Genomic DNA, 72,089 nt, shown 5'->3' with positions numbered 1-72,089 from the left:
TTTACCAAGATTCAACGGCTGAATTGCATGAAAACAGCAAAATTCTGCACGAAATCATCAAAATTCTTAGAGAAAACTGCATATTTCGATGCGAAACAACGATTTCTCGCCGATTTTCGTTGTTTTCTATCTTGAATTCGCCAAGAAGAGCACGAAGTCTACAAAATCATGACTTTTTACCAAGATTCAACGGCTGAATTGCAAGAAAACAGCAGAATTCTGCACGAAATCGTCAAAATTCTTAGAGAAAACCGCATATTTCGATGCAAAACGACGATTTCTCGCCGATTTTCGTTGTTTTCTGGCTTGAATTCGCAAAGAGGAGCACGAAATCAACAAAATCATTACTTTTTACCAAGATTCAACGGCTGAATTGCAAGAAAACAGCAGAATTCTGCACGAAATCATCAAAATTCTTAGAGAAAACCGCATATTTCGATGCAAAACGACGATTTCTCGCCGATTCTCGTGGTTTTCTGTCTTGAATTCGCAAAGAAGAGCACGAAATCTACAAAATCATGGCATTTTACCAAGATTCAACGGTTGAATTGCAAGAAAACAGCAGAATTCTGCACGAAATCATCACAATTCTTACAGAAAACCGCATATTTCGATGCAAAACGATTATTTCTCGCCGATTTTCGTTGTTTTCTGGCTTGAATTCGCAAAGAAGAGCACGAAATCTACAAAATCATGACTTTTTACCAAGATTCAACGGCTGAATTGCAAGAAAACACCAGAATTCTGCACGAAATCAGCAAAATTCTTAGAGAAAACTGCATATTTCGATGCAAAACAACGATTTCTCGCCGATTTTCGTTGTTTTCTATTTTGAATTTGCCAAGAAGGGCACGAAATCTACAAAATTATGACTTTTTACCAAGTTTCAACGGCTGAATTGCAAGAAAACAGCAGAATTCTGCACGAAATCGTCAAAATTCTTAGAGAAAACCGCATATTTCGACGCAAAACGACGATTTCTCGCCGATTTTCGTTGTTTTCTGGCTTGAATTCGCAAAGAGGAGCACGAAATCAACAAAATCATTACTTTTTACCAAGATTCAACGGCTGAATTGCAAGAAAACAGCAGAATTCTGCACGAAATCATCAAAATTCTTAGAGAAAACCGCATATTTCGATGCAAAACGACGATTTCTCGCCGATTTTCGTGGTTTTCTGGCTTGAATTCGCAAAGAAGAGCACGAAATCTACAAAATCATGGCATTTTACCAAGATTCAACGGCTGAATTGCAAGAAAACAGCAGAATTCTGCACGAAATCATCAAAATTCTTACAGAAAACCGCATATTTCGATGCAAAACGATTATTTCTCGCCGATTTTCGTTGTTTTCTGGCTTGAATTCGCAAAGAAGAGCACGAAATCTACAAAATCATGACTTTTTACCAAGATTCAACGGCTGAATTGCAAGAAAACACCAGAATTCTGCACGAAATCAGCAAAATTCTTAGAGAAAACTGCATATTTCGATGCAAAACAACGATTTCTCGCCGATTTTCGTTGTTTTCTATTTTGAATTCGCCAAGAAGGGCACGAAATCTACAAAATTATGACTTTTTACCAAGATTCAACGGCTGAATTGCAAGAAAACAGCAGAATTCTGCACGAAATTGTCAAAATTCTTAGAGAAAACCGCATATTTCGATGCAAAACGACGATTTCTCGCCGATTTTCGTTGTTTTCTGGCTTGAATTCGCAAAGAAGAGCACGAAATCTACAAAATCATGACTTTTTGCCAAGATTCAACGGCTGAATTGCAAGAAAACAGCAGAATTCTGCACAAAATCATCAAAATTCTTACAGAAAACCGCATATTTCGATGCAAAACGATTATTTCTCGAAGATTTTCGTTGTCTTCTGGCTTGAATTCGCAAAGAAGAGCACGAAATCTACAAAATCATGACTTTTTACCAAGATTCAACGGCTGAATTGCAAGAAAACAGCAGAATTCTGCACGAAATCATCAAAATTCTTACAGAAAACCGCATATTCCGATGCAAAACGATTATTTCTCGCCGATTTTCGTTGTTTTCTGGCTTGAATTCGCAAAGAAGAGCACGAAATCTACAAAATCATGACTTTTTACCAAGATTCAACGGCTGAATTGCAAGAAAACAGCAGAATTCTGCACGAATTCAGCAAAATTCTTAGAGAAAACTGCATATTTCGATGCAAAACAACGATTTCTCGCCGATTTTCGTTGTTTTCTATCTTGAATTCGCCAAGAAGAGCACGAAATCTACAAAATCATGACTTTTTACCAATATTCAACGGCTGAATTGCAAGAAAACAGCAGAATTCTGCACAAAATTGTCAAAATTCTTAGAGAAAACCGCATATTTCAATGCAAAACGACGATTTCTCGCCGATTTTCGTTGTTTTCTGGCTTGAATTCGCAAAGAAGAGCACGAAATCTACAAAATCATGACTTTTTACCAAGATTCAACGGCTGAATTGCAAGAAAACAGCAGAATTCTGCACGAAATCATCAAAATTCTCACAGAAAACCGCATATTTCGATGCAAAACAACGATTTCTCGCCGATTTTCGTTGTTTTCTATCTTGAATTCGCCAAGAAGAGCACGAAATCTACAAAATCATGACTTTTTACCAAGATTCAACGGCTGAATTGCAAGAAAACAGCAGAATTCTGCACAAAATCATCAAAATTCTTACAGAAAACCGCATATTTCGATGCAAAACGATTATTTCTCGAAGATTTTCGTTGTCTTCTGGCTTGAATTCGCAAAGAAGAGCACGAAATCTACAAAATCATGACTTTTTACCAAGATTCAACGGCTGAATTGCAAGAAAACAGCAGAATTCTGCACGAAATCATCAAAATTCTAACAGAAAACCGCATATTTCGATGCAAAACGACGATTTCTCGCCTATTTTCGTTGTTTTCTGGCTTGAATTCGCAAAGAAGAGCACGAAATCTACAAAATCATGACTTTTTACTAAGATTCAACGGCTGAATTGCAAGAAAACCGCAGAATTCTGCACGAAATCATCAAAATTCTTACAGAAAACCGCATTTTTCGATGCAAATCGACGATTTCTCGCCGATTTTCGTTGTTTTCTGGCTTGAATTCGCAAAGAAGAGCACGAAATCTACAAAATCATGACTTTTTACCAAGATTCAACGGCTGAATTGCAAGAAAACAGCAGAATTCTGCACGAAATCATCAAAATTTTCACAGAAAACAACATATTTCGATGCAAAACAACGATTTCTCGCCGATTTTCGTTGTTTTCTGGCTTGAATTCGCCAAGAAAAGCACGAAATCTACAAAATCATCACATTTTACCAAGATTCTACGGCTGAATTGCAAGAAAACAGCAGAATTCTGCACGAAATCATCAAAATTCTTACAGAAAACCGCATATTTCGATGCAAAACGACGATTTCTCGCCGATTTTCGTTGTTTTCTGGCTTGAATTCGCAAAGAAGAGCACGAAATCTACAAAATCATGACTTTTTACCAAGATTCAACGGCTGAATTGCAAGAAAACAGCAGAATTCTGCACGAAACCATCAAAATTTTTAGAGAAAACTGCATATTTCGATGCAAAACAACGATTTCTCGCCGATTTTCGTTGTTTTCTATCTTGAATTCGCCAAGAAGAGCACGAAATCTACAAAACCATGACTTTTTACCTAGATTCAACGGCTGAATTGCAAGAAAACAGCAGAATTCTGCACGAAATCATCAAAATTCTTACAGAAAACCGCATATTTCGATGCAAAACAACGATTTCTCGCCGATTTTCGTTGTTTTCTATCTTGAATTCGCCAAGAAGAGCACGAAATCTATAAAATCATGACTTTTTACCTAGATTCAACGGCTGAATTGCAAGAAAACAGCAGAATTCTGCACGAAATCATCAGAATTCTTACAGAAAACCGCATATTTCGATGCAAAACGACGATTTCTCGTCGATTTTCGTTGTTTTCTTGCTTGAATTCGCAAAGAAGAGCACGAGATCTACAAAATCATGACTTTTTACCAAGATTCAACGGCTGAACTGCAAGAAAACAGCAGAATTGTGCACGAAGTCATCAAAATTCTTACAGAAAACCGCATATTTCGATGCAAAACGACGATTTCTCGCCGATTTTCGTTGTTTTCTGGCTTGAATTCGCAAAGAAGAGCACGAAATCTACAAAATCATGACTTTTTACTAAGATTCAACGGCTGAATTGCAAGAAAACCGCAGAATTCTGCACGAAATCATCAAAATTCTTACAGAAAACCGCATTTTTCGATGCAAATCGACGCTTTCTCGCCGATTTTCGTTGTTTTCTGGCTTGAATTCGCAAAGAAGAGCACGAAATCTACAAAATCATGACTTTTTACCAAGATTCAACGGCTGAATTGCAAGAAAACAGCAGAATTCTGCACGAAATCATCAAAATTCTTACAGAAAACCGCATATTTCGATGCAAAACAACGATTTCTCGCCGATTTTCGTTGTTTTCTGGCTTGAATTCGCAAAGAAAAGCACGAAATCTACAAAATCATTACTTTTTACCAAGATTCTACGGCTGAATTGCAAGAAAACAGCAGAATTCTGCACGAAATCATCAAAATTCTTACAGAAAACCGCATATTTCGATGCAAAACGACGATTTCTCGCCGATTTTCGTTGTTTTCTGGCTTGAATTCGAAAAGAAGAGCACGAAATCTACAAAATCATGACTTTTTACCAAGATTCAACGGCTGAATTGCAAGAAAACAGCAGAATTCTGCACGAAATCATCAAAATTCTTAGAGAAAACTGCATATTTCGATGCAAAACAACGATTTCTCGCCGATTTTCGTTGTTTTCTATCTTGAATTCGCCAAGAAGAGCACGAAATCTACAAAACCATGACTTTTTACCTAGATTCAACGGCTGAATTGCAAGAAAACAGCAGAATTCTGCACGAAATCATCAAAATTCTTACAGAAAACCGCATATTTCGATGCAAAACAACGATTTCTCGCCGATTTTCGTTGTTTTCTATCTTGAATTCGCCAAGAAGAGCACGAAATCTATAAAATCATGACTTTTTACCTAGATTCAACGGCTGAATTGCAAGAAAACACCAGAATTCTGCACGAAATCATCAGAATTCTTACAGAAAACCGCATATTTCGATGCAAAACGACGATTTCTCGCCGATTTTCGTTGTTTTCTTGCTTGAATTCGCAAAGAAGAGCACGAGATCTACAAAATCATGACTTTTTACCAAGATTCAACGGCTGAATTGCAAGAAAACAGCAGAATTGTGCACGAAATCATCAAAATTCTTACAGAAAACCGCATATTTCGATGCAAAACGACGATTTCTCGCCGATTTTCGTTGTTTTCTGGCATGAATTTGCAAAGAAGAGCACAAAATCTACAAAATCATGACTTTTTACCAAGATTCAACGGCTGATTTGCAAGAAAACAGCAGAATTCTGCACGAAATCATCAAAATTCTTACAGAAAACCGCATATTTCGATGCAAAACGACGATTTCTCGCCGATTTTCGTTGTTTTCTGGCTTGAATTCGCAAAGAAGAGCACGAAATCTACAAAATCATCACATTTTACCAAGATTCAACGGCTGAATTGCAAGAAAACAGCAGAATTCTGCACGAAATCATCAAAATTCTTAGAGAAAACCGCATATTTCGATGCAAAACGACGATTTCTCGCCGATTTTCGTTGTTTTCTGGCTTGAATTCGCAAAGAAGAGCACGAAATCTAAAAAATCATGACTTTTTGCCAAGATTCAACGGCTGAATTGCAAGAAAACAGCAGAATTCTGCACGAAATCATCAAAATTCTTACAGAAAACCGCATTTTTCGATGCAAATCGACGATTTCTCGCCGATTTTCGTTGTTTTCTGGCTTGAATTCGCAAAGAAGAGCACGAAATCTACAAAATCATGACTTTTTACCAAGATTCAACGGCTGAATTGCAAGAAAACAGCAGAATTCTGCACGAAATCATCAAAATTCTTACAGAAAACCGCATATTTCGATGCAAAACAACGATTTCTCGCCGATTTTCGTTGTTTTCTGGCTTGAATTCGCAAAGAAGAGCACAAAATCTACAAAATCATCACTTTTTACCAAGATTCAACAGCTGAATTGCAAGTAAACAGCAGAATTCTGCACGAAATCGTCAAAATTCTTAGAGAAAACCGCATATTTCGATGCAAAACGACGATTTCTCGCCGATTTTCGTTGTTTTCTGGCTTGAATTCGCAAAGAGCACGAAATCTACAAAATCATGACTTTTTACCAAGATTCAACGGCTGAATTGCAAGAAAACAGCAGAATTCTGCACGAAATCGTCAAAATTCTTAGAGAAAACCGCATATTTCGATGCAAAACGATTATTTCTCGCCGATTTTCGTTGTTTTCTGGCTTGAATTCGCAAAGAAGAGCACGAAATCTACAAAATCATGACTTTTTACCAAGATTCAACGGCTGAATTGCAAGAAAACAGCAGAATTCTGCACGAAATCGTCAAAATTCTTACAGAAAACCGCATATTTCGATGCAAAACGACTATTTCTCGCCGATTTTCGTTGTTTTCTGGCTTGAATTCGCAAAGAAGAGCACGAAATCTACAAAATCATGACTTTTTACCAAGATTCAACGGCTGAATTGCAAGAAAACAGCAGAATTCTGCACGAAATCATCAAAATTCTTACAGAAAACCGCATATTTCGATGCAAAACGACGATTTCTCGCCGATTTTCGTTGTTTTCTGGCTTGAATTCGCAAAGAAGAGCACGAAATCTACAAAATCATCACTTTTTTCCAAGATTCAACGGCTGAATTGCAAGAAAACAGCAGAATTCTGCACGAAATCATCAAAATTCTTAGAGAAAACCGCATATTTCGATGCAAAACGACGATTTCTCGCCGATTTTCGTGGTTTTCTGGCTTGAATTCGCAAAGAAGAGCACGAAATCAACAAAATCATGACTTTTTACCAAGATTCAACGGCTGAATTGCAAGAAAACAGCAGAATTCTGCACGAAATCATCAAAATTCTTAGAGAAAACCGCATATTTCGATGCAAAACGACGATTTCTCGCCGATTTTCGTGGTTTTCTGGCTTGAATTCGCAAAGAAGAGCACGAAATTTACAAAATCATGACTTTTTACCAAGATTCAACGGCTGAATTGCAAGAAAACAGCAGAATTCTGCACAAAATCATCAAAATTCTTACAGAAAACCGCATATTTCGATGCAAAACGACGATTTCTCGCCGATTTTCGTTGTTTTCTGGCTTGAATTCGCAAAGAAGAGCACGAAATCTACAAAATCATGACTTTTTACCAAGATTCAACGGCTGAATTGCAAGAAAACCGCAGAATTCTGCACGAAATCATCAAAATTCTTACAGAAAACCGCATATTTCGATGCAAAACAACGATTTCTCGCCGATTTTCGTTGTTTTCTGGCTTGAATTCGCAAAGAAGAGCACGAAATCTACAAAATCATGACTTTTTACCAAGATTCAACGGCTGAATTGCAAGAAAACAGCAGAATTCTGCACGAAATCATCAAAATTCTCACAGAAAACCGCATATTTCGATGCAAAACAACGATTTCTCGCCGATTTTCGTTGTTTTCTATCTTGAATTCGCCAAGAAGAGCACGAAATCTACAAAATCATGACTTTTTACCAAGATTCAACGGCTGAATTGCAAGAAAACAGCAGAATTCTGCACAAAATCATCAAAATTCTTACAGAAAACCGCATATTTCGATGCAAAACGATTATTTCTCGAAGATTTTCGTTGTCTTCTGGCTTGAATTCGCAAAGAAGAGCACGAAATCTACAAAATCATGACTTTTTACCAAGATTCAACGGCTGAATTGCAAGAAAACAGCAGAATTCTGCACGAAATCATCAAAATTCTAACAGAAAACCGCATATTTCGATGCAAAACGACGATTTCTCGCCTATTTTCGTTGTTTTCTGGCTTGAATTCGCAAAGAAGAGCACGAAATCTACAAAATCATGACTTTTTACTAAGATTCAACGGCTGAATTGCAAGAAAACCGCAGAATTCTGCACGAAATCATCAAAATTCTTACAGAAAACCGCATTTTTCGATGCAAATCGACGATTTCTCGCCGATTTTCGTTGTTTTCTGGCTTGAATTCGCAAAGAAGAGCACGAAATCTACAAAATCATGACTTTTTACCAAGATTCAACGGCTGAATTGCAAGAAAACAGCAGAATTCTGCACGAAATTATCAAAATTTTCACAGAAAACAACATATTTCGATGCAAAACAACGATTTCTCGCCGATTTTCGTTGTTTTCTGGCTTGAATTCGCCAAGAAAAGCACGAAATCTACAAAATCATCACATTTTACCAAGATTCTACGGCTGAATTGCAAGAAAACAGCAGAATTCTGCACGAAATCATCAAAATTCTTACAGAAAACCGCATATTTCGATGCAAAACGACGATTTCTCGCCGATTTTCGTTGTTTTCTGGCTTGAATTCGCAAAGAAGAGCACGAAATCTACAAAATCATGACTTTTTACCAAGATTCAACGGCTGAATTGCAAGAAAACAGCAGAATTCTGCACGAAACCATCAAAATTTTTAGAGAAAACTGCATATTTCGATGCAAAACAACGATTTCTCGCCGATTTTCGTTGTTTTCTATCTTGAATTCGCCAAGAAGAGCACGAAATCTACAAAACCATGACTTTTTACCTAGATTCAACGGCTGAATTGCAAGAAAACAGCAGAATTCTGCACGAAATCATCAAAATTCTTACAGAAAACCGCATATTTCGATGCAAAACAACGATTTCTCGCCGATTTTCGTTGTTTTCTGGCTTGAATTCGCAAAGAAAAGCACGAAATCTACAAAATCATTACTTTTTACCAAGATTCTACGGCTGAATTGCAAGAAAACAGCAGAATTCTGCACGAAATCATCAAAATTCTTACAGAAAACCGCATATTTCGATGCAAAACGACGATTTCTCGCCGATTTTCGTTGTTTTCTGGCTTGAATTCGAAAAGAAGAGCACGAAATCTACAAAATCATGACTTTTTACCAAGATTCAACGGCTGAATTGCAAGAAAACAGCAGAATTCTGCACGAAATCATCAAAATTCTTAGAGAAAACTGCATATTTCGATGCAAAACAACGATTTCTCGCCGATTTTCGTTGTTTTCTATCTTGAATTCGCCAAGAAGAGCACGAAATCTACAAAACCATGACTTTTTACCTAGATTCAACGGCTGAATTGCAAGAAAACAGCAGAATTCTGCACGAAATCATCAAAATTCTTACAGAAAACCGCATATTTCGATGCAAAACAACGATTTCTCGCCGATTTTCGTTGTTTTCTATCTTGAATTCGCCAAGAAGAGCACGAAATCTATAAAATCATGACTTTTTACCTAGATTCAACGGCTGAATTGCAAGAAAACACCAGAATTCTGCACGAAATCATCAGAATTCTTACAGAAAACCGCATATTTCGATGCAAAACGACGATTTCTCGCCGATTTTCGTTGTTTTCTTGCTTGAATTCGCAAAGAAGAGCACGAGATCTACAAAATCATGACTTTTTACCAAGATTCAACGGCTGAATTGCAAGAAAACAGCAGAATTGTGCACGAAATCATCAAAATTCTTACAGAAAACCGCATATTTCGATGCAAAACGACGATTTCTCGCCGATTTTCGTTGTTTTCTGGCATGAATTTGCAAAGAAGAGCACAAAATCTACAAAATCATGACTTTTTACCAAGATTCAACGGCTGATTTGCAAGAAAACAGCAGAATTCTGCACGAAATCATCAAAATTCTTACAGAAAACCGCATATTTCGATGCAAAACGACGATTTCTCGCCGATTTTCGTTGTTTTCTGGCTTGAATTCGCAAAGAAGAGCACGAAATCTACAAAATCATCACATTTTACCAAGATTCAACGGCTGAATTGCAAGAAAACAGCAGAATTCTGCACGAAATCATCAAAATTCTTAGAGAAAACCGCATATTTCGATGCAAAACGACGATTTCTCGCCGATTTTCGTTGTTTTCTGGCTTGAATTCGCAAAGAAGAGCACGAAATCTAAAAAATCATGACTTTTTGCCAAGATTCAACGGCTGAATTGCAAGAAAACAGCAGAATTCTGCACGAAATCATCAAAATTCTTACAGAAAACCGCATTTTTCGATGCAAATCGACGATTTCTCGCCGATTTTCGTTGTTTTCTGGCTTGAATTCGCAAAGAAGAGCACGAAATCTACAAAATCATGACTTTTTACCAAGATTCAACGGCTGAATTGCAAGAAAACAGCAGAATTCTGCACGAAATCATCAAAATTCTTACAGAAAACCGCATATTTCGATGCAAAACAACGATTTCTCGCCGATTTTCGTTGTTTTCTGGCTTGAATTCGCAAAGAAGAGCACAAAATCTACAAAATCATCACTTTTTACCAAGATTCAACAGCTGAATTGCAAGTAAACAGCAGAATTCTGCACGAAATCGTCAAAATTCTTAGAGAAAACCGCATATTTCGATGCAAAACGACGATTTCTCGCCGATTTTCGTTGTTTTCTGGCTTGAATTCGCAAAGAGCACGAAATCTACAAAATCATGACTTTTTACCAAGATTCAACGGCTGAATTGCAAGAAAACAGCAGAATTCTACACGAAATCGTCAAAATTCTTAGAGAAAACCGCATATTTCGATGCAAAACGATTATTTCTCGCCGATTTTCGTTGTTTTCTGGCTTGAATTCGCAAAGAAGAGCACGAAATCTACAAAATCATGACTTTTTACCAAGATTCAACGGCTGAATTGCAAGAAAACAGCAGAATTCTGCACGAAATCGTCAAAATTCTTACAGAAAACCGCATATTTCGATGCAAAACGACTATTTCTCGCCGATTTTCGTTGTTTTCTGGCTTGAATTCGCAAAGAAGAGCACGAAATCTACAAAATCATGACTTTTTACCAAGATTCAACGGCTGAATTGCAAGAAAACAGCAGAATTCTGCACGAAATCATCAAAATTCTTACAGAAAACCGCATATTTCGATGCAAAACGACGATTTCTCGCCGATTTTCGTTGTTTTCTGGCTTGAATTCGCAAAGAAGAGCACGAAATCTACAAAATCATCACTTTTTTTCCAAGATTCAACGGCTGAATTGCAAGAAAACAGCAGAATTCTGCACGAAATCATCAAAATTCTTAGAGAAAACCGCATATTTCGATGCAAAACGACGATTTCTCGCCGATTTTCGTGGTTTTCTGGCTTGAATTCGCAAAGAAGAGCACGAAATCAACAAAATCATGACTTTTTACCTAGATTCAACGGCTGAATTGCAAGAAAACAGCAGAATTCTGCACGAAATCATCAAAATTCTTACAGAAAACCGCATATTTCGATGCAAAACAACGATTTCTCGCCGATTTTCGTTGTTTTCTATCTTGAATTCGCCAAGAAGAGCACGAAATCTATAAAATCATGACTTTTTACCTAGATTCAACGGCTGAATTGCAAGAAAACACCAGAATTCTGCACGAAATCATCAGAATTCTTACAGAAAACCGCATATTTCGATGCAAAACGACGATTTCTCGCCGATTTTCGTTGTTTTCTTGCTTGAATTCGCAAAGAAGAGCACGAGATCTACAAAATCATGACTTTTTACCAAGATTCAACGGCTGAATTGCAAGAAAACAGCAGAATTGTGCACGAAATCATCAAAATTCTTACAGAAAACCGCATATTTCGATGCAAAACGACGATTTCTCGCCGATTTTCGTTGTTTTCTGGCATGAATTTGCAAAGAAGAGCACAAAATCTACAAAATCATGACTTTTTACCAAGATTCAACGGCTGATTTGCAAGAAAACAGCAGAATTCTGCACGAAATCATCAAAATTCTTACAGAAAACCGCATATTTCGATGCAAAACGACGATTTCTCGCCGATTTTCGTTGTTTTCTGGCTTGAATTCGCAAAGAAGAGCACGAAATCTACAAAATCATCACATTTTACCAAGATTCAACGGCTGAATTGCAAGAAAACAGCAGAATTCTGCACGAAATCATCAAAATTCTTAGAGAAAACCGCATATTTCGATGCAAAACGACGATTTCTCGCCGATTTTCGTTGTTTTCTGGCTTGAATTCGCAAAGAAGAGCACGAAATCTAAAAAATCATGACTTTTTGCCAAGATTCAACGGCTGAATTGCAAGAAAACAGCAGAATTCTGCACGAAATCATCAAAATTCTTACAGAAAACCGCATTTTTCGATGCAAATCGACGATTTCTCGCCGATTTTCGTTGTTTTCTGGCTTGAATTCGCAAAGAAGAGCACGAAATCTACAAAATCATGACTTTTTACCAAGATTCAACGGCTGAATTGCAAGAAAACAGCAGAATTCTGCACGAAATCATCAAAATTCTTACAGAAAACCGCATATTTCGATGCAAAACAACGATTTCTCGCCGATTTTCGTTGTTTTCTGGCTTGAATTCGCAAAGAAGAGCACAAAATCTACAAAATCATCACTTTTTACCAAGATTCAACAGCTGAATTGCAAGTAAACAGCAGAATTCTGCACGAAATCGTCAAAATTCTTAGAGAAAACCGCATATTTCGATGCAAAACGACGATTTCTCGCCGATTTTCGTTGTTTTCTGGCTTGAATTCGCAAAGAGCACGAAATCTACAAAATCATGACTTTTTACCAAGATTCAACGGCTGAATTGCAAGAAAACAGCAGAATTCTACACGAAATCGTCAAAATTCTTAGAGAAAACCGCATATTTCGATGCAAAACGATTATTTCTCGCCGATTTTCGTTGTTTTCTGGCTTGAATTCGCAAAGAAGAGCACGAAATCTACAAAATCATGACTTTTTACCAAGATTCAACGGCTGAATTGCAAGAAAACAGCAGAATTCTGCACGAAATCGTCAAAATTCTTACAGAAAACCGCATATTTCGATGCAAAACGACTATTTCTCGCCGATTTTCGTTGTTTTCTGGCTTGAATTCGCAAAGAAGAGCACGAAATCTACAAAATCATGACTTTTTACCAAGATTCAACGGCTGAATTGCAAGAAAACAGCAGAATTCTGCACGAAATCATCAAAATTCTTACAGAAAACCGCATATTTCGATGCAAAACGACGATTTCTCGCCGATTTTCGTTGTTTTCTGGCTTGAATTCGCAAAGAAGAGCACGAAATCTACAAAATCATCACTTTTTTCCAAGATTCAACGGCTGAATTGCAAGAAAACAGCAGAATTCTGCACGAAATCATCAAAATTCTTAGAGAAAACCGCATATTTCGATGCAAAACGACGATTTCTCGCCGATTTTCGTGGTTTTCTGGCTTGAATTCGCAAAGAAGAGCACGAAATCAACAAAATCATGACTTTTTACCAAGATTCAACGGCTGAATTGCAAGAAAACAGCAGAATTCTGCACGAAATCATCAAAATTCTTAGAGAAAACCGCATATTTCGATGCAAAACGACGATTTCTCGCCGATTTTCGTGGTTTTCTGGCTTGAATTCGCAAAGAAGAGCACGAAATCTACAAAATCATGACTTTTTACCAAGATTCAACGGCTGAATTGCAAGAAAACAGCAGAATTCTGCACAAAATCATCAAAATTCTTACAGAAAACCGCATATTTCGATGCAAAACGACGATTTCTCGCCGATTTTCGTTGTTTTCTGGCTTGAATTCGCAAAGAAGAGCACGAAATCTACAAAATCATGACTTTTTACCAAGATTCAACGGCTGAATTGCAAGAAAACCGCAGAATTCTGCACGAAATCATCAAAATTCTTACAGAAAACCGCATATTTCGATGCAAAACAACGATTTCTCGCCGATTTTCGTTATTTTCTGGCTTGAATTCGCAAAGAAGAGCACAAAATCTACAAAATCATCACTTTTTACCAAGATTCTACGGCTGAATTGCAAGAAAACAGCAGAATTCTGCACGAAATCATCAAAATTCTTACAGAAAACCGCATATTTCGATGCAAAACGACGATTTCTCGCCGATTTTCGTTGTTTTCTGGCTTGAATTCGCAAAGAAGAGCACGAAATCTACAAAATCATGACTTTTTACCAAGATTCAACGGCTGAATTGCAAGAAAACAGCAGAATTCTGCACGAAATCATCAAAATTCTTAGAGAAAACCGCATATTTCGATGCAAAACGACGATTTCTCGCTGATTTTCGTTGTTTTATATCTTGAATTCGCAAAGAAGAGCACGGAATCTACAAAATCATGACTTTTTACCAAGATTCAACGGCTGAATTGCAAGAAAACAGCAGAATTCTGCACGAAATCATCAAAATTCTTACAGAAAACCGCATATTTCGATGCAAAACGACGATTTCTCGCCGATTTTCGTTGTTTTCTGGCTTGAATTCGCAAAGAAGAGCACGAAATCTACAAAATTATGACTTTTTACCAAGATTCAACGGCTGAATTGCAAGAAAACAGCAGAATTCTGCACGAAATCATCAAAATTCTTACAGAAAACCGCATTTTTCGATGCAAAACGACGATTTCTCGCCGATTTTCGTTGTTTTCTGGCTTGAATTCGCAAAGAAGAGCACGAAATCTACAAAATCATAACTTTTTACCAAGATTCAACGGCTGAATTGCAAGAAAACAGCAGAATTCTGCACGAAATCATCAAAATTCTTACAGAAAACCGCATATTTCGATGCAAAACAACGATTTCTCGCCGATTTTCGTTGTTTTCTGGCTTAAATTCGCAAAGAAGAGCACGAAATCTACAAAATCATCACTTTTTACCAAGATTCTACGGCTGAATTGCAAGAAAACAGCAGAATTCTGCACGAAATCATCAAAATTCTTACAGAAAACCGCATATTTCGATGCAAAACGACGATTTCTCGCCGATTTTCGATGTTTTCTGGCTTGAATTCGCAAAGAAGAGCACGAAATCTACAAAATCATGACTTTTTACTAAGATTCAACGGCTGAATTGCAAGAAAACCGCAGAATCCTGCACGAAATCATCAAAATTCTTACAGAAAACCGCATTTTTCGATGCAAATCGACGATTTCTCACTGATTTTCGTTGTTTTCTGGCTTGAATTCGCAAAGAAGAGCACGAAATCTACAAAATCATGACTTTTTGCCAAGATTCAACGGCTGACTTGCAAGAAAACAGCAGAATTCTGCACGAAATCATCAAAATTCTTACAGAAAACCGCATATTTCGATGCAAAACAACGATTTCTCGCCGATTTTCGTTGTTTTCTGGCTTGAATTCGCAAAGAAGAGCACAAAATCTACAAAATCATCACTTTTTACCAAGATTCTACTGCTGAATTGCAAGAAAACTGCAGAATTCTGCACGAAATCATCAAAATTCTTACAGTAAACCGCATATTTCGATGCAAAACAACGATTTCTCGCCGATTTTCGTTATTTTCTGGCTTGAATTCGCAAAGAAGAGCACAAAATCTACAAAATCATCACTTTTTACCAAGATTCTACGGCTGAATTGCAAGAAAACAGCAGAATTCTGCACGAAATCATCAAAATTCTTACAGAAAACCGCATATTTCGATGCAAAACGACGATTTCTCGCCGATTTTCGTTGTTTTCTGGCTTGAATTCGCAAAGAAGAGCACGAAATCTACAAAATCATGACTTTTTACCAAGATTCAACGGCTGAATTGCAAGAAAACAGCAGAATTCTGCACGAAATCATCAAAATTCTTAGAGAAAACCGCATATTTCGATGCAAAACGACGATTTCTCGCTGATTTTCGTTGTTTTATATCTTGAATTCGCAAAGAAGAGCACGGAATCTACAAAATCATGACTTTTTACCAAGATTCAACGGCTGAATTGCAAGAAAACAGCAGAATTCTGCACGAAATCATCAAAATTCTTACAGAAAACCGCATATTTCGATGCAAAACGACGATTTCTCGCCGATTTTCGTTGTTTTCTGGCTTGAATTCGCAAAGAAGAGCACGAAATCTACAAAATTATGACTTTTTACCAAGATTCAACGGCTGAATTGCAAGAAAACAGCAGAATTCTGCACGAAATCATCAAAATTCTTACAGAAAACCGCATTTTTCGATGCAAAACGACGATTTCTCGCCGATTTTCGTTGTTTTCTGGCTTGAATTCGCAAAGAAGAGCACGAAATCTACAAAATCATAACTTTTTACCAAGATTCAACGGCTGAATTGCAAGAAAACAGCAGAATTCTGCACGAAATCATCAAAATTCTTACAGAAAACCGCATATTTCGATGCAAAACAACGATTTCTCGCCGATTTTCGTTGTTTTCTGGCTTAAATTCGCAAAGAAGAGCACGAAATCTACAAAATCATCACTTTTTACCAAGATTCTACGGCTGAATTGCAAGAAAACAGCAGAATTCTGCACGAAATCATCAAAATTCTTACAGAAAACCGCATATTTCGATGCAAAACGACGATTTCTCGCCGATTTTCGATGTTTTCTGGCTTGAATTCGCAAAGAAGAGCACGAAATCTACAAAATCATGACTTTTTACTAAGATTCAACGGCTGAATTGCAAGAAAACCGCAGAATCCTGCACGAAATCATCAAAATTCTTACAGAAAACCGCATTTTTCGATGCAAATCGACGATTTCTCACTGATTTTCGTTGTTTTCTGGCTTGAATTCGCAAAGAAGAGCACGAAATCTACAAAATCATGACTTTTTACCAAGATTCAACGGCTGACTTGCAAGAAAACAGCAGAATTCTGCACGAAATCATCAAAATTCTTACAGAAAACCGCATATTTCGATGCAAAACAACGATTTCTCGCCGATTTTCGTTGTTTTCTGGCTTGAATTCGCAAAGAAGAGCACAAAATCTACAAAATCATCACTTTTTACCAAGATTCTACTGCTGAATTGCAAGAAAACTGCAGAATTCTGCACGAAATCATCAAAATTCTTACAGTAAACCGCATATTTCGATGCAAAACGACAATTTCTCGCCGATTTTCGTTGTTTTCTGGCTTGAATTCGCAAAGAAGAGCACGAAATCTACAAAATCATGACTTTTTACCAAGATTCAACGGCTGAATTGTAAGAAAACAGCAGACTTCTGCACGAAATCATCAAAATTCTTAGAGAAAACTGCATATTTCGATGCAAAACAACGATTTCTCGCCGATTTTCGTTGTTTTCTATCTTGAATTCGCCAAGAAGAGCACGAAATCTACAAAGTCATGACTTTTTACCTAGATTCAACGGCTGAATTGCAAGAAAACAGCAGAATTCTGCACGAAATCGTCAAAATTCTTACAGAAAACCGCATATTTCGATGCAAAACGATTATTTCTTGCCGATTTTCGTTGTTTTCTGGCTTGAATTCGCAAAGAAGAGCACGAAATCTACAAAGTCATGACTTTTTACCAAGATTCAACGGCTGAATTGCAAGAAAACAGCAGAATTCTGCACGAAATCGTCAAAATTCTTACAGAAAACCGCATATTTCGATGCAAAACGATTATTTCTCGCCGATTTTCGTTGTTTTCTGGCTTGAATTCGCAAAGAGCACGAAATCTACAAAATCAAGACTTTTTACCAAGATTCAACGGCTGAATTGCAAGAAAACAGCAGAATTCTGCACGAAATCGTCAAAATTCTTACAGAAAACCGCATATTTCGATGCAAAACGATTATTTCTCGCCGATTTTCTTGCTTTCTGGCTTGAATTCGCAAAGAAGAGCACGAAATCTACAAAATCATGACTTTTTACCAAGATTCAACGGCTGAATTGCAAGAAAACAGCAGAATTCTGCACGAAATCATCAAAATTCTTACAGAAAACCGCATATTTCGATGCAAAACGACGATTTCTCGCCGATTTTCGTTGTTTTCTGGCTTGAATTCGCAAAGAAGAGCACGAAATCTACAAAATCATCACTTTTTACCAAGATTCAACGGCTGAATTGCCAGAAAACAGCAAAATTCTGCACGAAATCATCAAAATTCTTAGAGAAAACCGCATATTTCGATGCAAAACGACGATTTCTCGCCGATTTTCGTGGTTTTCTGGCTTGAATTCGCAAAGAAGAGCACGAAATCTACAAAATCATGACTTTTTACCAAGATTCAACGGCTGAATTGCAAGAAAACAGCAGAATTCTGCACGAAATCATCAAAATTCTTAGAGAAAACCGCATATTTCGATGCAAAACGACGATTTCTCGCCGATTTTCGTGGTTTTCTGGCTTGAATTCGCAAAGAAGAGCACGAAATCTACAAAATCATGACTTTTTACCAAGATTCAACGGCTGAATTGCAAGAAAACAGCAGAATTCTGCACAAAATCATCAAAATTCTTACAGAAAACCGCATATTTCGATGCAAAACGACGATTTCTCGCCGATTTTCGTTGTTTTCTGGCTTGAATTCGCAAAGAAGAGCACGAAATCTACAAAATCATGACTTTTTACTAAGATTCAACGGCTGAATTGCAAGAAAACCGCAGAATTCTGCACGAAATCATCAAAATTCTTACAGAAAACCGCATTTTTCGATGCAAATCGACGATTTCTCACTGATTTTCGTTGTTTTCTGGCTTGAATTCGCAAAGAAGAGCACGAAATCTACAAAATCATGACTTTTTACCAAGATTCAACGGCTGACTTGCAAGAAAACAGCAGAACTCTGCACGAAATCATCAAAATTCTTACAGAAAACCGCATATTTCGATGCAAAACAACGATTTCTCGCCGATTTTCGTTGTTTTCTGGCTTGAATTCGCAAAGAAGAGCACAAAATCTACAAAATCATCACTTTTTACCAAGATTCTACGGCTGAATTGCAAGAAAACTGCAGAATTCTGCACGAAATCATCAAAATTCTTACAGTAAACCGCATATTTCGATGCAAAACGACAATTTCTCGCCGATTTTCGTTGTTTTCTGGCTTGAATTCGCAAAGAAGAGCACGAAATCTACAAAATCATGACTTTTTACCAAGATTCAACGGCTGAATTGCAAGAAAACAGCAGACTTCTGCACGAAATCATCAAAATTCTTAGAGAAAACTCCATATTTCGATGCAAAACAACGATTTCTCGCCGATTTTCGTTGTTTTCTATCTTGAATTCGCCAAGAAGAGCACGAAATCTACAAAGTCATGACTTTTTACCTAGATTCAACGGCTGAATTGCAAGAAAACAGCAGAATTCTGCACGAAATCGTCAAAATTCTTACAGAAAACCGCATATTTCGATGCAAAACGATTATTTCTTGCCGATTTTCGTTGTTTTCTGGCTTGAATTCGCAAAGAAGAGCACGAAATCTACAAAGTCATGACTTTTTACCAAGATTCAACGGCTGAATTGCAAGAAAACAGCAGAATTCTGCACGAAATCGTCAAAATTCTTACAGAAAACCGCATATTTCGATGCAAAACGATTATTTCTCGCCGATTTTCGTTGTTTTCTGGCTTGAATTCGCAAAGAGCACGAAATCTACAAAATCAAGACTTTTTACCAAGATTCAACGGCTGAATTGCAAGAAAACAGCAGAATTCTGCACGAAATCGTCAAAATTCTTACAGAAAACCGCATATTTCGATGCAAAACGATTATTTCTCGCCGATTTTCGTTGCTTTCTGGCTTGAATTCGCAAAGAAGAGCACGAAATCTACAAAATCATGACTTTTTAGCAAGATTCAACGGCTGAATTGCAAGAAAACAGCAGAATTCTGCACGAAATCATCAAAATTCTTACAGAAAACCGCATATTTCGATGCAAAACGACGATTTCTCGCCGATTTTCGTTGTTTTCTGGCTTGAATTCGCAAAGAAGAGCACGAAATCTACAAAATCATTACTTTTTACCAAGATTCAACGGCTGAATTGCCAGAAAACAGCAAAATTCTGCACGAAATCATCAAAATTCTTAGAGAAAACCGCATATTTCGATGCAAAACGACGATTTCTCGCCGATTTTCGTGGTTTTCTGGCTTGAATTCGCAAAGAAGAGCACGAGATCTACAAAATCATGACTTTTTACCAAGATTCAACGGCTGAATTGCAAGAAAACAGCAGAATTCTGCACGAAATCATCAAAATTCTTAGAGAAAACCGCATATTTCGATGCAAAACGACGATTTTTCGCCGATTTTCGTGGTTTTCTGGCTTGAATTCGCAAAGAAGAGCACGAAATCTACAAAATCATGACTTTTTACCAAGATTCAACGGCTGAATTGCAAGAAAACAGCAGAATTCTGCACAAAATCATCAAAATTCTTACAGAAAACCGCATATTTCGATGCAAAACGACGATTTCTCGCCGATTTTCGTTGTTTTCTGGCTTGAATTCGCAAAGAAGAGCACGAAATCTACAAAATCATGACTTTTTACTAAGATTCAACGGCTGAATTGCAAGAAAACCGCAGAATTCTGCACGAAATCATCAAAATTCTTACAGAAAACCGCATTTTTCGATGCAAATCGACGATTTCTCGCTAATTTTCGTTGTTTTCTGGCTTGAATTCGCAAAGAAGAGCACGAAATCTACAAAATCATGACTTTTTACCAAGATTCAACGGCTGAATTGCAAGAAAACAGCAGAATTCTGCACGAAATCATCAAAATTCTTACAGAAAACCGCATATTTCGATGCAAAACAACGATTTCTCGCCGATTTTCGTTGTTTTCTGGCTTGAATTCGCAAAGAAGAGCACAAAATCTACAAAATCATCACTTTTTACCAAGATTCTACGGCTGAATTGCAAGAAAACTGCAGAATTCTGCACGAAATCATCAAAATTCTTACAGAAAACCGCATATTTCTATGCAAAACGACGATTTCTCGCCGATTTTCGTTGTTTTCTGGCTTGAATTCGCAAAGAAGAGCACGAAATCTACAAAATCATGACTTTTTACCAAGATTCAAGGGCTGAATTGCAAGAAAACAGCAGAATTCTGCACGAAATCATCAAAATTCTTAGAGAAAACTGCATATTTCGATGCAAAACAACGATTTCTCGCCGATTTTCGTCGTTTTCTATCTTGAATTCGCCAAGAAGAGCACGAATCTACAAAATCATGACTTTTTACCTAGATTCAACGGCTGAATTGCAAGAAAACAGCAGAATTCTGCACGAAATCATCAAAATTCTTACAGAAAACCGCATATTTCGATGCAAAACGACGATTTCTCGCCGATTTTCGTTGTTTTCTGGCTCGAATTCGCAAAGAAGAGCACGAAATCTACAAAATCATGACTTTTTACCAAGATTCAACGGCTGAGTTGCAAGAAAACAGCAGAATTCTGCACGAAATCATCAAAATTCTTAGAGAAAACTGCATATTTCCATGCAAAACAACGATTTCTCGCCGATTTTCGTTGTTTTGTATCTTGAATTCGCCAAGAAGAGCACGAAATCTACAAAATCATAACTTTTTACCTAGATTCAACGGCTGAATTGCAAGAAAACAGCAGAATTCTGCACGAAATCATCAAAATTCTTACAGAAAACCGCATATTTCGATGCAAAACGACGATTTCTCGCCGATTTTCGTTGTTTTCTCGCTTGAATTCGCAAAAAAGAGCACGAAATCTACAAAATCATGACTTTTTACCAAGATTCAACGGCTGAATTGCAAGAAAACAGCAGAATTCTGCACGAAATCATCAAAATTCTTACAGAAAACCGCATATTTCGATGCAAAACGACGATTTCTTGCCGATTTTCGTTGTTTTCTATCTTGAATTCGCAAAGAAAAGCACGAAATCTACAAAATCATGACTTTTTACCAAGATTCAACGGCTGAATTGCAAGAAAACAGCAGAATTCTGCACGAAATCATCAAAATTCTTAGAGAAAACCGCATATTTCGATGCAAAACGACGATTTCTCGCTGATTTTCGTTATTTTCTATCTTGAATTCGCAAAGAAGAGCACGGAATCAACAAAATCATGACTTTTTACCAAGATTCAACGGCTGAATTGCAAGAAAACAGCAGAATTCTGCACGAAATCATCAAAATTCTTACAGAAAACCGCATATTTCGATGCAAAACGACGATTTCTCGCCGATTTTCGTTGTTTTCTGGCTTGAATTCGCAAAGAAGAGCACGAAATCTACAAAATCATGACTTTTTACCAAGATTCAACGGCTGAATTGCAAGAAAACAGCAGAATTCTGCACGAAATCATCAAAATTCTTACAGAAAACCGCATATTTCGATGCAAAACGACGATTTCTCGCCGATTTTCGTTGTTTTCTGGCTTGAATTCGCAAAGAAGAGCACGAAATCTACAAAATCATGACTTTTTACCAAGATTCAACGGCTGAATTGCAAGAAAACAGCAGAATTCTGCACGAAATCATCAAAATTCTTAGAGAAAACTGCATATTTCGATGCAAAACAACGATTTCTCGCCGATTTTCGTTGTTTTCTATCTTGAATTCGCCAAGAAGAGCACGAAATCTACAAAATCATGACTTTTTACCAAGATTCAACGGCTGAATTGCAAGAAAACAGCAGAATTCTGCACGAAATCGTCAAAATTCTTAGAGAAAACCGCATATTTCGATGCAAAACGACGATTTCTCGCCGATTTTTGTTGTTTTCTGGCTTGAATTCGCAAAGAAGAGCACGAAATCTACAAAATCATCACTTTTTACCAAGATTCAACGGCTGAATTGCAAGAAAACAGCAGAATTCTGCACGAAATCATCAAAATTCTTAGAGAAAACCGCATATTTCGATGCAAAACGACGATTTCTCGCCGATTTTCGTGGTTTACTGGCTTGAATTCGCAAAGAAGAGCACGAAATCTACAAAATCATGACTTTTTACCAAGATTCAACGGCTGAATTGCAAGAAAACAGCAGAATTCTGCACAAAATCATCAAAATTCTTACAGAAAACCGCATATTTCGATGCAAAACGATTATTTCTCGCCGATTTTCGTTGATTTCTGGCTTGAATTCGCAAAGAAGAGCACGAAATCTACAAAATCATGACTTTTTACCAAGATTCAACGGCTGAATTGCAAGAAAACAGCAGAATTCTGCACAAAATCATCAAAATTCTTACAGAAAACCGCATATTTCGATGCGAAACGACGATTTCTCGCCGATTTTCGTTGTTTTCTGGCTTGAATTCGCAAAGAAGAGCACGAAATCTACAAAATCATGACTTTTTACTAAGATTCAACGGCTGAATTGCAAGAAAACCGCAGAATTCTGCACGAAATCATCAAAATTCTTACAGAAAACCGCATTTTTCGATGCAAATCGACGATTTCTCGCCGATTTTCGTTGTTTTCTGGCTTGAATTCGCAAAGAAGAGCACGAAATCTACAAAATCATGACTTTTTACCAAGATTCAACGGCTGAATTGCAAGAAAACAGCAGAATTCTGCACGAAATCATCAAAATTCTTACAGAAAACCGCATATTTCGATGCAAAACAACGATTTCTCGCCGATTTTCGTTGTTTTCTGGCTTGAATTCGCAAAGAAGAGCACGAAATCTACAAAATCATCACTTTTTACCAAGATTCTACGGCTGAATTGCAAGAAAACAGCAGAAGTCTGCACGAAATCATCAAAATTCTTACAGAAAACCGCATATTTCGATGCAAAACGACGATTTCTCGCCGATTTTCGTTGTTTTCTGGCTTGAATTCGCAAAGAAGAGCACGAAATCTACAAAATCATGACTTTTTACCAAGATTCAACGGCTGAATTGCAAGAAAACAGCAGAATTCTGCACGAAATCATCAAAATTCTTAGAGAAAACTGCATATTTCGATGCAAAACAACGATTTCTCGCCGATTTTCGTTGTTTTCTATCTTGAATTCGCCAAGAAGAGCACGAAATCTACAAAATCATGACTTTTTACCAAGATTCAACGGCTGAATTGCAAGAAAACAGCAGAATTCTGCACGAAATCGTCAAAATTCTTAGAGAAAACCGCATATTTCGATGCAAAACGACGATTTCTCGCCGATTTTCGTTGTTTTCTGGCTTGAATTCGCAAAGAAGAGCACGAAATCTACAAAATCATCACTTTTTACCAAGATTCAACGGCTGAATTGCAAGAAAACAGCAGAATTCTGCACAAAATCATCAAAATTCTTACAGAAAACCGCATATTTCGATGCAAAACGATTATTTCTCGCCGATTTTCGTTGTTTTCTGGCTTGAATTCGCAAAGAAGAGCACGAAATCTACAAAATCATGACTTTTTACCAAGATTCAACGGCTGAATTGCAAGAAAACAGCAGAATTCTGCACGAAATCATCAAAATTCTTACTGAAAACCGCATATTTCGATGCAAAACGACGATTTCTCGCTGATTTTCGTTGTTTTCTGGCTTGAATTCGCAAAGAAGAGCACGAAATCCACAAAATCATGACTTTTTACTAAGATTCAACGGCTGAATTGCAAGAAAACCGCAGAATTCTGCACGAAATCATCAAAATTCTTACAGAAAACCGCATTTTTCGATGCAAATCGACGATTTCTCGCCGATTTTCGTTGTTTTCTGGCTTGAATTCGCAAAGAAGAGCACCAAATCTACAAAATCATGACTTTTTACCAAGATTCAACGGCTGAATTGCAAGAAAACAGCAGAATTCTGCACGAAATCATCAAAATTCTTACAGAAAACCGCATATTTTGATGCAAAACAACGATTTCTCGCCGATTTTCGTTGTTTTCTGGCTTGAATTCGCCAAGAAGAGCACGAAATCTACAAAATCATCACTTTTTACCAAAATTCTACGGCTGAATTGCAAGAAAACAGCAGAATTCTGCACGAAATCATCAAAATTCTTACAGAAAACCGCATATTTCGATGCAAAACAACGATTTTTCGCCCATTTTCGTTGTTTTCTGGCTTGAATTCGCAAAGAAGAGCAGAAAATCTACAAAATCATCACTTTTTACCAAGAATCTACTGCTGAATTGCAAGAAAACAGCAGATTTCTGCACGAAATCATCAAAATTCTTACAGAAAACCGCATATTTCGATGCAAAACGACGATTTCTTGCCGATTTTCGTTGTTTTCTGGCTTGAATTCGCAAAGAAGAGCACGAAATCTACAAAATCATGACTTTTTACCAAGATTCAACGGCTGAATTGCAAGAAAACAGCAGAATTCTGCACGAAATCATCAAAATTCTTACCGAAAACCGCATATTTCGATGCAAAACGACGATTTCTCGCCGATTTTCGTTGTTTTCTGACTTGAATTTGCAAAGAAGAGCACGAAATCTACAAAATCATGACTTTTTACCAAGATTCAACGGCTGAATTGCAAGAAAACAGCAGAATTCTGCACGAAATCATCAAAATTCTTACCGAAAACCGCATATTTCGATGCAAAACGACGATTTCTCGCCGATTTTCGTTGTTTTCTGACTTGAATTTGCAAAGAAGAGCACGAAATCTACAAAATCATCACTTTTTACCAAGATTCTACGGCTGAATTGCAAGAAAACAGCAGAATTCTGCACGAAATCATCAAAATTCTTACAGAAAACCGCATATTTCGATGCAAAACGACGATTTCCTGCCGATTTTCGTTGTTTTCTGGCTTGAATTCGCAAAGAAGAGCACGAAATCTACAAAATCATGACTTTTTACCAGGATTCAACAGCTGAATTGCAAGAAAACAGCAGAATTCTGCACGAAATCATCAAAATTCTTACCGAAAACCGCATATTTCGATGCAAAACGACGATTTCTCGCCGATTTTCGTTGTTTTCTGGCTTGAATTTGCAAAGAAGAGCACGAAATCTACAAAATCATCACTTTTTACCAAGATTCAACGGCTGAATTGCAAGAAAACCGCAGAATTCTGCACGAAATTATCAAAATTCCTACAGAAAACCGCATATTTCGATGCAAAACAACGATTTCTCGCCGATTTTCGTTGTTTTCTGGCTTGAATTCGCCAAGAAGAGCACGAAATCTACAAAATCATCACTTTTTACCAAGATTCTACGGCTGAATTGCAAGAAAACAGCAGAATTCTGCACGAAATCATCAAAATTCTTACAGAAAACCGCATATTTCGATGCAAAACAACGATTTCTCGCCGATTTTCGTTGCTTTCTGGCTTGAATGCGCAAAGAAGAGCACGAAATCTACAAAATCATCACTTTTTACCAAGAATCTACTGCTGAATTGCAAGAAAACAGCAGATTTCTGCACGAAATCATCAAAATTCTTACAGAAAACCGCATATTTCGATGCAAAACGACGATTTCTCGCCGATTTTCGTTGATTTCTGGCTTGAATTCGCAAAGAAGAGCACAAAATCTACAAAATCAAGACTTTTTACCAAGATTCAACGGCTGAATTGCAAGAAAACAGCAGAATTCTGCACGAAATCATCAAAATTCTTACAGAAAACCGCATTTTTCGATGCAAATCGACGATTTCTCGCCGATTTTCGTTGTTTTCTGGCTTGAATTCGCAAAGAAGAGCACGAAATCTACAAAATCATGACTTTTTACCAAGATTCAACGGCTGAATTGCAAGAAAACAGCAGAATTCTGCACGAAATCATCAAAATTCTTACAGAAAACCGCATATTTCGATGCAAAACAACGATTTCTCGCCGATTTTCGTTGTTTTCTGGCTTGAATTCGCAAAGAAGAGCACGAAATCTACAAAATCATCACTTTTTACCAAGATTCTACGGCTGAATTGCAAGAAAACAGCAGAATTCTGCACGAAATCATCAAAATTCTTACAGAAAACCGCATATTTCGATGCAAAACGACGATTTCTCGCCGATTTTCGTTGTTTTCTGGCTTGAATTCGCAAAGAAGAGCACGAAATCTACAAAATCATGACTTTTTACCAAGATTCAACGGCTGAATAGCAAGAAAACAGCAGAATTCTGCACGAAATCATCAAAATTCTTACCGAAAACCGCATATTTCGATGCAAAACGACGATTTCTCGCCGATTTTCGTTGTTTTCTGGCTTGAATTTGCAAAGAAGAGCACGAAATCTACAAAATCATCACTTTTTACCAAGATTCTACGGCTGAATTGCAAGAAAACAGCAGAATTCTGCACGAAATCATCAAAATTCTTACAGAAAACCGCATATTTCAATGCAAAACGACGATTTCTCGCCGATTTTCGTTGTTTTCTGGCTTGAATTCGCAAAGAAGAGCACGAAATCTACAAAATCATTACTTTTTACCAAGATTCAACGGCTGACTTGCAAGAAAACCGCAGAATTCTGCACGAAATTATCAAAATTCTTACAGAAAACCGCATATTTCGATGCAAAACAACGATTTCTCGCCGATTTTCGTTGTTTTCTGGCTTGAATTCGCAAAGAAGAGCACGAAATCTACAAAATCATCACTTTTTACCAAGATTCTACGGCTGAATTGCAAGAAAACAGCAGAAGTCTGCACGAAATCATCAAAATTCTTACAGAAAACCGCATATTTCGATGCAAAACGACGATTTCTCGCCGATTTTCGTTGTTTTCTGGCTTGAATTCGCAAAGAAGGGCACGAAATCTACAAAATCATCACTTTTTACCAAGATTCAACGGCTGAATTGCAAGAAAACAGCAGAATTCTGCACGAAATCATCAAAATTCTTAGAGAAAACTGCATATTTCGATGCAAAACAACGATTTCTCGCCGATTTTCGTTGTTTTCTATCTTGAATTCGCCAAGAAGAGCACGAAATCTATAAAATCATGACTTTTTACCAAGATTCAACGGCTGAATTGCAAGAAAACAGCAGAATTCTGCACGAAATCGTCAAAATTCTTAGAGAAAACCGCATATTTCGATGCAAAACGACGATTTCTCGCCGATTTTCGTTGTTTTCTGGCTTGAATTCGCAAAGAAGAGCACGAAATCTACAAAATCATGACTTTTTACCAAGATTCAACGGCTGAATAGCAAGAAAACAGCAGAATTCTGCACGAAATCATCAAAATTCTTACCGAAAACCGCATATTTCGATGCAAAACGACGATTTCTCGCCGATTTTCGTTGTTTTCTGGCTTGAATTTGCAAAGAAGAGCACGAAATCTACAAAATCATCACTTTTTACCAAGATTCTACGGCTGAATTGCAAGAAAACAGCAGAATTCTGCACGAAATCATCAAAATTCTTACAGAAAACCGCATATTTCAATGCAAAACGACGATTTCTCGGCGATTTTCGTTGTTTTCTGGCTTGAATTCGCAAAGAAGAGCACGAAATCTACAAAATCATTACTTTTTACCAAGATTCAACGGCTGACTTGCAAGAAAACCGCAGAATTCTGCACGAAATTATCAAAATTCTTACAGAAAACCGCATATTTCGATGCAAAACAACGATTTCTCGCCGATTTTCGTTGTTTTCTGGCTTGAATTCGCAAAGAAGAGCACGAAATCTACAAAATCATCACTTTTTACCAAGATTCTACGGCTGAATTGCAAGAAAACAGCAGAAGTCTGCACGAAATCATCAAAATTCTTACAGAAAACCGCATATTTCGATGCAAAACGACGATTTCTCGCCGATTTTCGTTGTTTTCTGGCTTGAATTCGCAAAGAAGGGCACGAAATCTACAAAATCATCACTTTTTACCAAGATTCTACGGCTGAATTGCAAGAAAACAGCAGAATTCTGCACGAAATCATCAAAATTCTTACAGAAAACCGCATTTTTCGATGCAAATCGACGATTTCTCGCCGATTTTCGTTGTTTTCTGGCTTGAATTCGCAAAGAAGAGCACGAAATCTACAAAATCATTACTTTTTACCAAGATTCAACGGCTGACTTGCAAGAAAACCGCAGAATTCTGCACGAAATTATCAAAATTCTTACAGAAAACCGCATATTTCGATGCAAAACAACGATTTCTCGCCGATTTTCGTTGTTTTCTGGCTTGAATTCGCAAAGAAGAGCACGAAATCTACAAAATCATCACTTTTTACCAAGATTCTACGGCTGAATTGCAAGAAAACAGCAGAAGTCTGCACGAAATCATCAAAATTCTTACAGAAAACCGCATATTTCGATGCAAAACGACGATTTCTCGCCGATTTTCGTTGTTTTCTGGCTTGAATTCGCAAAGAAGGGCACGAAATCTACAAAATCATCACTTTTTACCAAGATTCAACGGCTGAATTGCAAGAAAACAGCAGAATTCTGCACGAAATCATCAAAATTCTTAGAGAAAACTGCATATTTCGATGCAAAACAACGATTTCTCGCCGATTTTCGTTGTTTTCTATCTTGAATTCGCCAAGAAGAGCACGAAATCTATAAAATCATGACTTTTTACCAAGATTCAACGGCTGAATTGCAAGAAAACAGCAGAATTCTGCACGAAATCGTCAAAATTCTTAGAGAAAACCGCATATTTCGATGCAAAACGACGATTTCTCGCCGATTTTCGTTGTTTTCTGGCTTGAATTCGCAAAGAAGAGCACGAAATCTACAAAATCATGACTTTTTACCAAGATTCAACGGCTGAATAGCAAGAAAACAGCAGAATTCTGCACGAAATCATCAAAATTCTTACCGAAAACCGCATATTTCGATGCAAAACGACGATTTCTCGCCGATTTTCGTTGTTTTCTGGCTTGAATTTGCAAAGAAGAGCACGAAATCTACAAAATCATCACTTTTTACCAAGATTCTACGGCTGAATTGCAAGAAAACAGCAGAATTCTGCACGAAATCATCAAAATTCTTACAGAAAACCGCATATTTCAATGCAAAACGACGATTTCTCGCCGATTTTCGTTGTTTTCTGGCTTGAATTCGCAAAGAAGAGCACGAAATCTACAAAATCATTACTTTTTACCAAGATTCAACGGCTGACTTGCAAGAAAACCGCAGAATTCTGCACGAAATTATCAAAATTCTTACAGAAAACCGCATATTTCGATGCAAAACAACGATTTCTCGCCGATTTTCGTTGTTTTCTGGCTTGAATTCGCAAAGAAGAGCACGAAATCTACAAAATCATCACTTTTTACCAAGATTCTACGGCTGAATTGCAAGAAAACAGCAGAAGTCTGCACGAAATCATCAAAATTCTTACAGAAAACCGCATATTTCGATGCAAAACGACGATTTCTCGCCGATTTTCGTTGTTTTCTGGCTTGAATTCGCAAAGAAGGGCACGAAATCTACAAAATCATCACTTTTTACCAAGATTCTACGGCTGAATTGCAAGAAAACAGCAGAATTCTGCACGAAATCATCAAAATTCTTACAGAAAACCGCATTTTTCGATGCAAATCGACGATTTCTCGCCGATTTTCGTTGTTTTCTGGCTTGAATTCGCAAAGAAGAGCACGAAATCTACAAAATCATGACTTTTTACCAAGATTCAACGGCTGAATTGCAAGAAAACAGCAGAATTCTGCACGAAATCATCAAAATTCTTACAGAAAACCGCATATTTCGATGCAAAACAACGATTTCTCGCCGATTTTCGTTGTTTTCTGGCTTGAATTCGCAAAGAAGAGCACGAAATCTACAAAATCATCACTTTTTACCAAGATTCTACGGCTGAATTGCAAGAAAACAGCAGAATTCTGCACGAAATCATCAAAATTCTTACAGAAAACCGCATATTTCGATGCAAAACGACGATTTCTCGCCGATTTTCGTTGTTTTCTGGCTTGAATTCGCAAAGAAGAGCACGAAATCTACAAAATCATGACTTTTTACCAAGATTCAACGGCTGAATAGCAAGAAAACAGCAGAATTCTGCACGAAATCATCAAAATTCTTACCGAAAACCGCATATTTCGATGCAAAACGACGATTTCTCGCCGATTTTCGTTGTTTTCTGGCTTGAATTTGCAAAGAAGAGCACGAAATCTACAAAATCATCACTTTTTACCAAGATTCTACGGCTGAATTGCAAGAAAACAGCAGAATTCTGCACGAAATCATCAAAATTCTTACAGAAAACCGCATATTTCAATGCAAAACGACGATTTCTCGCCGATTTTCGTTGTTTTCTGGCTTGAATTCGCAAAGAAGAGCACGAAATCTACAAAATCATTACTTTTTACCAAGATTCAACGGCTGACTTGCAAGAAAACCGCAGAATTCTGCACGAAATTATCAAAATTCTTACAGAAAACCGCATATTTCGATGCAAAACAACGATTTCTCGCCGATTTTCGTTGTTTTCTATCTTGAATTCGCCAAGAAGAGCACGAAATCTACAAAATCATGACTTTTTACCAAGATTCAACGGCTGAATTGCAAGAAAACAGCAGAATTCTGCACGAAATCGTCAAAATTCTTAGAGAAAACCGCATATTTCGATGCAAAACGACGATTTCTCGCCGATTTTCGTTGTTTTCTGGCTTGAATTCGCAAAGAAGAGCACGAAATCTACAAAATCATCACTTTTTACCAAGATTCAACGGCTGAATTGCAAGAAAACAGCAGAATTCTGCACAAAATCATCAAAATTCTTACAGAAAACCGCATATTTCGATGCAAAACGATTATTTCTCGCCGATTTTCGTTGTTTTCTGGCTTGAATTCGCAAAGAAGAGCACGAAATCTACAAAATCATGACTTTTTACCAAGATTCAACGGCTGAATTGCAAGAAAACAGCAGAATTCTGCACGAAATCATCAAAATTCTTACTGAAAACCGCATATTTCGATGCAAAACGACGATTTCTCGCTGATTTTCGTTGTTTTCTGGCTTGAATTCGCAAAGAAGAGCACGAAATCCACAAAATCATGACTTTTTACTAAGATTCAACGGCTGAATTGCAAGAAAACCGCAGAATTCTGCACGAAATCATCAAAATTCTTAGAGAAAACTGCATATTTCGATGCAAAACAACGATTTCTCGCCGATTTTCGTTGTTTTCTATCTTGAATTCGCCAAGAAGAGCACGAAATCTACAAAATCATGACTTTTTACCAAGATTCAACGGCTGAATTGCAAGAAAACAGCAGAATTCTGCACAAAATCATCAAAATTCTTACAGAAAATCGCATATTTCGATGCAAAACGATTATTTCTCGCCGATTTTCGTTGTTTTCTGGCTTGAATTCGCAAAGAAGAGCACGAAATCTACAAAATCATGACTTTTTACCAAGATTCAACGGCTGAATTGCAAGAAAACAGCAGAATTCTGCACGAAATCATCAAAATTCTTACAGAAAACCGCATATTTCGATGCAAAACGACGATTTCTCGCTGATTTTCGTTGTTTTCTGGCTTGAATTCGCAAAGAAGAGCACGAGATCCACAAAATCATGACTTTTTACTAAGATTCAACGGCTGAATTGCAAGAAAACCGCAGAATTCTGCACGAAATCATCAAAATTCTTACAGAAAACCGCATTTTTTGATGCAAATCGACGATTTCTCGCCGATTTTCGTTGTTTTCTGGCTTGAATTCGCAAAGAAGAGAACCAAATCTACAAAATCATGACTTTTTACCAAGATTCAACGGCTGAATTGCAAGAAAACAGCAGAATTCTGCACGAAATCATCAAAATTCTTACAGAAAACCGCATATTTTGATGCAAAACAACGATTTCTCGCCGATTTTCGTTGTTTTCTGGCTTGAATTCGCCAAGAAGAGCACGAAATCTACAAAATCATCACTTTTTACCAAAATTCTACGGCTGAATTGCAAGAAAACAGCAGAATTCTGCACGAAATCATCAAAATTCTTACAGAAAACCGCATATTTCGATGCAAAACAACGATTTTTCGCCCATTTTCGTTGTTTTCTGGCTTGAATTCGCAAAGAAGAGCAGAAAATCTACAAAATCATCACTTTTTACCAAGAATCTACTGCTGAATTGCAAGAAAACAGCAGATTTCTGCACGAAATCATCAAAATTCTTACAGAAAACCGCATATTTCGATGCAAAACGACGATTTCTTGCCGATTTTCGTTGTTTTCTGGCTTGAATTCGCAAAGAAGAGCACGAAATCTACAAAATCATGACTTTTTACCAAGATTCAACGGCTGAATTGCAAGAAAACAGCAGAATTCTGCACGAAATCATCAAAATTCTTACCGAAAACCGCATATTTCGATGCAAAACGACGATTTCTCGCCGATTTTCGTTGTTTTCTGACTTGAATTTGCAAAGAAGAGCACGAAATCTACAAAATCATGACTTTTTACCAAGATTCAACGGCTGAATTGCAAGAAAACAGCAGAATTCTGCACGAAATCATCAAAATTCTTACCGAAAACCGCATATTTCGATGCAAAACGACGATTTCTCGCCGATTTTCGTTGTTTTCTGACTTGAATTTGCAAAGAAGAGCACGAAATCTACAAAATCATCACTTTTTACCAAGATTCTACGGCTGAATTGCAAGAAAACAGCAGAATTCTGCACGAAATCATCAAAATTCTTACAGAAAACCGCATATTTCGATGCAAAACGACGATTTCCTGCCGATTTTCGTTGTTTTCTGGCTTGAATTCGCAAAGAAGAGCACGAAATCTACAAAATCATGACTTTTTACCAGGATTCAACAGCTGAATTGCAAGAAAACAGCAGAATTCTGCACGAAATCATCAAAATTCTTACCGAAAACCGCATATTTCGATGCAAAACGACGATTTCTCGCCGATTTTCGTTGTTTTCTGGCTTGAATTTGCAAAGAAGAGCACGAAATCTACAAAATCATCACTTTTTACCAAGATTCAACGGCTGAATTGCAAGAAAACCGCAGAATTCTGCACGAAATTATCAAAATTCCTACAGAAAACCGCATATTTCGATGCAAAACAACGATTTCTCGCCGATTTTCGTTGTTTTCTGGCTTGAATTCGCCAAGAAGAGCACGAAATCTACAAAATCATCACTTTTTACCAAGATTCTACGGCTGAATTGCAAGAAAACAGCAGAATTCTGCACGAAATCATCAAAATTCTTACAGAAAACCGCATATTTCGATGCAAAACAACGATTTCTCGCCGATTTTCGTTGCTTTCTGGCTTGAATGCGCAAAGAAGAGCACGAAATCTACAAAATCATCACTTTTTACCAAGAATCTACTGCTGAATTGCAAGAAAACAGCAGATTTCTGCACGAAATCATCAAAATTCTTACAGAAAACCGCATATTTCGATGCAAAACGACGATTTCTCGCCGATTTTCGTTGATTTCTGGCTTGAATTCGCAAAGAAGAGCACAAAATCTACAAAATCAAGACTTTTTACCAAGATTCAACGGCTGAATTGCAAGAAAACAGCAGAATTCTGCACGAAATCATCAAAATTCTTACAGAAAACCGCATTTTTCGATGCAAATCGACGATTTCTCGCCGATTTTCGTTGTTTTCTGGCTTGAATTCGCAAAGAAGAGCACGAAATCTACAAAATCATGACTTTTTACCAAGATTCAACGGCTGAATTGCAAGAAAACAGCAGAATTCTGCACGAAATCATCAAAATTCTTACAGAAAACCGCATATTTCGATGCAAAACAACGATTTCTCGCCGATTTTCGTTGTTTTCTGGCTTGAATTCGCAAAGAAGAGCACGAAATCTACAAAATCATCACTTTTTACCAAGATTCTACGGCTGAATTGCAAGAAAACAGCAGAATTCTGCACGAAATCATCAAAATTCTTACAGAAAACCGCATATTTCGATGCAAAACGACGATTTCTCGCCGATTTTCGTTGTTTTCTGGCTTGAATTCGCAAAGAAGAGCACGAAATCTACAAAATCATGACTTTTTACCAAGATTCAACGGCTGAATAGCAAGAAAACAGCAGAATTCTGCACGAAATCATCAAAATTCTTACCGAAAACCGCATATTTCGATGCAAAACGACGATTTCTCGCCGATTTTCGTTGTTTTCTGGCTTGAATTTGCAAAGAAGAGCACGAAATCTACAAAATCATCACTTTTTACCAAGATTCTACGGCTGAATTGCAAGAAAACAGCAGAATTCTGCACGAAATCATCAAAATTCTTACAGAAAACCGCATATTTCAATGCAAAACGACGATTTCTCGCCGATTTTCGTTGTTTTCTGGCTTGAATTCGCAAAGAAGAGCACGAAATCTACAAAATCATTACTTTTTACCAAGATTCAACGGCTGACTTGCAAGAAAACCGCAGAATTCTGCACGAAATTATCAAAATTCTTACAGAAAACCGCATATTTCGATGCAAAACAACGATTTCTCGCCGATTTTCGTTGTTTTCTGGCTTGAATTCGCAAAGAAGAGCACGAAATCTACAAAATCATCACTTTTTACCAAGATTCTACGGCTGAATTGCAAGAAAACAGCAGAAGTCTGCACGAAATCATCAAAATTCTTACAGAAAACCGCATATTTCGATGCAAAACGACGATTTCTCGCCGATTTTCGTTGTTTTCTGGCTTGAATTCGCAAAGAAGGGCACGAAATCTACAAAATCATGACTTTTTACCAAGATTCAACAGCTGAATTGCAAGAAAACAGCAGAATTCTGCACGAAATCATCAAAATTCTTAGAGAAAACTGCATATTTCGATGCAAAACAACGATTTCTCGCCGATTTTCGTTGTTTTCTATCTTGAATTCGCCAAGAAGAGCACGAAATCTATAAAATCATGACTTTTTACCAAGATTCAACGGCTGAATTGCAAGAAAACAGCAGAATTCTGCACGAAATCGTCAAAATTCTTAGAGAAAACCGCATATTTCGATGCAAAACGACGATTTCTCGCCGATTTTCGTTGTTTTCTGGCTTGAATTCGCAAAGAAGAGCACGAAATCTACAAAATCATCACTTTTTACCAAGATTCAACGGCTGAATTGCAAGAAAACAGCAGAATTCTGCACAAAATCATCAAAATTCTTACAGAAAACCGCATATTTCGATGCAAAACGATTATTTCTCGCCGATTTTCGTTGTTTTCTGGCTTGAATTCGCAAAGAAGAGCACGAAATCTACAAAATCATGACTTTTTACCAAGATTCAACGGCTGAATTGCAAGAAAACAGCAGAATTCTGCACGAAATCATCAAAATTCTTACAGAAAACCGCATATTTCGATGCAAAACGACGATTTCTCGCTGATTTTCGTTGTTTTCTGGCTTGAATTCGCAAAGAAGAGCACGAAATCCACAAAATCATGACTTTTTACTAAGATTCAACGGCTGAATTGCAAGAAAACCGCAGAATTCTGCACGAAATCATCAAAATTCTTACAGAAAACCGCATTTTTCGATGCAAATCGACGATTTCTCGCCGATTTTCGTTGTTTTCTGGCTTGAATTCGCAAAGAAGAGCACCAAATCTACAAAATCATGACTTTTTACCAAGATTCAACGGCTGAATTGCAAGAAAACAGCAGAATTCTGCACGAAATCATCAAAATTCTTAGAGAAAACTGCATATTTCGATGCAAAACAACGATTTCTCGCCGATTTTCGTTGTTTTCTATCTTGAATTCGCCAAGAAGAGCACGAAATCTACAAAATCAGGACTTTTTACCAAGATTCAACGGCTGAATTGCAAGAAAACAGCAGAATTCTGCACGAAATCGTCAAAATTCTTAGAGAAAACCGCATATTTCGATGCAAAACGACGATTTCTCGCCGATTTTCGTTGTTTTCTGGCTTGAATTCGCAAAGAAGAGCACGAAATCTACAAAATCATTACTTTTTACCAAGATTCAACGGCTGAATTGCAAGAAAACAGCAGAATTCTGCACGAAATCATCAAAATTCTTAGAGAAAACCGCATATTTTGATGCAAAACGACGATTTCTCGCCGATTTTCGTGGTTTTCTGGCTTGAATTCGCAAAGAAGAGCACGAAATCTACAAAATCATGACTTTTTACCAAGATTCAACGGCTGAATTGCAAGAAAACAGCAGAATTCTGCACAAAATCATCAAAATTCTTACAGAAAACCGCATATTTCGATGCAAAACGATTATTTCTCGCCGATTTTCGTTGTTTTCTGGCTTGAATTCGCAAAGAAGAGCACGAAATCTACAAAATCATGACTTTTTACCAAGATTCAACGGCTGAATTGCAAGAAAACAGCAGAATTCTGCACGAAATCATCAAAATTCTTACAGAAAACCGCATATTTCGATGCAAATCGACGATTTCTCGCCGATTTTCGTTGTTTTCTGGCTTGAATTCGCAAAGAAGAGGACGAAATCTACAAAATCATGACTTTTTACCAAGATTCAACGGCTGAATTGCAAGAAAACAGCAGAATTCTGCACGAAATCATCAAAATTCTTACCGAAAACCGCATATTTCGATGCAAAACGACGATTTCTCGCCGATTTTCGTTGTTTTCTGACTTGAATTTGCAAAGAAGAGCACGAAATCTACAAAATCATGACTTTTTACCAAGATTCAACGGCTGAATTGCAAGAAAACAGCAGAATTCTGCACGAAATCATCAAAATTCTTACCGAAAACCGCATATTTCGATGCAAAACGACGATTTCTCGCCGATTTTCGTTGTTTTCTGACTTGAATTTGCAAAGAAGAGCACGAAATCTACAAAATCATCACTTTTTACCAAGATTCTACGGCTGAATTGCAAGAAAACAGCAGAATTCTGCACGAAATCATCAAAATTCTTACAGAAAACCGCATATTTCGATGCAAAACGACGATTTCCTGCCGATTTTCGTTGTTTTCTGGCTTGAATTCGCAAAGAAGAGCACGAAATCTACAAAATCATGACTTTTTACCAGGATTCAACAGCTGAATTGCAAGAAAACAGCAGAATTCTGCACGAAATCATCAAAATTCTTACCGAAAACCGCATATTTCGATGCAAAACGACGATTTCTCGCCGATTTTCGTTGTTTTCTGGCTTGAATTTGCAAAGAAGAGCACGAAATCTACAAAATCATCACTTTTTACCAAGATTCAACGGCTGAATTGCAAGAAAACCGCAGAATTCTGCACGAAATTATCAAAATTCCTACAGAAAACCGCATATTTCGATGCAAAACAACGATTTCTCGCCGATTTTCGTTGTTTTCTGGCTTGAATTCGCCAAGAAGAGCACGAAATCTACAAAATCATCACTTTTTACCAAGATTCTACGGCTGAATTGCAAGAAAACAGCAGAATTCTGCACGAAATCATCAAAATTCTTACAGAAAACCGCATATTTCGATGCAAAACAACGATTTCTCGCCGATTTTCGTTGCTTTCTGGCTTGAATTCGCAAAGAAGAGCACGAACTCTACAAAATCATCACTTTTTACCAAGAATCTACTGCTGAATTGCAAGAAAACAGCAGATTTCTGCACGAAATCATCAAAATTCTTACAGAAAACCGCATATTTCGATGCAAAACGACGATTTCTCGCCGATTTTCGTTGATTTCTGGCTTGAATTCGCAAAGAAGAGCACAAAATCTACAAAATCAAGACTTTTTACCAAGATTCAACGGCTGAATTGCAAGAAAACAGCAGAATTCTGCACGAAATCATCAAAATTCTTACAGAAAACCGCATTTTTCGATGCAAATCGACGATTTCTCGCCGATTTTCGTTGTTTTCTGGCTTGAATTCGCAAAGAAGAGCACGAAATCTACAAAATCATGACTTTTTACCAAGATTCAACGGCTGAATTGCAAGAAAACAGCAGAATTCTGCACGAAATCATCAAAATTCTTACAGAAAACCGCATATTTCGATGCAAAACAACGATTTCTCGCCGATTTTCGTTGTTTTCTGGCTTGAATTCGCAAAGAAGAGCACGAAATCTACAAAATCATCACTTTTTACCAAGATTCTACGGCTGAATTGCAAGAAAACAGCAGAATTCTGCACGAAATCATCAAAATTCTTACAGAAAACCGCATATTTCGATGCAAAACGACGATTTCTCGCCGATTTTCGTTGTTTTCTGGCTTGAATTCGCAAAGAAGAGCACGAAATCTACAAAATCATGACTTTTTACCAAGATTCAACGGCTGAATTGCAAGAAAACAGCAGAATTCTGCACGAAATCATCAAAATTCTTACAGAAAACCGCATATTTCGATGCAAAACGACGATTTCTCGGCGATTTTCGTTGTTTTCTGGCTTGAATTCGCAAAGAAGAGCACGAAATCTACACAATCATGACTTTTTACCAAGATTCAACGGCTGAATTGCAAGAAAACAGCAGAATTCTGCAAGAAATCGTCAAAATTCTTAGAGAAAACCGCATATTTCGATGCAAAACGACGATTTCTCGCCGATTTTCGTTGTTTTCTGGCTTGAATTCGCAAAGAAGAGCACGAAATCTACAAAATCATCACTTTTTACCAAGATTCAACGGCTGAATTGCAAGAAAACAGCAGAATTCTGCACGAAATCATCAAAATTCTTAGAGAAAACCGCATATTTTGATGCAAAACGACGATTTCTCGCCGATTTTCGTGGTTTTCTGGCTTGAATTCGCAAAGGAGAGCACGAAATCTACAAAATCATGACTTTTTACCAAGATTCAACGGCTGAATTGCAAGAAAACAGCAGAATTCTGCACAAAATCATCAAAATTCTTACAGAAAACCGCATATTTCGATGCAAAACGATTATTTTTCGCCGATTTTCGTTGTTTTCTGGCTTGAATTCGCAAAGAAGAGCACGAAATCTACAAAATCATGACTTTTTACCAAGATTCAACGGCTGAATTGCAAGAAAACAGCAGAATTCTGCACGAAATCATCAAAATTCTTACAGAAAACCGCATATTTCGATGCAAAACGACGATTTCTCGCTGATTTTCGTTGTTTTCTGGCTTGAATTCGCAAAGAAGAGCACGAAATCCACGAAATCATGGCTTTTTACTAAGATTCAACGGCTGAATTGCAAGAAAACCGCAGAATTCTGCACGAAATCATCAAAATTCTTACAGAAAACCGCATTTTTCGATGCAAATCGACGATTTCTCGCCGATTTTCGTTGTTTTCTGGCTTGAATTCGCAAAGAAGAGCACCAAATCTACAAAATCATGACTTTTTTCCAAGATTCAACGGCTGAATTGCAAGAAAACAGCAGAATTCTGCACGAAATCATCAAAATTCTTACAGAAAACCGCATATTTCGATGCAAAACAACGATTTCTCGCCCATTTTCGTTGTTTTCTGGCTTGAATTCGCAAAGAAGAGCATGAAATCTACAAAATCATTACTTTTTACCAAGAATCTACTGCTGAATTGCAAGAAAACAGCAGATTTCTGCACGAAATTATCAAAATTCTTACAGAAAACCGCATATTTCGATGCAAAACGACGATTTCTCGCCGATTTTCGTTGATTTCTGGCTTGAATTCGCAAAGAAGAGCACAAAATCTACAAAATCATGACTTTTTACCAAGATTCAACGGCTGAATTGCAAGAAAACAGCAGAATTCTGCACGAAATCATCAAAATTCTTACAGAAAACCGCATTTTTCGATACAAATCGACGATTTCTCGCCGATTTTCGTTGTTTTCTGGCTTGAATTCGCAAAGAAGAGCACGAAATCTACAAAATCATGACTTTTTACCAAGATTTAACGGCTGAATTGCAAGAAAACAGCAGAATTCTGCACGAAATCATCAAAATTCTTACAGAAAACCGCATATTTCGATGCAAAACAACGATTTCTCGCCAATTTTCGTTGTTTTCTGGCTTGAATTCGCAAAGAAGAGCACGAAATCTACAAAATCATCACTTTTTACCAAGATTCTACGGCTGAATTGCAAGAAAACAGCAGAATTCTGCACGAAATCATCAAAATTCTTACAGAAAACCGCATATTTCGATGCAAGACGATTTCTCGTCGATTTTCGTTGTTTTCTGGCTTGAATTCGCAAAGAAGAGCACGAAATCTACAAAATCATGACTTTTTACCAAGATTCAACGGCTGAATTGCAAGAAAACAGCAGAATTCTGCACGAAATCATCAAAATTCTTACCGAAAACCGCATATTTCGATGCAAAACGACGATTTCTCGCCGATTTTCGTTGTTTTCTGACTTGAATTTGCAAAGAAGAGGACGAAATCTACAAAATCATCACTTTTTACCAAGATTCTACGGCTGAATTGCAAGAAAACAGCAGAATTCTGCACGAAATCATCAAAATTCTTACAGAAAACCGCATATTTCGATGCAAAACGACGATTTCCTGCCGATTTTCGTTGTTTTCTGGCTTGAATTCGCAAAGAAGAGCACGAAATCTACAAAATCATGACTTTTTACCAGGATTCAACAGCTGAATTGCAAGAAAACAGCAGAATTCTGCACGAAATCATCAAAATTCTTACCGAAAACCGCATATTTCGATGCAAAACGACGATTTCTCGCCGATTTTCGTTGTTTTCTGGCTTGAATTTGCAAAGAAGAGCACGAAATCTACAAAATCATCACTTTTTACCAAGATTCAACGGCTGAATTGCAAGAAAACCGCAGAATTCTGCACGAAATTATCAAAATTCCCACAGAAAACCGCATATTTCGATGCAAAACAACGATTTCTCGCCGATTTTCGTTGTTTTCTGGCTTGAATTCGCCAAGAAGAGCACGAAATCTACAAAATCATCACTTTTTACCAAGATTCTACGGCTGAATTGCAAGAAAACAGCAGAATTCTGCACGAAATCATCAAAATTCTTACAGAAAACCGCATATTTCGATGCAAAACAACGATTTTTCGCCGATTTTCGTTGCTTTCTGGCTTGAATTCGCAAAGAAGAGCACGAAATCTACAAAATCATCACTTTTTACCAAGAATTTACTGCTGAATTGCAAGAAAACAGCAGATTTCTGCACGAAATCATCAAAATTCTTACAGAAAACCGCATATTTCGATGCAAAACAACGATTTCTCGCCGATTTTCGTTGTTTTCTGGCTTGAATTCGCAAAGAAGAGCACGAAATCTACAAAATCATCACTTTTTACCAAGATTCTACGGCTGAATTGCAAGAAAACAGCAGAATTCTGCACGAAATCATCAAAATTCTTACAGAAAACCGCATTTTTAGATGCAAATCGACGATTTCTCGCCGATTTTCGTTGTTTTCTGGCTTGAATTCGCAAAGAAGAGCACGAAATCTACAAAATCATGACTTTTTACCAAGATTCAACGGCTGAATTGCAAGAAAACAGCAGAATTCTGCACGAAATCATCAAAATTCTTACAGAAAACCGCATATTTCGATGCAAAACGACGATTTCTCGGCGATTTTCGTTGTTTTCTGGCTTGAATTCGCAAAGAAGAGCACGAAATCTACACAATCATGACTTTTTACCAAGATTCAACGGCTGAATTGCAAGAAAACAGCAGAATTCTGCAAGAAATCGTCAAAATTCTTAGAGAAAACCGCATATTTCGATGCAAAACGACGATTTCTCGCCGATTTTCGTTGTTTTCTGGCTTGAATTCGCAAAGAAGAGCACGAAATCTACAAAATCATGACTTTTTACCAAGATTCAACGGCTGAATTGCAAGAAAACAGCAGAATTCTGCACAAAATCATCAAAATTCTTACAGAAAACCGCATATTTCGATGCAAAACGATTATTTTTCGCCGATTTTCGTTGTTTTCTGGCTTGAATTCGCAAAGAAGAGCACGAAATCTACAAAATCATGACTTTTTACCAAGATTCAACGGCTGAATTGCAAGAAAACAGCAGAATTCTGCACGAAATCATCAAAATTCTTACAGAAAACCGCATATTTCGATGCAAAACGACGATTTCTCGCTGATTTTCGTTGTTTTCTGGCTTGAATTCGCAAAGAAGAGCACGAAATCCACGAAATCATGGCTTTTTACTAAGATTCAACGGCTGAATTGCAAGAAAACCGCAGAATTCTGCACGAAATCATCAAAATTCTTACAGAAAACCGCATTTTTCGATGCAAATCGACGATTTCTCGCCGATTTTCGTTGTTTTCTGGCTTGAATTCGCAAAGAAGAGCACCAAATCTACAAAATCATGACTTTTTTCCAAGATTCAACGGCTGAATTGCAAGAAAACAGCAGAATTCTGCACGAAATCATCAAAATTCTTACAGAAAACCGCATATTTCGATGCAAAACAACGATTTCTCGCCCATTTTCGTTGTTTTCTGGCTTGAATTCGCAAAGAAGAGCATGAAATCTACAAAATCATTACTTTTTACCAAGAATCTACTGCTGAATTGCAAGAAAACAGCAGATTTCTGCACGAAATTATCAAAATTCTTACAGAAAACCGCATATTTCGATGCAAAACGACGATTTCTCGCCGATTTTCGTTGATTTCTGGCTTGAATTCGCAAAGAAGAGCACAAAATCTACAAAATCATGACTTTTTACCAAGATTCAACGGCTGAATTGCAAGAAAACAGCAGAATTCTGCACGAAATCATCAAAATTCTTACAGAAAACCGCATTTTTCGATACAAATCGACGATTTCTCGCCGATTTTCGTTGTTTTCTGGCTTGAATTCGCAAAGAAGAGCACGAAATCTACAAAATCATGACTTTTTACCAAGATTTAACGGCTGAATTGCAAGAAAACAGCAGAATTCTGCACGAAATCATCAAAATTCTTACAGAAAACCGCATATTTCGATGCAAAACAACGATTTCTCGCCAATTTTCGTTGTTTTCTGGCTTGAATTCGCAAAGAAGAGCACGAAATCTACAAAATCATCACTTTTTACCAAGATTCTACGGCTGAATTGCAAGAAAACAGCAGAATTCTGCACGAAATCATCAAAATTCTTACAGAAAACCGCATATTTCGATGCAAGACGATTTCTCGTCGATTTTCGTTGTTTTCTGGCTTGAATTCGCAAAGAAGAGCACGAAATCTACAAAATCATGACTTTTTACCAAGATTCAACGGCTGAATTGCAAGAAAACAGCAGAATTCTGCACGAAATCATCAAAATTCTTACCGAAAACCGCATATTTCGATGCAAAACGACGATTTCTCGCCGATTTTCGTTGTTTTCTGACTTGAATTTGCAAAGAAGAGGACGAAATCTACAAAATCATCACTTTTTACCAAGATTCTACGGCTGAATTGCAAGAAAACAGCAGAATTCTGCACGAAATCATCAAAATTCTTACAGAAAACCGCATATTTCGATGCAAAACGACGATTTCCTGCCGATTTTCGTTGTTTTCTGGCTTGAATTCGCAAAGAAGAGCACGAAATCTACAAAATCATGACTTTTTACCAGGATTCAACAGCTGAATTGCAAGAAAACAGCAGAATTCTGCACGAAATCATCAAAATTCTTACCGAAAACCGCATATTTCGATGCAAAACGACGATTTCTCGCCGATTTTCGTTGTTTTCTGGCTTGAATTTGCAAAGAAGAGCACGAAATCTACAAAATCATCACTTTTTACCAAGATTCAACGGCTGAATTGCAAGAAAACCGCAGAATTCTGCACGAAATTATCAAAATTCCCACAGAAAACCGCATATTTCGATGCAAAACAACGATTTCTCGCCGATTTTCGTTGTTTTCTGGCTTGAATTCGCCAAGAAGAGCACGAAATCTACAAAATCATCACTTTTTACCAAGATTCTACGGCTGAATTGCAAGAAAACAGCAGAATTCTGCACGAAATCATCAAAATTCTTACAGAAAACCGCATATTTCGATGCAAAACAACGATTTTTCGCCGATTTTCGTTGCTTTCTGGCTTGAATTCGCAAAGAAGAGCACGAAATCTACAAAATCATCACTTTTTACCAAGAATTTACTGCTGAATTGCAAGAAAACAGCAGATTTCTGCACGAAATCATCAAAATTCTTACAGAAAACCGCATATTTCGATGCAAAACAACGATTTCTCGCCGATTTTCGTTGTTTTCTGGCTTGAATTCGCAAAGAAGAGCACGAAATCTACAAAATCATCACTTTTTACCAAGATTCTACGGCTGAATTGCAAGAAAACAGCAGAATTCTGCACGAAATCATCAAAATTCTTACAGAAAACCGCATTTTTAGATGCAAATCGACGATTTCTCGCCGATTTTCGTTGTTTTCTGGCTTGAATTCGCAAAGAAGAGCACGAAATCTACAAAATCATTACTTTTTACCAAGATTCAACGGCTGAATTGCAAGAAAACCGCAGAATTCTGCACGAAATTATCAAAATTCTTACAGAAAACCGCATATTTCGATGCAAAACAACGATTTCTCGCCGATTTTCGTTGTTTTCTGGCTTGAATTCGCAAAGAAGAGCACGAAATCTACAAAATCATCACTTTTTACCAAGATTCTACAGCTGAATTGCAAGAAAACAGCAGAATTCTGCACGAAATCATCAAAATTCTTACAGAAAACCGCATATTTCGATGCAAAACAACGATTTCTCGCCGATTTTCGTTGTTTTCTGGCTTGAATTCGCAAAGAAGAGCACGAAATCTACAAAATCATCACTTTTTACCAAGATTCTACGGCTGAATTGCAAGAAAACAGCAGATTTCTGCACGAAATCATCAAAATTCTTACAGAAAACCGCATATTTCGATGCAAAACGACGATTTCTCGCCGATTTTCGTTGATTTCTGGCTTAAATTCGCAAAGAAGAGCACGAAATCTACAAAATCATGACTTTTTACCAAGATTCAACGGCTGAATTGCAAGAAAACAGCAGAATTCTGCACGAAATCATCAAAATTCTTAGAGAAAACCGCATATTTCGATGCAAAACGACGTTTTCCTCGCTGATTTTCGTTGTTTTCTATCTTGAATTCGCAAAGAAGAGCACGAAATCTACAAAATCATGACTTTTTACCAAGATTCAATGGCTGAATTGCAAGAAAACAGCAGAATTCTGCACGAAATCATCAAAATTCTAACAGAAAACCGCATATTTCGATGCAAAACGACGATTTCTCGCCGATTTTCGTTGTTTTCTGGCATGAATTTGCAAAGAAGAGCACGAAATCTACAAAATCATGACTTTTTACCAAGATTCAACGGCTGAATTGCAAGAAAACAGCAGAATTCTGCACGAAATCATCAAATTTCTTAGAGAAAACCGCATATTTCGATGCAAAACGACGTTTTCTCGCTGATTTTCGTTGTTTTCTATCTTGAATTCGCCAAGAAGAGCACGAAATCTACAAAATCATGACTTTTTACCAAGATTCAACGGCTGAATTGCAAGAAAACAGCAAAATTCTGCACGAAATCATCAAAATTCTTACAGAAAACCGCATATTTCGATGCAAAACGACGATTTCTCGGCGATTTTCGTTGTTTTCTGGCTTGAATTCGCAAAGAAGAGCACGAAATCTACACAATCATGACTTTTTACCAAGATTCAACGGCTGAATTGCAAGAAAACAGCAGAATTCTGCACGAAATCATCAAAATTCTTACAGAAAACCGCATATTTCGATGCAAAACGACGATTTCTCGCCGATTTTCGTTGTTTTCTGGCATGAATTTGCAAAGAAGAGCACGAAATCTACAAAATCATGACTTTTTACCAAGATTCAACAGCTGAATTGCAAGAAAACAGCAGAATTCTGCACGAAATCATCAAAATTCTTAGAGAAAACCGCATATTTCGATGCAAAACGACGTTTTCTCGCTGATTTTCGTTGTTTTCTATCTTGAATTCGCAAAGAAGAGCACGAAATCTACAAAATCATGACTTTTTACCAAGATTCAACGGCTGAATTCCAAGAAAACAGCAGAATTCTGCACGAAATCATCAAAATTCTTACAGAAAACCGCATATTTCGATGCAAAACAACGACTTCTCGCCGATTTTCGTTGTTTTCTGGCATGAATTTGCAAAGAAGAGCACGAAATCTACAAAATCATAACTTTTTACCAAGATTCTACGGCTGAATTGCAAGAAAACAGCAGAATTCTGCACGAAATCATCAAAATTCTTACAGAAAACCGCATATTTCGATGCAAAACAACGATTTCTCGCCGATTTTCGTTGTTTTCTGGCTTGAATTCGCAAAGAAGAGCACGAAATCTACAAAATCATCACTTTTTACCAAGATTCTACGGCTGAATTGCAAGAAAACAGCAGATTTCTGCACGAAATCATCAAAATTCTTACAGAAAACCGCATATTTCGATGCAAAACGACGATTTCCCGCCGATTTTCGTTGATTTCTGGCTTAAATTCGCAAAGAAGAGCACGAAATCTACAAAATCATGACTTTTTACCAAGATTCAACGGCTGAATTGCAAGAAAACAGCAGAATTCTGCACGAAATCATCAAAATTCTTACAGAAAACCGCATATTTCGAAGCAAAACGACGATTTCTCGGCGATTTTCGTTGTTTTCTGGCTTGAATTCGCAAAGAAGAGCACGAAATCTACAAAATCATGACTTTTTACCAAGATTCAACGGCTGAATTGCAAGAAAACAGCAGAATTCTGCACGAAATCATCAAAATTCTTACAGAAAACCGCATATTTCGATGCAAAACGACGATTTCTCGCCGATTTTCGTTGTTTTCTGGCTTGAATTTGCAAAGAAGAGCACGAAATCTACAAAATCATCACTTTTTACCAAGATTCAACGGCTGAATGCAAGAAAACAGCAGAGTTCTGCACAAAATCATCAAAATTCTTAGAGAAAACCGCATATTTCGATGCAAAACGACGATTTCTCGGCGATTTTCGTTGTTTTCTGGCTTGAATTCGCAAAGAAGAGCACGAAATCTACAAAATCATGACTTTTTACCAAGATTCAACGGCTGAATTGCAAGAAAACAGCAGAATTCTGCACGAAATCATCAAAATTCTTACAGAAAACCGCATATTTCGATGCAAAACGACGATTTCTCGCCGATTTTCGTTGTTTTCTGGCTTGAATTTGCAAAGAAGAGCACGAAATCTACAAAATCATCACTTTTTACCAAGATTCAACGGCTGAATTGCAAGAAAACAGCAGAATTCTGCACGAAATCATCAAAATTCTTAGAGAAAACCGCATATTTCGATGCAAAACGACAATTTCTCGCCGATTTTCGTCGTTTTCTGGCTTGAATTTGCAAAGAAGAGCACGAAATCTACAAAATCATGACTTTTTACCAAGATTCAACGGCTGAATTGCAAGAAAACAGCAGAATTCTGCACGAAATCATCAAAATTCTTACAGAAAACCGCATATTTCGATGCAAATCGACGATTTCTCGCCGATTTTCGTTGTTTTCTGGCATGAATTTGCAAAGAAGAGCACGAAATCTACAAAATCATGACTTTTTACCAAGATTCAACGGCTGAATTGCAAGAAAACAGCAGAATTCTGCACGAAATCATCAAATTTCTTAAAGAAAACCGAATATTTCGATGCAAAACGACGATTTCTCGCCGATTTTCGTTGTTTTCTATCTTGAATTCGCCAAGACGAGCACGAAATCTACAAAATCATGACTTTTTACCTAGATTCAACGGCTGCATTGCAAGAAAACAGCAGAATTCTGCACGAAATCATCAAAATTCTTACAGAAAACCGCATATTTCGATGCAAAACGACGATTTCTCGCCGTTTTTCGTTGTTTTCTGGCTTGAATTCGCAAAGAAGAGCACGAAATCTACAAAATCATGACTTTTTACCAAGATTCAACGGCTGAATTGCAAGAAAACAGCAAAATTCTGCACGAAATCGTCAAAATTCTTAGAGAAAACCGCATATTTCGATGCAAAACGACGATTTCTCGCCGATTTTCGTTGTTTTCTGGCTTGAATTCGCAAAGAAGAGCACGAAATCTACAAAATCATTACTTTTTACCAAGATTCAACGGCTGAATTGCAAGAAAACAGCAGAATTCTGCACGAAATCTTCAAAATTCTTAGAGAAAACCGCATATTTCGATGCAAAACGACGATTTCTCGCGGATTTTCGTTGTTTTCTATCTTGAATTCGCAAAGAAGAGCACGGAATCTACAAAATCATCACTTTTTACCAAGATTCTACGGCTGAATTGCAAGAAAACAGCAAAATTCTGCACGAAATCATCAAAATTCTTACAGAAAACCGCATATTTCGATGCAAAACGACGATTTCTCGCCGATTTTCGTTGTTTTCTGGCTTGAATTCGCAAAGAAGAGCACGAAATCTACAAAATCATGACTTTTTACCAAGATTCAACGGCTGAATTGCAAGAAAACAGCAGAATTCTGCACGAAATCATCAAAATTCTTAGAGAAAACTGCATATTTCGATGCAAAACAACAATTTCTCGCCGATTTTCGTTGTTTTCTGGCTTGAATTTGCAAAGAACAGCACGAAATCTACAAAATCATTACTTTCTACCAAGATTCAACGGCTGGATTGCGAGAAAACAGCAGAATTCTGCGCGAAATCATCAAAATTCTTAGAGAAAACTGCATATTTCGATGCAAAACAACGATTTCTCGCCGATTTTCGTTGTTTTCTGGCTTGAATTCGCAAAGAAGAGCACGAAATCTACAAAATCATTACTTTTTACCAAGATTCAACGGCTGAATTGCGAGAAAACAGCAGAATTCAGCACGAAATCATCAAAATTCTTACAGAAAACCGCATATTTCGATGCAAAACGACGATTTTTCGCCGATTTTCGTTGTTTTCTGGCTTGAATTCGCAAAGAAGAGCACGAAATCTACAAAATCATGACTTTTTACCAAGATTCAACGGCTGAATTGCAAGAAAACAGCAGAATTCTGCACAAAATCATCAAAATTCTTACAGAAAACCGCATATTTCGATGCAAAACGACGATTTCTCGCCGATTTTCGTTGTTTTCTGGCTTGAATTCGCAAAGAAGAGCACGAAATCTACAAAATTATTACTTTTTACCAAGATTCAACGGCTGAATTGCAAGAAAACCGCAGAATTCTGCACGAAATTATCAAAATTCTTACAGAAAACCGCATATTTCGATGCAAAACGACGATTTCTCGCCGATTTTCGTTGATTTCTGGCTTAAATTCGCAAAGAAGAGCACGAAATCTACAAAATCATGACTTTTTACCAAGATTCAACGGCTGAATTGCAAGAAAACAGCAGAATTCTGCACGAAATCATCAAAATTCTTAGAGAAAACCGCATATTTCGATGCAAAACGACGTTTTCTCGCTGATTTTCGTTGTTTTCTATCTTGAATTCGCAAAGAAGAGCACGAAATCTACAAAATCATGACTTTTTACCAAGATTCAACGGCTGAATTGCAAGAAAACAGCAGAATTCTGCACGAAATCATCAAAATTCTTAGAGAAAACCGCATATTTCGATGCAAAACGACAATTTCTCGCCGATTTTCGTCGTTTTCTGGCTTGAATTTGCAAAGAAGAGCACGAAATCTACAAAATCATGACTTTTTACCAAGATTCAACGGCTGAATTGCAAGAAAACAGCAGAATTCTGCACGAAATCATCAAAATTCTTACAGAAAACCGCATATTTCGATGCAAATCGACGATTTCTCGCCGATTTTCGTTGTTTTCTGGCATGAATTTGCAAAGAAGAGCACGAAATCTACAAAATCATGACTTTTTACCAAGATTCAACGGCTGAATTGCAAGAAAACAGCAGAATTCTGCACGAAATCATCAAATTTCTTAAAGAAAACCGAATATTTCGATGCAAAACGACGATTTCTCGCCGATTTTCGTTGTTTTCTATCTTGAATTCGCCAAGACGAGCACGAAATCTACAAAATCATGACTTTTTACCTAGATTCAACGGCTGCATTGCAAGAAAACAGCAGAATTCTGCACGAAATCATCAAAATTCTTACAGAAAACCGCATATTTCGATGCAAAACGACGATTTCTCGCCGTTTTTCGTTGTTTTCTGGCTTGAATTCGCATAGAAGAGCACGAAATCTACAAAATCATGACTTTTTACCAAGATTCAACGGCTGAATTGCAAGAAAACAGCAGAATTCTGCACGAAATCGTCAAAATTCTTAGAGAAAACCGCATATTTCGATGCAAAACGACGATTTCTCGCCGATTTTCGTTGTTTTCTGGCTTGAATTCGCAAAGAAGAGCACGAAATCTACAAAATCATTACTTTTTACCAAGATTCAACGGCTGAATTGCAAGAAAACAGCAGAATTCTGCACGAAATCTTCAAAATTCTTAGAGAAAACCGCATATTTCGATGCAAAACGACGATTTCTCGCGGATTTTCGTTGTTTTCTATCTTGAATTCGCAAAGAAGAGCATGGAATCTACAAAATCATCACTTTTTACCAAGATTCTACGGCTGAATTGCAAGAAAACAGCAAAATTCTGCACGAAATCATCAAAATTCTTACAGAAAACCGCATATTTCGATGCAAAACGACGATTTCTCGCCGATTTTCGTTGTTTTCTGGCTTGAATTCGCAAAGAAGAGCACGAAATCTACAAAATCATGACTTTTTACCAAGATTCAACGGCTGAATTGCAAGAAAACAGCAGAATTCTGCACGAAATCATCAAAATTCTTAGAGAAAACTGCATATTTCGATGCAAAACAACGATTTCTCGCCGATTTTCGTTGTTTTCTGGCTTGAATTTGCAAAGAAGAGCACGAAATCTACAAAATCATTACTTTTTACCAAGATTCAACGGCTGAATTGCGAGAAAACAGCAGAATTCTGCACGAAATCATCAAAATTCTTAGAGAAAACTGCATATTTCGATGCAAAACAACGATTTCTCGCCGATTTTCGTTGTTTTCTGGCTTGAATTCGCAATGAAGAGCACGAAATCTACAAAATCATTACTTTTTACCAAGATTCAACGGCTGAATTGCGAGAAAACAGCAGAATTCAGCACGAAATCATCAAAATTCTAACAGAAAACCGCATATTTCGATGCAAAACGACGATTTTTCGCCGATTTTCGTTGTTTTCTGGCTTGAGTTCGCAAAGAAGAGCACGAAATCTACAAAATCATGACTTTTTACCAAGATTCAACGGCTGAATTGCAAGAAAACAGCAGAATTCTGCACAAAATCATCAAAATTCTTACAGAAAACCGCATATTTCGATGCAAAACGACGATTTCTCGCCGATTTTCGTTGTTTTCTGGCTTGAATTCGCAAAGAAGAGCACGAAATCTACAAAATCATTACTTTTTACCAAGATTCAACGGCTGAATTGCAAGAAAACCGCAGAATTCTGCACGAAATTATCAAAATTCTTACAGAAAACCGCATATTTCGATGCAAAACGACGATTTCTCGCCGATTTTCGTTGATTTCTGGCTTAAATTCGCAAAGAAGAGCACGAAATCTACAAAATCATGACTTTTTACCAAGATTCAACGGCTGAATTGCAAGAAAACAGCAGAATTCTGCACGAAATCATCAAAATTCTTAGAGAAAACCGCATATTTCGATGCAAAACGACGTTTTCTCGCTGATTTTCGTTGTTTTCTATCTTGAATTCGCAAAGAAGAGCACGAAATCTACAAAATCATGACTTTTTACCAAGATTCAACGGCTGAATTGCAAGAAAACAGCAGAATTCTGCACGAAATCATCAAAATTCTAACAGAAAACCGCATATTTCGATGCAAAACGACGATTTCTCGCCGATTTTCGTTGTTTTCTGGCATGAATTTGCAAAGAAGAGCACGAAATCTACAAAATCATGACTTTTTACCAAGATTCAACGGCTGAATTGCAAGAAAACAGCAGAATTCTGCACGAAATCATCAAATTTCTTAGAGAAAACCGCATATTTCGATGCAAAACGACGTTTTCTCGCTGATTTTCGTTGTTTTCTATCTTGAATTCGCCAAGAAGAGCACGAAATCTACAAAATCATGACTTTTTACCAAGATTCAACAGCTGAATTGCAAGAAAACAGCAGAATTCTGCACGAAATCATCAAAATTCTTACAGAAAACCGCATACTTCGATGCAAAACGACGATTTCTCGGCGATTTTCGTTGTTTTCTGGCTTGAATTCGCAAAGAAGAGCACGAAATCTACACAATCATGACTTTTTACCAAGATTCAACGGCTGAATTGCAAGAAAACAGCAGAATTCTGCACGAAATCATCAAAATTCTTACAGAAAACCGCATATTTCGATGCAAAACGACGATTTCTCGGCGATTTTCGTTGTTTTCTGGCTTGAATTCGCAAAGAAGTGCACGAAGTATACAAAATCATGACTTTTTACCAAGATTCAACGGCTGAATTGCAAGAAAACAGCAGAATTCTGCACGAAATCATCAAAATTCTTACAGAAAACCGCATATTTCGATGCAAAACGACGATTTCTCGCCGATTTTCGTTGTTTTCTGGCTTGAATTTGCAAAGAAGAGCACGAAATCTACAAAATCATCACTTTTTACCAAGATTCAACGGCTGAATTGCAAGAAAACAGCAGAATTCTGCACGAAATCATCAAAATTCTTAGAGAAAACCGCATATTTCGATGCAAAACGACAATTTCTCGCCGATTTTCGTTGTTTTCTGGCTTGAATTTGCAAAGAAGAGCACGAAATCTACAAAATCATGACTTTTTACCAAGATTCAACGGCTGAATTGCAAGAAAACAGCAGAATTCTGCACGAAATCATCAAAATTCTTACAGAAAACCGCATATTTCGATGCAAATCGACGATTTCTCGCCGATTTTTGTTGTTTTCTGGCTTGAATTTGCAAAGAAGAGCACGAAATCTACAAAATCATTACTTTTTACCAAGATTCAACGGCTGAATTGCGAGAAAACAGCAGAATTCTGCACGAAATCATCAAAATTCTTAGAGAAAACTGCATATTTCGATGCAAAACAACGATTTCTCGCCGATTTTCGTTGTTTTCTGGCTTGAATTCGCAATGAAGAGCACGAAATCTACAAAATCATTACTTTTTACCAAGATTCAACGGCTGAATTGCGAGAAAACAGCAGAATTCAGCACGAAATCATCAAAATTCTAACAGAAAACCGCATATTTCGATGCAAAACGACGATTTTTCGCCGATTTTCGTTGTTTTCTGGCTTGAGTTCGCAAAGAAGAGCACGAAATCTACAAAATCATGACTTTTTACCAAGATTCAACGGCTGAATTGCAAGAAAACAGCAGAATTCTGCACAAAATCATCAAAATTCTTACAGAAAACCGCATATTTCGATGCAAAACGACGATTTCTCGCCGATTTTCGTTGTTTTCTGGCTTGAATTCGCAAAGAAGAGCACGAAATCTACAAAATCATTACTTTTTACCAAGATTCAACGGCTGAATTGCAAGAAAACCGCAGAATTCTGCACGAAATTATCAAAATTCTTACAGAAAACCGCATATTTCGATGCAAAACGACGATTTCTCGCCGATTTTCGTTGATTTCTGGCTTAAATTCGCAAAGAAGAGCACGAAATCTACAAAATCATGACTTTTTACCAAGATTCAACGGCTGAATTGCAAGAAAACAGCAGAATTCTGCACGAAATCATCAAAATTCTTAGAGAAAACCGCATATTTCGATGCAAAACGACGTTTTCTCGCTGATTTTCGTTGTTTTCTATCTTGAATTCGCAAAGAAGAGCACGAAATCTACAAAATCATGACTTTTTACCAAGATTCAACGGCTGAATTGCAAGAAAACAGCAGAATTCTGCACGAAATCATCAAAATTCTAACAGAAAACCGCATATTTCGATGCAAAACGACGATTTCTCGCCGATTTTCGTTGTTTTCTGGCATGAATTTGCAAAGAAGAGCACGAAATCTACAAAATCATGACTTTTTACCAAGATTCAACGGCTGAATTGCAAGAAAACAGCAGAATTCTGCACGAAATCATCAAATTTCTTAGAGAAAACCGCATATTTCGATGCAAAACGACGTTTTCTCGCTGATTTTCGTTGTTTTCTATCTTGAATTCGCCAAGAAGAGCACGAAATCTACAAAATCATGACTTTTTACCAAGATTCAACAGCTGAATTGCAAGAAAACAGCAGAATTCTGCACGAAATCATCAAAATTCTTACAGAAAACCGCATACTTCGATGCAAAACGACGATTTCTCGGCGATTTTCGTTGTTTTCTGGCTTGAATTCGCAAAGAAGAGCACGAAATCTACACAATCATGACTTTTTACCAAGATTCAACGGCTGAATTGCAAGAAAACAGCAGAATTCTGCACGAAATCATCAAAATTCTTACAGAAAACCGCATATTTCGATGCAAAACGACGATTTCTCGGCGATTTTCGTTGTTTTCTGGCTTGAATTCGCAAAGAAGTGCACGAAGTATACAAAATCATGACTTTTTACCAAGATTCAACGGCTGAATTGCAAGAAAACAGCAGAATTCTGCACGAAATCATCAAAATTCTTACAGAAAACCGCATATTTCGATGCAAAACGACGATTTCTCGCCGATTTTCGTTGTTTTCTGGCTTGAATTTGCAAAGAAGAGCACGAAATCTACAAAATCATCACTTTTTACCAAGATTCAACGGCTGAATTGCAAGAAAACAGCAGAATTCTGCACGAAATCATCAAAATTCTTAGAGAAAACCGCATATTTCGATGCAAAACGACAATTTCTCGCCGATTTTCGTTGTTTTCTGGCTTGAATTTGCAAAGAAGAGCACGAAATCTACAAAATCATGACTTTTTACCAAGATTCAACGGCTGAATTGCAAGAAAACAGCAGAATTCTGCACGAAATCATCAAAATTCTTACAGAAAACCGCATATTTCGATGCAAATCGACGATTTCTCGCCGATTTTTGTTGTTTTCTGGCATGAATTTGCAAAGAAGAGCACGAAATCTACAAAATCATGACTTTTTACCAAGATTCAACGGCGGAATTGCAAGAAAACAGCAGAATTCTGCACGAAATCATCAAATTTCTTAAAGAAAACCGAATATTTCGATGCAAAACGACGATTTCTCGCCGATTTTCGTTGTTTTCTATCTTGAATTCGCCAAGAAGAGCACGAAATCTACAAAATCATGACTTTTTACCTAGATTCAACGGCTGCATTGCAAGAAAACAGCAGAATTCTGCACGAAATCATCAAAATTCTTACAGAAAACCGCATATTTCGATGCAAAACGACGATTTCTCGGCGATTTTCGTTGTTTTCTGGCTTGAATTCGCAAAGAAGAGCACGAAATCTACACAATCATGACTTTTTACCAAGATTCAACGGCTGAATTGCAAGAAAACAGCAGAATTCTGCACGAAATCATCAAAATTCTTACAGAAAACCGCATATTTCGATGCAAAACGACGATTTCTCGCCGATTTTCGTTGATTTCTGGCTTAAATTCGCAAAGAAGAGCACGAAATCTACAAAATCATGACTTTTTACCAAGATTCAACGGCTGAATTGCAAGAAAACAGCAGAATTCTGCACGAAATCATTAAAATTCTTAGAGAAAACCGCATATTTCGATGCAAAACGACGTTTTCTCGCTGATTTTCGTTGTTTTCTATCTTGAATTCGCAAAGAAGAGCACGAAATCTACAAAATCATGACTTTTTACCAAGATTCAACGGCTGAATTGCAAGAAAACAGCAGAATTCTGCACGAAATCATCAAAATTCTAACAGAAAACCGCATATTTCGATGCAAAACGACGATTTCTCGCCGATTTTCGTTGTTTTCTGGCATGAATTTGCAAAGAAGAGCACGAAATCTACAAAATCATGACTTTTTACCAAGATTCAACGGCTGAATTGCAAGAAAACAGCAGAATTCTGCACGAAATCATCAAATTTCTTAGAGAAAACCGCATATTTCGATGCAAAACGACGTTTTCTCGCTGATTTTCGTTGTTTTCTATCTTGAATTCGCCAAGAAGAGCACGAAATCTACAAAATCATGACTTTTTACCTAGATTCAACGGCTGCATTGCAAGAAAACAGCAGAATTCTGCACGAAATCATCAAAATTCTTACAGAAAACCGCATATTTCGATGCAAAACGACGATTTCTCGGCGATTTTCGTTGTTTTCTGGCTTGAATTCGCAAAGAAGAGCACGAAATCTACACAATCATGACTTTTTACCAAGATTCAACGGCTGAATTGCAAGAAAACAGCAGAATTCTGCACGAAATCATCAAAATTCTTACAGAAAACCGCATATTTCGATGCAAAACGACGATTTCTCGGCGATTTTCGTTGTTTTCTGGCTTGAATTCGCAAAGAAGTGCACGAAGTCTACAAAATCATGACTTTTTACCAAGATTCAACGGCTGAATTGCAAGAAAACAGCAGAATTCTGCACGAAATCATCAAAATTCTTACAGAAAACCGCATATTTCGATGCAAAACGACGATTTCTCGCCGATTTTCGTTGTTTTCTGGCTTGAATTTGCAAAGAAGAGCACGAAATCTACAAAATCATCACTTTTTACCAAGATTCAACGGCTGAATTGCAAGAAAACAGCAGAATTCTGCACGAAATCATCAAAATTCTTAGAGAAAACCGCATATTTCGATGCAAAACGACGATTTCTCGCCGATTATCGTTGTTTTCTATCATGAATTCGCAAAGAAGAGCACGAAATCTACAAAATCATGACTTTTTACCAAGATTCAACGGCTGAATTGCAAGAAAACAGCAGAATTCTGCACGAAATCATCAAAATTCTTACAGAAAACCGCATATTTCGATGCAAAACGACGATTTCTCGCCGATTTTCGTTGTTTTCTGGCATGAATTTGCAAAGAAGAGCACGAAATCTACAAAATCATGACTTTTTACCAAGATTCAACAGCTGAATTGCAAGAAAACAGCAGAATTCTGCACGAAATCATCAAAATTCTTAGAGAAAACCGCATATTTCGATGCAAAACGACGTTTTCTCGCTGATTTTCGTTGTTTTCTATCTTGAATTCGCAAAGAAGAGCACGAAATCTACAAAATCATGACTTTTTACCAAGATTCAACGGTTGAATTCCAAGAAAACAGCAGAATTCTGCAGGAAATCATCAAAATTCTTACAGAAAACCGCATATTTCGATGCTAAACGACGACTTCTCGCCGATTTTCGTTGTTTTCTGGCATGAATTTGCAAAGAAGAGCACGAAATCTACAAAATCATGACTTTTTACCAAGATTCAACGGCTGAATTGCAAGAAAACAGCAGAATTCTGCACGAAATCATCAAATTTCTTAGAGAAAACCGCATATTTCGATGCAAAACGACGTTTTCTCGCTGATTTTCGTTGTTTTCTATCTTGAATTCGCAAAGAAGAGCACGAAATCTACAAAATCATGACTTTTTACCAAGATTCAACGGCTGAATTGCAAGAAAACAGCAGAATTCTGCACGAAATCATCAAAATTCTTACAGAAAACCGCATATTTCGATGCAAAACGACGATTTCTCGGCGATTTTCGTTGTTTTCTGGCTTGAATTCGCAAAGAAGAGCACGAAATCTACAAAATCATGACTTTTTACCAAGATTCAACGGCTGAATTGCAAGAAAACAGCAGAATTCTGCACGAAATCATCAAAATTCTTACAGAAAACCGCATATTTCGATGCAAATCGACGATTTCTCGCCGATTTTCGTTGTTTTCTGGCATGAATTTGCAAAGAAGAGCACGAAATCTACAAAATCATGACTTTTTACCAAGATTCAACGGCTGAATTGCAAGAAAACAGCAGAATTCTGCACGAAATCATCAAATTTCTTAAAGAAAACCGAATATTTCGATGCAAAACGACGATTTCTCGCCGATTTTCGTTGTTTTCTATCTTGAATTCGCCAAGAAGAGCACGAAATCTACAAAATCATGACTTTTTACCTAGATTCAACGGCTGCATTGCAAGAAAACAGCAGAATTCTGCACGAAATCATCAAAATTCTTACAGAAAACCGCATATTTCGATGCAAAACGACGATTTCTCGCCGTTTTTTCGTTGTTTTCTGGCTTGAATTCGCAAAGAAGAGCACGAAATCTACAAAATCATGACTTTTTACCAAGATTCAACGGCTGAATTGCAAGAAAACAGCAGAATTCTGCACGAAATCGTCAAAATTCTTAGAGAAAACCGCATATTTCGATGCAAAACGACGATTTCTCGCCGATTTTCGTTGTTTTCTGGCTTGAATTCGCAAAGAAGAGCACGAAATCTACAAAATCATTACTTTTTACCAAGATTCAACGGCTGAATTGCAAGAAAACAGCAGAATTCTGCACGAAATCTTCAAAATTCTTAGAGAAAACCGCATATTTCGATGCAAAACGACGATTTCTCGCGGATTTTCGTTGTTTTCTATCTTGAATTCGCAAAGAAGAGCACGGAATCTACAAAATCATCACTTTTTACCAAGATTCTACGGCTGAGTTGCAAGAAAACAGCAAAATTCTGCACGAAATCATCAAAATTCTTACAGAAAACCGCATATTTCGATGCAAAACGACGATTTCTCGCCGATTTTCGTTGTTTTCTGGCTTGAATTCGCAAAGAAGAGCACGAAATCTACAAAATCATGACTTTTTACCAAGATTCAACGGCTGAATTGCAAGAAAACAGCAGAATTCTGCACGAAATCATCAAAATTCTTAGAGAAAACTGCATATTTCGATGCAAAACAACGATTTCTCGCCCATTTTCGTTGTTTTCTGGCTTGAATTCGCAAAGAAGAGCACGAAATCTACAAAATCATGACTTTTTACCAAGATTCAACGGCTGAATTGCAAGAAAACAGCAGAATTCTGCACAAAATCATCAAAATTCTTACAGAAAACCGCATATTTCGATGCAAAACGATTATTTATCGCCGATTTTCGTTGTTTTCTGGCTTGAATTCGCAAAGATGAGCACGAAATCTACAAAATCATGACTTTTTACCAAGATTCAACGGCTGAATTGCAAGAAAACAGCAGAATTCTGCACGAAATCATCAAAATTCTTACAGAAAACCGCATATTTCGATGCAAAACGACGATTTCTCGCCGATTTTCGTTGTTTTCTGGCTTGAATTCGCAAAGAAGAGCACGAAATTTACAAAATCATGACTTTTTACTAAGATTCAACGGCTGAATTGCAAGAAAACCGCAGAATTCTGCACGAAATCATCAAAATTCTTACAGAAAACCGCATTTTTCGATGCAAATCGACGATTTCTCGCCGATTTTCGTTGTTTTCTGGCTTGAATTCGCAAAGAAGAGCACGAAATCTACAAAATCATGACTTTTTACCAAGATTCAACGGCTGAATTGCAAGAAAACAGCAGAATTCTGCACGAAATCATCAAAATTCTTACAGAAAACCGCATATTTTGATGCAAAACAACGATTTCTCGCCGATTTTCGTTGTTTTCTGGCTTGAATTCGCAAAGAAGAGCACGAAATCTACAAAATCATCACTTTTTACCAAGATTCTACGGCTGAATTGCAAGAAAACAGCAGAATTCTGCACGAAATCATCAAAATTCTTACAGAAAACCGCATATTTCGATGCAAAACGACGATTTTTCGCCGATTTTCGTTGTTTTCTGGCTTGAATTCGCAAAGAAGAGCACGAAATCTACAAAATCATGACTTTTTACCAAGATTCAACGGCTGAATTGCAAGAAAACAGCAGAATTCTGCACAAAATCATCAAAATTCTTACAGAAAACCGCATATTTCGATGCAAAACGATTATTTCTCGCCGATTTTCGTTGTTTTCTGGCTTGAATTCGCAAAGATGAGCACGAAATCTACAAAATCATGACTTTTTACCAAGATTCAACGGCTGAATTGCAAGAAAACAGCAGAATTCTGCACGAAATCATCAAAATTCTTACAGAAAACCGCATATTTTGATGCAAAACAACGATTTCTCGCCGATTTTCGTTGTTTTCTGGCTTGAATTCGCAAAGAAGAGCACGAAATCTACAAAATCATCACTTTTTACCAAGATTCTACGGCTGAATTGCAAGAAAACAGCAGAATTCTGCACGAAATCATCAAAATTCTTACAGAAAACCGCATATTTCGATGCAAAACGACGATTTCTCGCCGATTTTCGTTGTTTTCTGGCTTGAATTCGCAAAGAAGAGCACGAAATCTACAAAATCATGACTTTTTACCAAGATTCAACGGCTGAATTGCAAGAAAACAGCAGAATTCTGCACGAAATCATCAAAATTCTTACCGAAAACCGCATATTTCGATGCAAAACGACGATTTCTCGCCGATTTTCGTTGTTTTCTGGCTTGAATTCGCAAAGAAGAGCACGAAATCTACAAAATCATTACTTTTTACCAAGATTCAACGGCTGAATTGCAAGAAAACAGCAGAATTCTGCACGAAATCTTCAAAATTCTTAGAGAAAACCGCATATTTCGATGCAAATCGACGATTTCTCGCGGATTTTCGTTGTTTTCTATCTTGAATTCGCAAAGAAGAGCACGGAATCTACAAAATCATCACTTTTTACCAAGATTCTACGGCTGAGTTGCAAGAAAACAGCAAAATTCTGCACGAAATCATCAAAATTCTTACAGAAAACCGCATATTTCGATGCAAAACGACGATTTCTCGCCGATTTTCGTTGTTTTCTGGCTTGAATTCGCAAAGAAGAGCACGAAATCTACAAAATCATGACTTTTTACCAAGATTCAACGGCTGAATTGCAAGAAAACAGCAGAATTCTGCACGAAATCATCAAAATTCTTAGAGAAAACTGCATATTTCGATGCAAAACAACGATTTCTCGCCCATTTTCGTTGTTTTCTGGCTTGAATTCGCAAAGAAGAGCACGAAATCTACAAAATCATGACTTTTTACCAAGATTCAACGGCTGAATTGCAAGAAAACAGCAGAATTCTGCACAAAATCATCAAAATTCTTACAGAAAACCGCATATTTCGATGCAAAACGATTATTTCTCGCCGATTTTCGTTGTTTTCTGGCTTGAATTCGCAAAGATGAGCACGAAATCTACAAAATCATGACTTTTTACCAAGATTCAACGGCTGAATTGCAAGAAAACAGCAGAATTCTGCACGAAATCATCAAAATTCTTACAGAAAACCGCATATTTCGATGCAAAACGACGATTTCTCGCCGATTTTCGTTGTTTTCTGGCTTGAATTCGCAAAGAAGAGCACGAAATTTACAAAATCATGACTTTTTACTAAGATTCAACGGCTGAATTGCAAGAAAACCGCAGAATTCTGTACGAAATCATCAAAATTCTTACAGAAAACCGCATTTTTCGATGCAAATCGACGATTTCTCGCCGATTTTCGTTGTTTTCTGGCTTGAATTCGCAAAGAAGAGCACGAAATCTACAAAATCATGACTTTTTACCAAGATTCAACGGCTGAATTGCAAGAAAACAGCAGAATTCTGCACGAAATCATCAAAATTCTTACAGAAAACCGCATATTTTGATGCAAAACAACGATTTCTCGCCGATTTTCGTTGTTTTCTGGCTTGAATTCGCAAAGAAGAGCACGAAATCTACAAAATCATCACTTTTTACCAAGATTCTACGGCTGAATTGCAAGAAAACAGCAGAATTCTGCACGAAATCATCAAAATTCTTACAGAAAACCGCATATTTCGATGCAAAACGACGATTTTTCGCCGATTTTCGTTGTTTTCTGGCTTGAATTCGCAAAGAAGAGCACGAAATCTACAAAATCATGACTTTTTACCAAGATTCAACGGCTGAATTGCAAGAAAACAGCAGAATTCTGCACAAAATCATCAAAATTCTTACAGAAAACCGCATATTTCGATGCAAAACGATTATTTCTCGCCGATTTTCGTTGTTTTCTGGCTTGAATTCGCAAAGATGAGCACGAAATCTACAAAATCATGACTTTTTACCAAGATTCAACGGCTGAATTGCAAGAAAACAGCAGAATTCTGCACGAAATCATCAAAATTCTTACAGAAAACCGCATATTTTGATGCAAAACAACGATTTCTCGCCGATTTTCGTTGTTTTCTGGCTTGAATTCGCAAAGAAGAGCACGAAATCTACAAAATCATCACTTTTTACCAAGATTCTACGGCTGAATTGCAAGAAAACAGCAGAATTCTGCACGAAATCATCAAAATTCTTACAGAAAACCGCATATTTCGATGCAAAACGACGATTTCTCGCCGATTTTCGTTGTTTTCTGGCTTGAATTCGCAAAGAAGAGCACGAAATCTACAAAATCATGACTTTTTACCAAGATTCAACGGCTGAATTGCAAGAAAACAGCAGAATTCTGCACGAAATCATCAAAATTCTTACCGAAAACCGCATATTTCGATGCAAAACGACGATTTCTCGCCGATTTTCGTTGTTTTCTGGCTTGAATTTGCAAAGAAGAGCACGAAATCTACAAAATCATCACTTTTTACCAAGATTCTACGGCTGAATTGCAAGAAAACAGCAGAATTCTGCACGAAATCATCAAAATTCTTACAGAAAACCGCATATTTCGATGCAAAACGACGATTTCCTGCCGATTTTCGTTGTTTTCTGGCTTGAATTCGCAAAGAAGAGCACGAAATCTACAAAATCATGACTTTTTACCAAGATTCAACGGCTGAATTGCAAGAAAACAGCAGAATTCTGCACGAAATCATCAAAATTCTTACCGAAAACCGCATATTTCGATGCAAAACGACGATTTCTCGCCGATTTTCGTTGTTTTCTGGCTTGAATTCGCAAAGAAGAGCACGAAATCTACAAAATCATGACTTTTTACCAAGATTCAACGGCTGAATTGCAAGGAAACAGCAGAATTCTGCACGAAATCATCAAAATTCTGACAGAAAACCACATATTTCGATGCAAAACGACGATTTCTCGCCGATTTTCGTTGTTTTCTAGCATGAATTCGCAAAGAAGAGCACAAAATCTACAAAATCATGACTTTTTACCAAGATTCAACGGCTGAATTGCAAGAAAACAGCAGAATTCTGCACGAAATCGTCAAAATTCTTAGAGAAAACCGCATATTTCGATGCAAAACGACGATTTCTCGCCGATTTTCGTTGTTTTCTGGCTTGAATTCGCAAAGAAGAGCACGAAATCTACAAAATCATTACTTTTTACCAAGATTCAACGGCTGAATTGCAAGAAAACAGCAGAATTCTGCACGAAATCTTCAAAATTCTTAGAGAAAACCGCATATTTCGATGCAAAACGACGATTTCTCGCGGATTTTCGTTGTTTTCTATCTTGAATTCGCAAAGAAGAGCACGGAATCTACAAAATCATCACTTTTTACCAAGATTCTACGGCTGAATTGCAAGAAAACAGCAGAATTCTGCACGAAATCATCAAAATTATTACAGAAAACCGCATATTTCGATGCAAAACGACGATTTCTCGCCGATTTTCGTTGTTTTCTGGCTTGAATTCGCAAAGAAGAGCCCGAAATCTACAAAATCATGACTTTTTACCAAGATTCAACGGCTGAATTGCAAGAAAACAGCAGAATTCTGCACGAAATCATCAAAATTCTTAGAGAAAACTGCATATTTCGATGCAAAACAACGATTTCTCGCCGATTTTCGTTGTTTTCTGGCTTGAATTCGCAAAGAAGAGCACGAAATCTACAAAATCATGACTTTTTACCAAGATTTAACGGCTGAATTGCAAGAAAACAGCAGAATTCTGCACGAAATCATCAAAATTCTTACAGAAAACCGCATATTTTGATGCAAAACAACGATTTCTCGCCGATTTTCGTTGTTTTCTGGCTTGAATTCGCAAAGAAGAGCACGAAATCTACAAAATCATCACTTTTTACCAAGATTCTACGGCTGAATTGCAAGAAAACAGCAGAATTCTGCACGAAATCATCAAAATTCTTACAGAAAACCGCATATTTCGATGCAAAACAACGATTTCTCGCCGATTTTCGTTGTTTTCTGGCTTGAATTCGCATAGAAGAGCACGAAGTCTACAAAATCATGACTTTTTACCAAGATTTAACGGCTGAATTGCAAGAAAACAGCAGAATTCTGCCCGAAATCATCAAAATTCTTACAGAAAACCGCATATTTCGATGCAAAACAACGATTTCTCGCCGATTTTCGTTGTTTTCTGGCTTGAATTCGCAAAGAAGAGCACGAAATCTACAAAATCATCACTTTTTACCAAGATTCTACGGCTGAATTGCAAGAAAACAGCAGAATTCTGCACGAAATCATCAAAATTCTTACAGAAAACCGCATATTTCGATGCAAAACGACGATTTCTCGCCGATTTTCGTTGTTTTCTGGCTTGAATTCGCAAAGAAGAGCACGAAATCTACAAAATCATGACTTTTTACCAAGATTCAACAGCTGAATTGCAAGAAAACAGCAGAATTCTGCACGAAATCATCAAAATTCTTACCGAAAACCGCATATTTCGATGCAAAACGACGATTTCTCGCCGATTTTCGTTGTTTTCTGGCTTGAATTTGCAAAGAAGAGCACGAAATCTACAAAATCATCACTTTTTACCAAGATTCTACGGCTGAATTGCAAGAAAACAGCAGAATTCTGCACGAAATCATCAAAATTCTTACAGAAAACCGCATATTTCGATGCAAAACGACGATTTCCTGCCGATTTTCGTTGTTTTCTGGCTTGAATTCGCAAAGAAGAGCACGAAATCTACAAAATCATGACTTTTTACCAAGATTCAACGGCTGAATTGCAAGAAAACAGCAGAATTCTGCACGAAATCATGAAAATTCTTACCGAATACCGCATATTTCGATGCAAAACGACGATTTCTCGCCGATTTTCGTTGTTTTCTGGCTTGAATTTGCAAAGAAGAGCACGAAATCTACAAAATCATCACTTTTTACCAAGATTCAACGGCTGAATTGCAAGAAAACCGCAGAATTCTGCACGAAATTATCAAAATTCCTACAGAAAACCGCATATTTCGATGCAAAACAACGATTTCTCGCCGATTTTCGTTGTTTTCTGGCTTGAATTCGCATAGAAGAGCACGAAATCTACAAAATCATGACTTTTTACCAAGATTTAACGGCTGAATTGCAAGAAAACAGCAGAATTCTGCACGAAATCATCAAAATTCTTACAGAAAACCGCATATTTTGATGCAAAACAACGATTTCTCGCCGATTTTCGTTGTTTTCTGGCTTGAATTCGCAAAGAAGAGCACGAAATCTACAAAATCATCACTTTTTACCAAGATTCTACGGCTGAATTGCAAGAAAACAGCAGAATTCTGCACGAAATCATCAAAATTCTTACAGAAAACCGCATATTTCGATGCAAAACAACGATTTCTCGCCGATTTTCGTTGTTTTCTGGCTTGAATTCGCATAGAAGAGCACGAAATCTACAAAATCATGACTTTTTACCAAGATTTAACGGCTGAATTGCAAGAAAACAGCAGAATTCTGCCCGAAATCATCAAAATTCTTACAGAAAACCGCATATTTCGATGCAAAACAACGATTTCTCGCCGATTTTCGTTGTTTTCTGGCTTGAATTCGCAAAGAAGAGCACGAAATCTACAAAATCATCACTTTTTACCAAGATTCTACGGCTGAATTGCAAGAAAACAGCAGAATTCTGCACGAAATCATCAAAATTCTTACAGAAAACCGCATATTTCGATGCAAAACGACGATTTCTCGCCGATTTTCGTTGTTTTCTGGCTTGAATTCGCAAAGAAGAGCACGAAATCTACAAAATCATGACTTTTTACCAAGATTCAACAGCTGAATTGCAAGAAAACAGCAGAATTCTGCACGAAATCATCAAAATTCTTACCGAAAACCGCATATTTCGATGCAAAACGACGATTTCTCGCCGATTTTCGTTGTTTTCTGGCTTGAATTTGCAAAGAAGAGCACGAAATCTACAAAATCATCACTTTTTACCAAGATTCTACGGCTGAATTGCAAGAAAACAGCAGAATTCTGCACGAAATCATCAAAATTCTTACAGAAAACCGCATATTTCGATGCAAAACGACGATTTCCTGCCGATTTTCGTTGTTTTCTGGCTTGAATTCGCAAAGAAGAGCACGAAATCTACAAAATCATGACTTTTTACCAAGATTCAACGGCTGAATTGCAAGAAAACAGCAGAATTCTGCACGAAATCATGAAAATTCTTACCGAATACCGCATATTTCGATGCAAAACGACGATTTCTCGCCGATTTTCGTTGTTTTCTGGCTTGAATTTGCAAAGAAGAGCACGAAATCTACAAAATCATCACTTTTTACCAAGATTCAACGGCTGAATTGCAAGAAAACCGCAGAATTCTGCACGAAATTATCAAAATTCCTACAGAAAACCGCATATTTCGATGCAAAACAACGATTTCTCGCCGATTTTCGTTGTTTTCTGGCTTGAATTCGCCAAGAAGAGCACGAAATCTACAAAATCATCACTTTTTACCAAGATTCTACGGCTGAATTGCAAGAAAACAGCAGAATTCTGCACGAAATCATCAAAATTCTTACCGAAAACCGCATATTTCGATGCAAAACGACGATTTCTCGCCGATTTTCGTTGTTTTCTGGCTTGAATTCGCAAAGAAGAGCACGAAATCTACAAAATCATGACTTTTTACCAAGATTCAACGGCTGAATTGCAAGAAAACAGCAGAATTCTGCACGAAATCATCAAAATTCTTAGAGAAAACTGCATATTTCGATGCAAAACAACGATTTCTCGCCGATTTTCGTTGTTTTCTGGCTTGAATTCGCAAAGAAGAGCACGAAATCTACAAAATCATTACTTTTTACCAAGATTCAACGGCTGAATTGCGAGAAAACAGCAGAATTCTGCACGAAATCATCAAAATTCTTACAGAAAACCGCATATTTCGATGCAAAACGACGATTTTTCGCCGATTTTCGTTGTTTTCTGGCTTGAATTCGCAAAGAAGAGCACGAAATCTACAAAATCATGACTTTTTACCAAGATTCAACGGCTGAATTGCAAGAAAACAGCAGAATTCTGCACAAAATCATCAAAATTCTTACAGAAAACCGCATATTTCGATGCAAAACGATTATTTCTCGCCGATTTTCGTTGTTTTCTGGCTTGAATTCGCAAAGATGAGCACGAAATCTACAAAATCATGACTTTTTACCAAGATTCAACGGCTGAATTGCAAGAAAACAGCAGAATTCTGCACGAAATCATCAAAATTCCTACAGAAAACCGCATATTTCGATGCAAAACGACGATTTCTCGCCGATTTTCGTTGTTTTCTGGCTTGAATTCGCAAAGAAGAGCACGAAATTTACAAAATCATGACTTTTTACTAAGATTCAACGGCTGAATTGCAAGAAAACCGCAGAATTCTGCACGAAATCATCAAAATTCTTACAGAAAACCGCATTTTTCGATGCAAATCGACGATTTCTCGCCGATTTTCGTTGTTTTCTGGCTTGAATTCGCAAAAAAGAGCACGAAATCTACAAAATCATCACTTTTTACCAAGATTTAACGGCTGAATTGCAAGAAAACAGCAGAATTCTGCACGAAATCATCAAAATTCTTACAGAAAACCGCATATTCTGATGCAAAACAACGATTTCTCGCCGATTTTCGTTGTTTTCTGGCTTGAATTCGCAAAGAAGAGCACGAAATCTACAAAATCATCACTTTTTACCAAGATTCAACGGCTGAATTGCAAGAAAACCGCAGAATTCTGCACGAAATTATCAAAATTCCTACAGAAAACCGCATATTTCGATGCAAAACAACGATTTCTCGCCGATTTTCGTTGTTTTCTGGCTTGAATTCGCAAAGAAGAGCACGAAATCTACAAAATCATCACTTTTTACCAAGATTCTACGGCTGAATTCAAGAAAACAGCAGAATTCTGCACGAAATCATCAAAATTCTTACAGAAAACCGCATATTTCGATGCAAAACGACGATTTCTCGCCGATTTTCGTTGTTTTCTGGCTTGAATTCGCAAAGAAGAGCACGAAATCTACAAAATCATGACTTTTTACCAAGATTCAACGGCTGAATTGCAAGAAAACAGCAGAATTCTGCACGAAATCATCAAAATTCTTACCGAAAACCGCATATCTCGATGCAAAACGACGATTTCTCGCCGATTTTCGTTGTTTTCTGGCTTGAATTTGCAAAGAAGAGCACGAAATCTACAAAATCATCACTTTTTACCAAGATTCTACGGCTGAATTGCAAGAAAACAGCAGAATTCTGCACGAAATCATCAAAATTCTTACAGAAAACCGCATATTTCGATGCAAAACGACGATTTCCTGCCGATTTTCGTTGTTTTCTGGCTTGAATACGCAAAGAAGAGCACGAAATCTACAAAATCATGACTTTTTACCAAGATTCAACGGCTGAATTGCAAGAAAACAGCAGAATTCTGCACGAAATCATCAAAATTCTTACCGAAAACCGCATATTTCGATGCAAAACGACGATTTCTCGCCGATTTTCGTTGTTTTCTGGCTTGAATTCGCAAAGAAGAGCACGAAATCTACAAAATCATGACTTTTTACCAAGATTCAACGGCTGAATTGCAAGAAAACAGCAGAATTCTGCACGAAATCATCAAAATTTTTACCGAAAACCGCATATTTCGATGCAAAACGACGATTTCTTGCCGATTTTCGTTGTTTTCTGGCTTGAATTTGCAAAGAAGAGCACGAAATCTACAAAATCATCACTTTTTACCAAGATTCTACGGCTGAATTGCAAGAAAACAGCAGAATTCTGCACGAAATCATCAAAATTCTTACAGAAAACCGCATATTTCGATGCAAAACGACGATTTCCTGCCAATTTTCGTTGTTTTCTGGCTTGAATTCGCAAAGAAGAGCACGAAATCTACAAAATCATGACTTTTTACCAAGATTCAACGGCTGAATTGCAAGAAAACAGCAGAATTCTGCACGAAATCATCAAAATTCTTACCGAAAACCGCATATTTCGATGCAAAACGACGATTTCTCGCCGATTTTCGTTGTTTTCTGGCTTGAATTCGCAAAGAAGAGCACGAAATCTACAAAATCATGACTTTTTACCAAGATTCAACGGCTGAATTGCAAGGAAACAGCAGAATTCTGCACGAAATCATCAAAATTCTTACAGAAAACCGCATATTTCGATGCAAAACGACGATTTTTCGCCGATTTTCGTTGTTTTCTAGCATGAATTCGCAAAGAAGAGCACAATATCTACAAAATCATGACTTTTTACCAAGATTCAACGGCTGAATTGCAAGAAAACAGCAGAATTCTGCACGAAATCGTCAAAATTCTTAGAGAAAACCGCATATTTCGATGCAAAACGACGATTTCTCGCCGATTTTCGTTGTTTTCTGGCTTGAATTCGCAAAGAAGAGCACGAAATCTACAAAATCATTACTTTTTACCAAGATTCAACGGCTGAATTGCAAGAAAACAGCAGAATTCTGCACGAAATCTTCAAAATTCTTAGAGAAAACCGCATATTTCGATGCAAAACGACGATTTCTCGCGGATTTTCGTTGTTTTCTATCTTGAATTCGCAAAGAAGAGCACGGAATCTACAAAATCATCACTTTTTACCAAGATTCTACGGCTGAATTGCAAGAAAACAGCAGAATTCTGCTCGAAATCATCAAAATTCTTACAGAAAACCGCATATTTCGATGCAAAACGACGATTTCTCGCCGATTTTAGTTGTTTTCTGGCTTGAATTCGCAAAGAAGAGCACGAAATCTACAAAATCATGACTTTTTACCAAGATTCAACGGCTGAATTGCAAGAAAACAGCAGAATTCTGCACGAAATCATCAAAATTCTTAGAGAAAACTGCATATTTCGATGCAAAACAACGATTTCTCGCCGATTTTCGTTGTTTTCTGGCTTGAATTCGCAAAGAAGAGCACGAAATCTACAAAATCATTACTTTTTACCAAGATTCAACAACTGAATTGCGAGAAAACAGCAGAATTCTGCACGAAATCAAGAAAATTCTTACAGAAAACCGCATATTTCGATGCAAAACGACGATTTTTCGCCGATTTTCGTTGTTTTCTGGCTTGAATTCGCAAAGAAGAGCACGAAATCTACAAAATCATGACTTTTTACCAAGATTCAACGGCTGAATTGCAAGAAAACAGCAAAATTCTGCACAAAATCATCAAAATTCTTACAGAAAACCGCATATTTCGATGCAAAACGATTATTTCTCGCCGATTTTTGTTGTTTTCTGGCTTGAATTCGCAAAGATGAGCACGAAATCTACAAAATCATGACTTTTTACCAAGATTCAACGGCTGAATTGCAAGAAAACAGCAGAATTCTGCACGAAATCATCAAAATTCCTACAGATAACCGCATATTTCGATGCAAAACGACGATTTCTCGCCGATTTTCGTTGTTTTCTGGCTTGAATTCGCAAAGAAGAGCACGAAATTTACAAAATCATGACTTTTTACTAAGATTCAACGGCTGAATTGCAAGAAAACCGCAGAATTCTGCACGAAATCATCAAAATTCTTACAGAAAACCGCATTTTTCGAAGCAAATCGACGATTTCTCGCCGATTTTCGTTGTTTTCTGGCTTGTATTCGCAAAGAAGAGCACGAAATCTACAAAATCATGACTTTTTACCAAGATTTAACGGCTGACTTGCAAGAAAACAGCAGAATTCTGCACGAAATCATCAAAATTCTTACAGAAAACCGCATATTTTGATGCAAAACAACGATTTCTCGCCGATTTTCGTTGTTTTCTGGCTTGAATTCGCAAAGAAGAGCACGAAATCTACAAAATCATCACTTTTTACCAAGATTCTACGGCTGAATTGCAAGAAAACAGCAGAATTCTGCACGAAATCATCAAAATTCTTACAGAAAACCGCATATTTCGATGCAAAACAACGATTTCTCGCCGATTTTCGTTGTTTTCTGGCTTGAATTCGCAAAGAAGAGCACGAAATCTACAAAATCATCACTTTTTACCAAGAATCTACTGCTGAATTGCAAGAAAACAGCAGATTTCTGCACGAAATCATCAAAATTCTTACAGAAAACCGCATATTTCGATGCAAAACGACGATTTCTCGCCGATTTTCGTTGATTTCTGGCTTGAATTCGCAAAGAAGAGCACAAAATCTACAAAATCATGACTTTTTACCAAGAT

Source organism: Gnatocerus cornutus, chromosome 6, assembly GCF_029298725.1.
Source record: "Gnatocerus cornutus isolate USDA-ARS CGAHR chromosome 6, icGnaCorn1.1, whole genome shotgun sequence".
In the NCBI taxonomy this organism is placed as follows: Eukaryota; Metazoa; Arthropoda; class Insecta; order Coleoptera; family Tenebrionidae; genus Gnatocerus; species Gnatocerus cornutus.
Note: the sequence above shows the minus strand (reverse complement) of the source record.